Consider the following 71455-nt stretch of genomic DNA (forward strand, 5'->3'; position numbering starts at 1 on the left):
GGGATTACTGAGTCAACGTACATTATGCACGTGCATTATGCGAGCCCTTTGATCTTGTCCTTCGTGTCTGTTGTGTGTATTAAAATAGCCATACCAACGGTAATCTCTATGTAATAAGAGCCTATGTCGGATTCACGTGGTGATCAGCTTTGCCGGTCCCGCTTTACAGCCAATGGGGGAAGAGCCTGGGAGCATGGCCTCGGCGTGATCACGGGATGTCAGCTAGGTGATTGGTTTCGCTGGTCTTGGCCTCAGCCAATGGGAAGACAAGTCAGGGCTGTGGTCCCGGGAGTTGATGGGGAATCTGGAACATTCGGCGCAGGCTATTGAGGATTGGCTGGAGTGTACCACGTGACCCAGGCGTTAAATAAGGGGAGAGGAGAGACACGGGGTCAGACACGGAATGAAGAGAGGGGCCACGCGCGAGTGGGGCTCCGGGTGCCACGTGGCGGTGTGTCTCTGGTGGCTGTCTGCCCGCTTCCCGTTGCCTGCCAGCAACGGGGAGTGTTTGTGAACTGCAAGAAGTGAAATAAAAGGACCGATTCCACAAGCCGTCTCCAGCGTGTTATTACACCTATATAGGTATGCTGCCCTTTATAGCCATGCATTTAAATACAGGTAGTCCTCTACTTACGATGGAGATGCGTTACGACGACCCCATCGTAAGTCAAAAATATCGTAAGTCGAAGATGGCCTAGCCTACCCAAGAATGGTGGTAATTTAGTAAAACAGAGCAATTTACGGTACCGTACTGTATAAACTATATACTGTATGTATTTATTAATTGCAATACTGTATTGCACAGTAAAATGTAAAGTAAAAAACCCAGGTAAATTCTTAGCCTACCTCTATGAACTGCAATTTAATAGAGAGTTTTATTAGGAAACACTCCTATCTGCTATAAAAAAAACTTTTAACATGTATTGAACGTATCGTATCGTGGTAACCCTAAAATGAAATCGCTAAAGCTACGTATCATACATCCATTGAACGTATCAGGCTTTGAAACACAAAAAACACAAAAAATACATGCGCTAACACCGAGACAACATAACTCCGTCGACCGCTGGTGAGAGTGAAGCATCACACAAGGCGGGAGATGCCTACATCCCGGCAGCGGCCCAACGTACAGTATCGTACCTCGTACGCTGCTGTGTTTGCCTGCCGCGTGAAATTTGACATATTTTACAATTTTTTCGTATCGCTATTACCATCGTAAGAGCGAAATATCGTAAGTCGGACCATCGTAACTCGGGAACTATCTGTAATGTATTATTTGATGATTTGCTTCCACGTAGCAATAAGGCCGTAGCTATCCGAACGGTTAAAATTATTTTTACTTCTTTCAATTTCGATTGATTATCTAATTAGTCTTGTCCAGTAGGAGATAGTTTTGCACAGAACTTCAACATCAAAATCAATTAAGTGTCCTTGTTGGCACACGTGTAGTGGTGATACGCGCTGGGGTAGGGATCGGGTGCCAGCGCGTAGTGATTGGCTGTGTGTGTGGTGACGCGCGCTGACGGTGAAGGATCAGGGGTCAGCGCGTAGTCGTGGGTTATGTGGTGCTGATTGGCTGTGTGCCGGTGACGCGCTTGAGAGGGAGTGATCGGGTGGCAGCGCGGCGTGATTGGTTGAGTAGTGGAAACACGCGCTGGGGGAAAACGGATCGTAGAAATAGCGCGTCGTGATTGGTTAACTAAGGAGCGATGCTCACGTCGAGGTCCGCATCCGCTCCGTCTCCCGTGAGGAGGGACTATATAAGGTGATGCACACAGGCGCACGGGGAGAGTGTAACCAGCGAAGACTGAAGACGGAGAGGAAGAGATAGGGCCCTGTGGTACCCAGTCCCGCTGTCCTGTGGGGACCGGGACTCTGTGTAACCCAGAGGCGGAGTGTAGGGTGAGCATGCAGTGTGAGCATGCAGCGTGTGTAGCCAGAGGCATAGGGTCTACACGAGACGAGTGATGCGTGTGTAGCCAGAGGCATAGGGTCTACACGAGACGAGTGATGCGTGTGTAGCCAGAGGCATAGGGTCTACACGAGACGAGTGATGCGTGTGTAGCCAGAGGCATAGAGTCTACACGAGCTAAGTGAAGTGTGTAGCCAGAGGCATAGAGTCTACACGAGCTAAGTGAAGTGTGTAGCCAGAGGCATAGAGTCTACACGAGCTAAGTGAAGTGTGCAGTCAGAAGAATAGAGGTCACACGTTGTATCGTTGTATCGTGACAGTAGTCAGAAGAATAGAGACCACACGTTGTATCGTGACAAGTCAAGATTTAATAAAAAGTGTGTTACCCGTCAAGGAGTTTCCTGCCGTCAATTCCAATACTTCAACTGGCGTCAGAAGTGAAACAGTCTTCCAAGCATGGAGACAAGGAAGACCCGTCGGACCCACGGGATTGACCGCGAGGATAACCTTGACGACTCGGGCCAGCTGGCATCGGGGGGTGAGGACGAAGAATTGCCCACGCTGCAGGATCCGCCGACGGCGCCGGGCGAGCGACTGGGGACCGATGCCGTGCTCCGCGAGGCGCACTCCCGTCTGGCGGAGCTGCTGCTCGCCGCCGCGTCCATCCTGGCGGAAATCAGCTCGTCGGCAGGAGCGGGGACGGCGGTGGACATTCTACAGGGTCGCCCCGCAGATTCCCGCCAAAATGACTTGGCGATTCCCGCCATTTCATCTGCGCCGACTTTTGGCGGGAACGGCGACCGCCACGTGGCGGCGGTTCTCCAAGCGCGCCCGCTTACGTCATCAACGCGCGCTGCGGACCGCCATCAGACACCCGCCACTGGGGCCGCCATCTTACACACCGACGGGGTGGCGGAAAGGAACCACGAGGCAGAGGACGACTTCATTTTTCAACAGCGCCTTCCCACATTGTCAGCCTTCAAGGCGGAAGGCGGGGACTGGGGCCAATTTCAGCGCAGGTTTTTGGCGCATCAGGAGATGTCCGCCTGGTCCGACGCTACGGCGCTGCGGGCACTGCCTGCCATGTTGGACGACAACGCGCTCACGGCCTTCACGTCCGCACGGAGGTCGGACCGCTCCACGCTTAAGGCAGCGCTGGGTCTCATGGCCAAGGTCTACGGACCTCCCTCGGCGTGTCGCCATCATTTTTATGCAAGGCGGAAGGCGGACACGGAGACCGCGCTCGCCTATCGCACGGCGTTGCTGGCTCTTGCCGATGCCGCATTCCCTCGTATGGACGAGGAGGGCCAAGATGCGATGGTTTTGGAGCAGCTGCTTAAGTTGGCGCAGGACCTGGGGGTCCCCATCAACACGGCCGACGAGATCGATATTTCTTCCTTGCGGGTCGCTACGAGTATACAAGCGCACGAGGTCCTTCAACGCAAACAGGGGGTCGTCTGCAACGCTGCCGTGGCCTCAGCTCCGGGTCGGGTGGTCACCGAACCCCAAGTCGTCAGCCCACGAGAGGAGGCGTTCACCGCGGGACGACCAGGGGACTGGAGGTCGGGGGGTCGTTCGCCTCTGCGATCGGCCCGCAAGCTGGAGCAACCGAGATCTCCGACGACCCTTATCACGTGTTATAACTGCGGCCTCCGGGGCCACGTGGCGTCCGGTTGCCCCGCTCCACGTCAGCGCGCCATGGGATCTCGGCTGGACGACGACCAAGGCCCCAAGTCATCCCTACAAACCCCGGCAAGTCGCGGCACCTCACATGCTCGGCCTACATACTCGACACGCATGGGCCGTCGCGGTGCGGCGGAGGAGGGCCGGTTAGGGTTCGGGGATTCGGTTCGGCGAGGGGGGTTCGGCCGGGACCGGGGAGACATTGAGTGGTCGGAGTTGGGGCACAGAATTGTGGCTGCTTCAGCGGGTTCATCCGTCGTTACGGGATCTATTGATGGGGTCGAGGTCAGGGTGTTAGTGGACATGGGGGCGTCGGCGACTATTATATCGGACCTCATTTACAACATTCTCCCCATCCAATGCCGTCCGCTGCTCCCAGTGGATGTGCCATTTTACGCCGCTAATGGGGGATCGTTGGGCATTATCGGTCAGATTAGGGCGTCCATTTGCATTGGAGATATCAAATTGTCGGGACCCGTTTTCGTTTCGTCTTCTTTGGCGGTTCCTTGTCTATTGGGCACTGATTTTTTGGCTAAAATGCCCATTAAAATTCTCATCGATCAGCGTTGCATTGAACTACCATCGGGTCGCCGTATTTCATTTTTGACGAACCCTACTGAAATTCGGACGGCGTGCGCTACGATACAAGCGTTGGCGACACAGACCGTGCACGTGCCCCCGGGTTCACAGATGTTAATTCCCCTCAGGTTGCGGAAACCATGGGTGGGGGGGACTTCGGAACAAGGCATGCTTTTGGGTCCTTCTAACAGGGCTGTCGGGGGTGTCGATTTGTCGGTGGCTCACACTTTGGTTCGGGCTGACAAGGATCCGTTTGTGATGGTTTTAAACGCTGGGTCGCGGCCAGCCGTCATTCAGCAGGGCACCGTGCTAGCTCACGCGGCACGGGTCCCTGCGGATGAGCGGCTGGTTGCGCAGGTTGATCCGAGCCCCACACAGAACATTGAACCGAGGGAGGACCTTGAATGGGTCCATTCGCTGTGCGCGGACTCGGACGATTTGTCAGCGGTACAGTTGGGTGCGCTGCGCGAGTTGCTAATGGAATTTTCTGATGTGTTCAGTAAACATAAGTATGACATTGGGTGCACGGATTTGTTACGCCACCACATTGACACGGGCGATGCGGCACCGGTCAGGCTAAATCCCTTCCGACTGAGTCCTGCTGAGAAGGAACATGTTCAGTCGGCCGTTAACGATATGCTAGAAGCCGACATTATTTCGCCTTCCTCCAGTCCTTGGGGAGCACCTATTGTGCTGGTTAAGAAGCAGGACGGGTCCTTGCGATTTTGCGTAGATTTCCGTCGCCTGAATAAGATCTCTGTGGCTGACGCGTATCCGCTCCCCAGGATGGACGAGTCCCTCGATGCATTGTCTGGTGCGCGATATTTTTCGACTCTTGATTTATTATCGGGATTCTGGCAGTTGCCACTCGACGAAGAGTCTAAACCTAAGACAGCATTTCGGACTCCAGGGGGCCTGTTCCAGTTTAACCTGTTACCCATGGGACTTCACTCCTCTCCAGCGACGTTTCAGCGCCTTATGGAGTTGGTTTTGTCGGGCTTGCAATGGGATACGTGCTTGATTTACCTTGACGATGTCATTGTTTTCAGTAAAACATTTGAGGAATACCTCCAGCGATTGAGAGGGGTGTTCTTACGAATGCGATCGGCTAAATTAAAATTTAAACCGGCCAAATGCCACCTTTTTCGTAAGTCCGTTAGATACTTGGGTCACATTGTCGACTCTTCGGGGATCTCTACCGATCCCGCGAAGACGGACTGTGTCAGTTCATGGCCGACACCCACGTCAGTTTCGGACGTGCGCAGTTTCATCGGTTTTGCTTCTTATTACCGCCGATTCGTTGAGCACTTCGCCACTATTGCAAAACCCTTGCACGCTCTAACGGCGAAAGGAGTGAAGTTCCGATGGGGACCGGAGGAGGAGGCCGCGTTCTGCTCCCTCCGGGATGCCTTGGTGGGTGCCCCACCCTTGCGCTATCCGGATTTTGCGAGTCCCTTCTTGCTAGATACGGATGCTAGCGACACGGGCATTGGGGGGGTGCTATCCCAAGTCGTTGGGGGAGTCGAAAGGGTGGTCGCTTATGGTAGCAGGGTGTTGTCACCGGCGGAGCAGCGCTACTGCGTCACCCGTCGCGAACTGCTTGCCATTGTTTTTTTGTACAACAATTCAGACCGTATCTCTATGGTCGTCACTTTACGGTCCGGACGGACCACGCGGCGCTACAGTATTCATTGAGGGTCGCCCAACCCTCGGGCCAATTGTCACGGTGGTTGGAAGTCCTCCAGGACTATCAGTTCACGACTACATACCGTAAGGGGTTGCGACACACAAATGCCGATGCCCTGTCGCGATTGTTGCCTTGTCATAAATGTGCGTGTCTATCGGGATTGGCGCGCTGTAAACCGCCGGTTGTGGAAGATATGGGGGCATTGGCTGCGACCGCGGGCGCACCAATCGGGGATGTCCCCGCTACCTCTCAGGGTCAGGACTCGCTGCTCTCACTGTCGCTGAGTGAGTGGGGCCGTCTCCAAATGGCGGACAGCTCCCTGCTAGCATTGCGCCGCAGGGTGGGGGGTCCCAAAGAGGACCAGGAGCGAACTGGCTCCTACGTACTTAAGCAGGGCATGTTAATGAGATGGGACAGTTTGTCCCGGCGGCACGCACTTGTGGTGCCTTCCGCTGTGAGGGCGAAAGTTGTTTTGGCCGCACACGAACGCCTCTTGCATTTGGGGGTAAACAAAACGCTTGCCCTGCTTCAGCGTGACTATTATTGGCCGGGGATGGGGAGTGACGTGGTGAATATTCTGAAGGGATGCGTTGAGTGCGCCAGACGAAAACCACCGCCCGTGGCAGCTAATCCACCGCTGCAATCTATTCAAGTCTCGCGCACTAACGAGCTCGTTGCGCTCGATATTCTGGGGCCCTTTCCAGTCACGCCTAGGGGTAATAAGTACCTGTTGGTGGGGGTCGAATATTTTACCCGGTGGCCTATGGCGTGGCCACTCACCAACCAGTCGTCGGCGGCTGTGACGGACGCCTTTGTCCAGGGCTACGTCCTGGACAAGGGGGCTCCCGAACGCTTGCTGACCGACCAAGGGAAAATTTTTTCAAGTAAATTGCTGCAAGAGGTGTGCGATATGTTGGGTACTAAGAAGGTGCGTACCTCCCCGTACCACCCGCAGACGGACGGGATGGTGGATAGACTCCACAAGACTTTGACTTCCATGATGTGCCAGCAGGTGTGTGAGGCACATGTTGATTGGGACCTGCAGGTCCCGGGGGTCCTCGCCGCATATAGAATGGCCCCCCATGCAGCGACGGGATTTTCCCCATTCTATCTGATGTACGGTCGGGAAGCCGACCCGCCCATGGAAACGCAGCTTGGCCTGTCCGCACCACGAACTAATTCAAAATTGGCAGAACATATTAAATTTAATATTCACAAGCTGACAGAGGCAAGGGAGGCCGCACGGCTTAATTCACGGGCTCGCCAAATTGCTAACGAGCGGTTGCGTGCACGGAAGGTGTCCGTGCACGACTGGAAACCAGGTGACAGGGCCTGGCTGCATTGCCCTCAGGCGCCTTTGGCTACGTCGCCTAAATTGTTGAAGCCATGGCGGGGACCCGTGGAGGTCGTGCGTGTTGCACGCCCCCAGTGCATTCAGATAAAATGGGGAAAGCGACGGTGGTACGTCCACCCCTCCCGACTGAAACCGTTCTCGCCTCCATATGGCCTCCCCTTGTGTCGTGAGGGCCGAGCATGTGACGTGACCGACGACCCAAAGGGGGAAATGTCTCTGCCTGATCCTCACATGGTTCCGCCTGATCTCCTCCCAGGTGTCTCGGAACTGACAGCTGCCGACCACCGGCGGCCGGATCTTCGCGGCGGGGCTGGTCCTTTCAGGCCCGATCCGCGCCGTCTAGAGCAGCCGGAGCCACCGGACGGTCGTCAGCGTCCCGTCCCATATGACGGACCGGCCAGACGGACTCGCGCCAGGTCGCGCTACTTTTTATGACCTACCACGTGAGGAGTCGAGGAAGCTGGAGCGCCTCGGACTCTGCGTTTAGTCACAGAGACGCTGGGCGCGTTCATTTTCTGGAAATCACTTTTATTGTGTTGTTCGTCGGGCTGTACATAGCTTCTTATCGAGGTGTTGTGTGTGTTGTTGTTGACTTTTCTTGTGTTAGTTGTCAATTTGTACATAGGTTGTTGTTGCGTTACGGGGCACACTGGGGGGTGGGGTTTTTTTTGTTGTGTTAACGTTGTGTTGTGTTGTTGGTTAGCAGCCGGGCCGGCTGCGAGCTATGTGGGAGGGGGTGATGTAGTGGTGATACGCGCTGGGGTAGGGATCGGGTGCCAGTGCGTAGTGATTGGCTGTGTGTGTGGTGACGCGCGCTGACGGTGAAGGATCAGGGGTCAGCGCGGGGTCGTGGGTTATGTGGTGCTGATTGGCTGTGTGCCGGTGACGCGCTTGAGAGGGAGTGATCGGGTGGCAGCGCGGCGTGATTGGTTGAGTAGTGGAAACACGCGCTGGGGGAAAACGGATCGTAGAAATAGCGCGTCGTGATTGGTTAACTAAGGAGCGATGCTCACGTCGAGGTCCGCATCCGCTCCGTCTCCCGTGAGGAGGGACTATATAAGGTGATGCACACAGGCGCACGGGGAGAGTGTAACCAACGAAGACTGAAGACGGAGAGGAAGAGATAGGGCCCTGTGGTACCCAGTCCCGCTGTCCTGTGGGGACCGGGACTCTGTGTAACCCAGAGGCGGAGTGTAGGGTGAGCATGCAGTGTGAGCATGCAGCGTGTGTAGCCAGAGGCATAGGGTCTACACGAGACGAGTGATGCGTGTGTAGCCAGAGGCATAGGGTCTACACGAGACGAGTGATGCGTGTGTAGCCAGAGGCATAGGGTCTACACGAGACGAGTGATGCGTGTGTAGCCAGAGGCATAGAGTCTACACGAGCTAAGTGAAGTGTGTAGCCAGAGGCATAGAGTCTACACGAGCTAAGTGAAGTGTGTAGCCAGAGGCATAGAGTCTACACGAGCTAAGTGAAGTGTGCAGTCAGAAGAATAGAGGTCACACGTTGTATCGTTGTATCGTGACAGTAGTCAGAAGAATAGAGACCACACGTTGTATCGTGACAAGTCAAGATTTAATAAAAAGTGTGTTACCCGTCAAGGAGTTTCCTGCCGTCATTTCCAATACTTCACACGCGTTCTGCTACTGCTGACAGTTGTATTTGGGATCATTTTAGTATCATGCTGATTATTCATCCTGTGAGGACTATGGTAATAAAATCAAAGATTTACTCGATGAAGGTACCTACCTTAAAATTAAACGAGACCCAACCAGCACCTTGGAACGTGAAACAATGGCAATCGTTGCCAAGTCATCAATTCCCAAGGAAGAGTGATACCTGATCAAACCAAGGGCATCAAAACCACCAAGACTTTATGGGGTGACAAAAATTCACAAAACGGATGTGGCGTCATCTGGTCCAACACCAATGGAGACTAGGCTCTAAGAAAAGCTGTCTCGGGTGGGGACCAATCAACTTCAAGGACAGTGCATATCATTATCAGAGTTGTTTCTTTTTGTTTGCATTTTGACTGCTTGTGTTTTAGTTATTGCAAACATGATGCCTTGTATAAAGGTGTCAGTTTTGTACCAGTTGAAAGGGTAAAAACCTAAGGAGCGAAACAGACTTCTCCACAAATCTGGCTGTCCCTGATGAAGCTGTTCTAATTACTGGTGAAACGTCGTACTCAGATTGTCAATGTTGTGGCTTGGCTCTCCAACACACCGGTGTGCTGTACTAATGACGAATTGGCATGTTCTGTTTACGTGACAACCCTTACTAGTTGGCTGTGTCGGGTGGTGGCGGGTTTTAACGACACATTTATATATTTACGCGATCTAACCCAAAAAACCTCTATTATGGATCTTAACACCTGTTTTATTGCCATAAAGGGTAAAACCTATTCTTATTTTTCATATTTTGATACTGAAAAAATCACTGTTATCCATATGTTGTGGTGCAACTTACGACAGAGGCAGGTCTTGGTTGGAGCTCACTCCGAGTTTATTAAGGGCTTACACCTAACAGGGGTTACAAGCTTACGCCTAACAAGAACCCCCTAGCCCAGGGGTCTGCAACCTTTAAGACATAAAGAGCCACTTGGACCCGTTTCCGAAGGAAAAAAATAAACTGGGAGCCGCAAAACCATTGCAACATTTAAAACAAATATAACACTGCATATATTGTTTCTTACCTTATTGCTATATACAGGATCGTGCAGTCAGCTGTCAATCTGAATAAAAAAAGGACTTTTTCACTTAACAATGTAAAATATATTTTTGCAAATTAATAGCTAAATTACCTGGTTAATGGGATTTTTGCTCCTGAACCTCAGTGCACAGTGTCTGCACATCAGGGCTGTAAGACGTCACCTTCATTTTCACACAGGCTTGCAAGCTGTCATCTGTGAGGCGTGATCGATGTTTGTTTTTAATATAGTTCATGTTGGAGAAGACCTGCTCACATACATATGTGGAGCCGAAGATCGACAGGACTCCAAATGCATACTTTTTCATGTTTATATAAGTGTTGGGGATGGCATTCCATGTTTCGAATACAAGTTTGTCCTGTTTGGGAAGGTTTTCAATATCACTCCATTTATGATTCTGAGCCAGAATGGCCTTCTGACGGGAAACATCCTCAAGAGTAGCGGTCAAGCATTTGAACTTGGACACCCATATATCTTTGTCGGCTATATCGGCCAGTTCCATCTCAAGATCAGGTTGACTTACACCTGCAAATGCAGTCATATTCAATAGGGATGGATCGATCGCCAGGGGAGTGACAGGGAAGGATAATGTAGTTTTTTCCTCTCTGAACTCACAGAATCGTTTCCCAAACGAACTTTGCATTGTGGTGATTGCAGACTTGAAATATTCCAAATTTATCGTATCATGACTTTGTTTGAACTCTCTCAAAGAGGGAAAGTGAGACAGTGTACCTCTCTGTAAATCTTTGACAAACACTGTCAACTTGCGCTCGAATGCCAAAACCTCCTCCAGCATGTGCAGGGCTGTGCCTCCTTTCCCCTGAAGGGTTGTATTTAGCGTGTTTAGATGTGCTGTCATGTCTACCATAAAATGTAAATTTTCCAGCCACTCTGGCTGTTCCAGCTCAGCAAAGGTGAGCTCTTTGCTGCCCAGGAAGGTTTTTACTTCTTCCAAACATGTGACAAAGCAACGGCAACGTTATTGCCTGTCACCGGGTGGGCAGTGTGGAGCGGAGCGGCGACCTGTCAGCAGCGGAAACGCCAGAGCAGGTGTCACAGTGCGCCTCCTCCCCTCGCTAGCATCCGCCCCGGAGCCGCGGTCAAGGTTCAAAAGAGCCGCATGCGGCTCCGGAGCCGCAGGTTGCCGACCCCTGCCCTAGCCTATAACTCCCCAGGGGACAGGGTACTGGGAATCCTAACTCGGCTCTCCTCCCTGCACCAGCCTGGGGCTCAACCAACTTCGGCCGGTCGGGTGGAGTAGCCTCCCTTAGCCTCGTGTGAGGATCACCTACCCCGGGTCCCAACTTGTACCCTCTCCTGATCTAGGCTCCCTCGACGACATCACCTCCCATCACCATTCCCCCGAGGTCCGCCTGACACCACGTTCTGCCCCTTACTCTCTCGGAGGGCGAGAGTGACGTGACATCCCCACTACTCCTCTACACATACATAAATACTATAAGGTCTAGGTTAAGCATGTGAAAAATGGTAATGAAATTATGGTAGTTCATGCTGAAGTATTGAACCTCAGGATCATTCAGGACAACAACATATTTATATGTGTAGTGCAGGAGAACCACGCGGAGACAAGGAATTCTATAAAGGCTGTTGCCGTTTAATAAAACACCGTTACACTCGACATCCGACGCTCACACCTGTGTGGGTGTACTCTATCTCGGTCCTTTACCCCGGACACTGAATACTATTTGGGTCCTCTCACTTGTCTGCCCGGAGTGGGGGTTCAGCCAACACCACTCCGCGATGAGGAGAGGGAGACCCTCTTCCCGCAGACCCTTCACTGAATACCTACGGACCCTACCCTCGGCTATCCCCTTGGATATCCCACTCGTCTGCCCGGAGTGGGGGTTCAGCCAACACCGCTCCGCGACGAGGAGAGAGAGACCCTCTTCCCACCGACCCTTTACTGAATACCTACGGACCCTACCCTCGGCTATCCCCTTGGTTATCCCACTCGTCTGCCCGGAGTGGTGGTTCAGCCAACACCGCTCCACAACGAGGAGAGAGACCCTCTTCCAGCCGATCCTTACCCCGGCTCCCTATGACGACCACGCCTCCATCACGGGGCCCCCCTTAAGAAGCCATTGGGCGGCTCCTCCCCCCAGCTCGGCTCCGCCCATGTTCCCGAAGGTGCTCTCCAAAGCCCCTTACGTAGCCCGTGACATTACGTCATTCTTGACTGTCAACCCGCTCGCACCTCCTTCTGCTCGCCCCCTCATTGATTACTCACAATACTCCTCTACATATGTGTAGTGGATTCAACTGAGTCGCAGATATACCTCTTGGAGGCAACACATATTTATTAATACCAACACATAACACAAACGGGTTACTGCCCCTTCGCCAGATAACCTATGGTGGTGGACCACCAGACCAAATACGCTTGTTACTGGGAGTAGCTACAACGGACAGGACCCGGGCTGCAGTCCTCATCCACGTGTTGGTGACTTCTTCTTGGATGTAGAACGTAGATCGTAGATCTTCAGATGACGGCAGCAATGCTGAATCCCGGTCCCCTGTGGGGATCTGGTTTATATGCTGCTGGGTCATGGCTGGCCCCGCCCTTGGCCACGACCACCTTCGAGAAACCTCGGGTCATCTCTCGATACTTCCCGTAGGATCTACCCTGACACGTGACCACCCCCAAGCCCCGACCCGGGGGCCCTTGTATACATCTTACTGGTCACGTGCATTCCAGGGTCAACCAGAGTGCCATGGCCCAGGTTAACTTCATCCCATGGCTGACACTTTCACACTCCCTTCTGCAGGAGTCAGCACTGCATGCCATGTGTGGTGCCATTGCGCTATCACCAAGCCCCCCCTAGGGCTGGTACTATACCCACATACGGGTGTCCGCAATGACAATGCATTGCACGCCGTGCCTCGCTCAAGCTGGCATTCCACCGTGACATACACGATGTCGCTACATACGTGATGTCTGCGATGTGAGTATATCGCACGCCGTGCCCCTCTAGGGCCGGCACCACACAGTGACATCCGCGATATCCTGGGGGGGGACCCAGTTCAGATAACTGCCAATATGTTGATTGTGAGTGGGAACAGAACCCAGCAAACCAGGCTCAATAGAAAAGGGGACAAACAAAGACAAGAACACACGTGCTACAGACACACACCACATCTAGGGGCCAACTTGTATGAGTCGATAGACATCACAAGGGCAATTAAGTGGGTCTTTGTTCACACAAGTCTTGGCATGACCTCCGAAGGGAGGAAGTATTGCAGGGTTTATGACATCAGGCACCGGGATGTTTGCAGAGCCAGGTCCAGGGGTAAACTTAGGATCACCCAATAGATGCTCGAGGGCGTGATAGTGGGAGGAGCTTCGGGCTCCGACGTGACTTAGGGAATTAATGCAATAAGTTAGAAATGTCTATATAACAATAAACGAAAATCATATTAATCAGTCTTTCAACGGCAGACTCCGAGTGGTGCCCCAAACCAACCACAGTTTGAGCTATGCAACGGCAAAGGCTCCGAGGAGCTAAGAGTTCGACTCTTGCTAAGGGAGACCCCTTAGTGTCCCTGAAAGCAGCTACTATTTTCTTTCATAGTTTTCTTTACATTTTGAGTTACTTGTAGAATCATGGACTCCGAGAAGTCGTGTTGTGATGAGTTACGTGGTCGAGGAAAATTGTTGATAAGCGCCTCTGGCGATAGCGGGCGTGGTGTGCGTCAAGCGAAAACCCATCCATCAAAGAAAATATGCTTAATACAAACCAAAACTCGGAGAGTGAACGCACGCTAAACGGGGATTTACTGTACAGTAGAATGCACTTGTGAGTACAGAACATAATTAGTGGTATTCTTATAAATTATAATTTGTATTAATGAAATAATGTTTACTATTCAGGACAACGGCACATGAATATCTGTGCAAGGAGAAAGACTAAATAACCTGAGATTTGCAGACGACGTAGATCTGATGGGATTCATACGGTAAATAAGTCAGGAAAGGATGCAGGGCTGAGGATTAACGTGGGAAAGACAAAGATGAAGGACATTGAGAAAGAAGTAATACTAGAAAGCAGTAAGATTGTGAATGTAAAGGAATGTGTATACTTGGGAAGTCTACTGACATGGGACGACTGCACGAAAGATAGAAGAGCGAGGATTGCAAAGGAAAAAGTAGTAATGGCAGGATTCAATAACATCTGGAGGAACAAGCAAATCAGCTACAAGACCAAACTGAACATCTTTAGAACATGCGTGTTCAGTACAGCTTTGTGTGCCTGTGAGATTTGAACATAGTAAAAGACTGACAGAGATAGGATATTAGCATTCGAAATGAATTGCGATAGAAGGATACTGGATCTAATCTGGACCCAAAGAGTGACCAATGTAGAAGTGAGAAAACGGTTGCACTTAGAAGTAGACAACCTGATGATGCAGGCAGTGATGAGACGGAAACTGCCACAATTTGGACACATGTGTAGGATGGACAACAGGAAAATTAAAAGTGTGTTGTCCGGAAAAATGTAAGGAGCCAGAAAGAGAGGAAGACCTCACAGAGAATGGCTTGACGACGACGACATCAGAGATTAGTGCCAGAAAGATGTGGCAACTACTTGAGCATAAAAGGCACGAGACAGAGGAAATTGGAAACAAGAAATACATGTGTAGTGGATACCTACGGGCTATCTGCCCATGGATCGTGGTGATGATGATTATCTGTATTATTTTTAGCGCTATTACCGATACCCCTCATATTGCATATACGGGAACGCATCCCCATTAATATATTATGGAATAATTACCCCTTTTAGCGCCGATTCGATTCGGGCTCACTTCTCCATGAGCGCATCTTGAGCGCTTTGTAAGGTCTGCCCGTACATACATAAGCGTGCGTAGCTGTTATTTAAATGGAAAATGTTAAAAAGTGTCCATTCTTTATTCGTCCTTTCAATGTTTTACGTGAATACAGAACATCGAGTGGAGCAATGCATTCGTTGGGAAACCCAGATTTTCATCAGGACCTTCAACCTTGAAGTGCGGGGTAGCAGCTGGTGTGGAGATCAGGCTCTATCTTCTGCTATGTAGCCCAGAGGCAGCCCTCCTGCACCACTGGGGGTTGGGATGAGTAGCGGAGGACGGGGGGCGAAGGGGGTGAAGGGCGAACGCAGGGTCCGAATTCCTGCTGCTGCTACCCGCGATGTCAGCAAAACCTCTCTCACTCACATGTGCACACAGACAGACAAAGATCCCCTGTGTAGCCTTAAGACTGTTGGGGCAAATGTTGTTAGCGAACACCTATGAAGGCCAGCGCGGCACACGAAGGCGTAGATGGCCAGCACCACGCCCGGCCACCTTTGTCTCCCAAGTGCTGATATTTAGACTCCGCACCAGGTACTCACTTGAGGCCGAGTCGACCTAGAGGAGACACAGGACCGGTACAGATTATCGTCACCTATGTTGGCCATGAACGGGAATCGAAATCAGGTGACTGGGTATGTATCGCAGCGCACGTATCACTGCGCCACCGCCCTCAATACACGCACACACGCGCACCATCCCAAAACTTCAGTGGGTCTCCTCTCCCCTCATCCACAGACTGCCGCTTCGCTCTGCATTCTAATAGGTGACTCTTTGATGAAGATAACAGCTGTGCACACACACACACAATCGATCCATTCAGCAGTGCTGAGGAAAGGCACTACACTTGCAAATTCCAGCTACAGCTATATATAGCGGCGGGACGCTCCTCGTCACTGCTGCTGCCATCACAGCGTGGAGTTGCAGCAGTGAGTCTGAAGTGGCTAAGGCGTACATTGGAGTGATCCCGAGGTATCGGTGCCAACTCTAATGCGTGTAGGTCACGTGGGACTAAAACAACAGGAATTCACACGACGACAGGTAAACCCGTATAGGGCTCACTCTATACACATACAGCGCACAAAGTGCGAGGCTCGAAGAGAAACAATGATTCTCTCTCGCCAGGAACAAAGAAAAGTCGAAGATTAGAGGCCGCCAGTGCAGGAGGGCACGAGCACGTTCTACGGACGCGCGAGCCTTCAGTGACTGCGGAGTGTTCCACCACTCACGAGCCGACTAGTAGTTGTGGCGACTCCTCGGGATCTCGCGGAGGCAGAAGGACGCAAGCTGTGCACGGCGCTACCATGAACACCATCGCCACGTGGGTGAGGAGGCATTCGTGGCTGAGCAGCGTGGCCGCCTTTGGGATCCTCTTCGCCGGTGCCGACGCGGTCCAGCAGAGATTCTTGGGACCTCCACCGCCTCCCAGCCACCACCAGCGTCCCCCCCATCACCCCGACGGGGCCCGCACGGCACGGGCTGCGCTGCTGGGCCTCGCGTTCCACGGCAACTTCAACTATGTGTGGCTACGGGGCCTGGAGAGGGCGATTCCAGGGAGTGCGGCGCGGGCAGTGGTGGTCAAGGTGCTGGTGGATCAGACGGTGGCTGGGCCCATCACCATCTCGGCCTTCTTCACTGGTACCCGCTTAGCCTTCGTCAGGGGGCAGTGGGGCGATAGCCCTTCCTTGACACACCATACATTGGCATTCGTGAATAATTACTGAGGAAATGCGTTGAATGTTTGTTTATTAATGTCTGTTCGTTATATGAACAATCTTTAAATTGAACGTCCTAAAGATCCATAGAAGTGTATATGTCCACCCCTGGCGATAACGACTTGCTAACGAGAAAGCATTCCCCAGTGAGCACGAGTCATTGATCGTTGACTGTTGACCACTTCCCCGGTAACGGTCTCCAATTCACAGGCGCCGACTGCTGAATGCTGAACACTCTCCAACGTTCACGAGTCGGCGTGCCTCTCTCACCGCCTAAAGATTTGCAGGCAACTGCTTTGTATTGACCAGAAACGATGGAGAATTCACAAATGAACGTTTAGCGTTCACCAGGAAGCCCTCACCGGTCACTGCCATTCAGTCCAAGAGTCCGATCGAGGCGCCTTGCTTACTCCATCGCCCTTCATAGGGCTCACGGAGATGTCGGACTAGACCAGGGGTCGGCAACCTTTCCAAGCAGAGGAGGAGGAGCCATTTCAACACGTAGACTTTCGCGACCAATATCATCCATAATAGAGGTTTTTGGGTTAGATCACGTAAAAGTAATTACTGGCGAAATGTCGTACTCAGATTGTAAATGTTTTGGCTTGGCTCTCCAACACACCGGTTAGTGCTGTACAAGTGACGAATTGGCATGTTCTGTTTACGTGACAACCCTTACTAGTTGGCTGTGTCGGGTGGTGGCGGGTTTTAACGACACATTTATATATTTACGCGATCTAACCCAAAAACGTCTATGATGGAGGAACCATGTTTTGTGTTTTTGTCTTTGACTAACATCGTTCGAGATTCGCATCACACGCGGAACTATTTGAACACAAACACAGCAGCAGGTATGCAACAGATGAGAAGTTGATCAGGTATGCGTCTATTTAGTTTGTGTCCCAATTTAGTTTCTCTTTAGCAATAGTTTGACTGTTGTACATTTTGTTGTCATCAAGATATTCCATAGTGACCCATTCCATGTCATATTTAATCAGTTATATTTGAGTTTTTACAAAGAAAAGGGCCACGACATGCGCTCTGGAGCCGCAGGTTGCCGACCCTTGCTCTCGAGCCAGTCTCCCTGCTCATCTCCATTGGTAGCTGTAAGCCAGTGGTAGAAGTTCCTGCATCCATCTTTACCCACTCAGCATCCACAGGTAGTAACCGGTGAAAGATTAGTAACCATTAACTGCTTTACCATTCATCATTCAAAGCTTTCCATTCACTGATAATATCTACATATTAATCGAAAGAGATTTTATTCAATGGCAATTTCTTACTGTGTACATGTATCCCCTAAGCATTTGGGGGTGCCGAAGTAGCAAGGTGTTAACTCCCTCGCCTGGTATATAGGAAGTCGTGGGTTTGATCCTGATCCTGACGATGCCTGTATATTTGGAGTGTGCATGTTCTCCCTGTGGTCACGTGGATTTTTCTCCGGGTCCTCCCGATTTTTCCCTCCACATTTAAAAACATGCATTTAGAGTATTTGGCTGATATACATTTTCACATAAGCCACTTTGTTAAGCTATCGTTTGTGATCGCCAGGTCACTTCTGTAAAAGAGTTATACAGTTCAGTGGGCCTTACCTGGTACAATAAACATAGGTTAGGTTAGGTATTCATCGGAAACTGCTTACCATGTATTGTGCCCCCTAAGCATCCACGCGTAGTTTCTGCCACAGTGTGTCACTGAATACGTCTTTAGTCCAAATGTTGGTGAAATGTGCGTGCGTCTCGATCACCAACAACAGAAATAACAACGGGGAAAACTGACAAGGGCCGTGTGCTCTGGAACTATCGTAGAGAGTTGCCCCACTTATTGTAGTTTGGCAGTTCTGAGGTAATGGTGAGGATTCTACATTTCCAAGGAGGCATTCTGTCTATCCCAACCACTGGCAGACTTCTGACAAACTGAAGTCCTGGATAAAAAACATGCCACCTCGCGCCTTGTAAAATAAAGGCTTTACAAGTTAAACGTTTGCCGAGTTTGCAATCATTAATAGTGCAATTGCTTAAGTATCACCGGTTTAATTATGCGTGCAATCACTATTGCAGTGGTCTCCTGTGAAGACAACTGCCTCTGCCCAGATAATATTTCACTGCTGGCTCAAAGTTTGAGCTGAGATACTTTGGGCTGTGTTCTTAGCCACAGCTCACTTCTGGCTTGGCCTCTAATGCGGATCAGTTCAGACTTGAGCCGCATTTAAAAGACGCACGAGCGAGCCGCTCAGCCGTGGCTCGGCTCAGGGTGAGCTCATGAACATCCTGGGCATGGCTGAGGCTGTGTTCGGAGCCAGCTAAAGGTAAGCGTGGCGTGAACCGGCTCACTTGAGCCAGAATCAAGCTTGAGATGATCTGTGACTAAAAATACTGCTCTTCACTTTGACTTGCTTATCTAGTGATTACACCTTTCAACATCTTTTTTTTTGTCTCGTGTGCAGGGATGAGTCTGCTGGAAGGAAAGCCAGACATTTTTAAGGACCTCAGGCAAAAGTTTTGGCCAACCTATAAGGTGTTGAAAATGTCAAATTAAATCACACGCGGCTTCATATCAACATAAGTGTGTGCACATTGACTTCAGTATTCCACAGTAATTTTGGTGATCACAATGCCATTAATATGTATAGTATAACGAGATGTTATAGCCTGGCCAGATGGCAACACGGAGAGCATTTGACTCAATTACATGGTCGTGAGTTCATAATCCTGTCAGCAAATGAATCAACCCTTCATCCCTCCGGGACCATTAAAATAGCTTAAAATTTGTGGGGAGGTCACCAGTATTGCTCATATGGTTAAACTGGTCCATGCCAAAACAATGTGGAATTTACACCAATGGTTCATGGCCAGCAAATGAAAATCCCACTTCCTAAGCTTGTTTGTAAAGAGAGAATTTTCAGCCCATGTTTCATTTTTTATACCGATTACTTTTTCAACAGTCGAGCATTACTCTTTGGTTCTTTCGGTAAAGTCACGTAGAAAGAAAATAAATTAAATAGGATACGATATTCTTAGGTTTTTTCGGTAAAGTCACGTAGGTAAATATTTAAAATTTTAATTAATAAAAGTAAAATAAAATAAAAATAAAAATCACGACGTTTCGATTGCAACACAAGCAATCATCATCAGGTATAAATGAGATAGCAACAAAAAATTCTAACCAGAAAAACTATAGACAGACATATAAGCAGACAGATATCACCAAGATACATAGAGAGAGAGTAACACAGGTACAGAGAGGGAGATCGTCTCTGTGGAGTGGCCTTAAATAGGCAGAGGGGGCGGTGGCAGAGAGATGGAGGGGTTAGATAAAAAAAATTAACATGTCAATGAGTGCGGAAAACGCGTAAAAAACTTAACATGTCAATGAGTGCGGAAAACGCGTAGTAAAGTAAGCTTGAACATTTACCTACGTGACTTTACCGAAAAAACCTAAGAATATGAATCCTTGCAGTCACAAAAGCTTCAAATCTAGAATTGAATAGGATACGACGTTTCGATTGCTACACAAGCAACCGTCATCAGGTAAGAATGAATGAGAAAACAAACCTAGTAAACTTAGAAGTATAATGCAGTACAACACAGAGAGTCGGTTAACACAACAGTCAACATCCTACCTGGTTGATTACGTTCTTCCAAATGTAATAATCCTTCTTGAGACGGCTTCGGAATCAGTCCTTTTTATTTCCACTTCCACAAATACACTTTACTCACACACTCTCCGTTGCTGGCAGACAACGGAGAGAGGGCAGACTTCACACCAAGTCCCCACCGCGCACGTGGCACCCAGAGCCCCCGTACGCGCGTGACCCTGCTATTGTCGTTCCCAAGTCTGCTCTCGATCATTCCCTCTCTCTCTCTCTTCATCCCTTCCTCCATGGACCGCCTTGACCGTTCCCGATGGTTCCCTGTCAATCCCGGGACCACGCCTCTGATCCGGCTCCCCATTAGCTGGGGCCCCGAATGGCCAGGCCAATCACCCCTGCTGACATGCCGTGATCACGCTGGGGCCATGCTCCCTGTCTCAACCCTTATTGGCTACAAAGCAGGACCGGCAAGCCAATCCCCACGTGAACCCTCTATGGCTGTTATTACACAAAGATTGCTAAATTCGTGAGAGAGACAAAACACAGACACGGGACACATAGACCGACACACAAGTAGAGAGAGACACACAGAGACACACAGAGATACACACATGTGTCTCTGCTTGTGTATATATGTGTCTCTGTGTCTGTGTTTTGTCTCTCAAATCTAACAATCTTTGGAAGAACGTAATCAACCAGGTAGGGTGTTGACTGTGGTGTTAGCCGACTCTCTGTGTTGTATTGCATTGTATTTCTAAGTTTACTAGGTTTGTTTTCTCATTCCTTCTTACCTGATGACGGTTGCTTGTATTGCAATTGAAACGTCGTATTATATTATTCTATTTATTTTCTTTGTATGTGACTTTACCGAAAGAACCAAAGAGTAATTCCTGCAGTCACGAAAGCTTTAAGTCAAGTCGAGCATTGTAATAATTTTTTTTTAAATTATCAGAATATGCTAAATTAAGTCGATAGCAGGGACAGTCACATGTTTGGGGGAAGAAAACAGTTAGGTTGGCACAGTCAGCTTTGACCCGTATTTACCTGTTAGCCCAATCGAAATATTGTGAAGAACAGAATAGGTTCAAAGGCTGGATGGCTTTTTTCAAATACGAAGAAGTGCGCACTCACTTTATACACAAAGTCAAAGTGATGTCCTGCTGCTCAAACGAGCATTGGGGCGGTGCTCATCTCCCGTTGACAACTGTGAGCCAGCATGGAAAATCCACATTCCTATGGTGGGGGTGAGTCCCTCCCTAGGGCAACCACTGCTGACTTCTCTACACAGTAGTACTCATTGTCTTGATTCCAGAGGGACGATGGGCTAAGTCAACCATCCACCAGGATTTGAACTCGCGCCTAATTGCGAGCCACGCTACCGCTGAGCCACCCGGCCAGTTATGTCCGTACACCGTGTTCACTGCTCCTCGTGTGAAGTCACGAACCACACTTGCCCCAACTGTATACGAGGCTGTGTGGGAAATCTTTGTCTTTGCAGTAAAATGAACGTTTATGCAATCTTCTCATTCTTCTTGTTGGCAGACGGGCGTTGTTTATTGGTCGGCGATGCAGGTAATACCATCTCCTCTTACCATCATCTGTAACTTATACCTGACAAATACATACCAAGGAGCCCACATTGTACCGCACGTTTGGAAAGCACCACTCTATCTCAGTAGAAATTGTTTCTGGTAGGAACCTCCTGGTTACACTAGCCCACAGGGGATTATTGTGTCCGTCCGTCATGCAGGGAGGGGCTGGGTGGGGAGGGAGGGGCTGGGTGAGGAGGGGCTGGGTGGGGAGGGTGGGGAGGGATTGGGTGGGGAGGGGCTGGGTGGGGAGGGTGGGGAGGGAGTGGCTGGATGGGGAGGGGAGGGTGGGGAGGGGCTGGGTGAGGCTGAGTGGGGAGGGTGGGGAGGGACTGGGTGGGGAGGGTGGGGAGGGGCTGGGTGGGGAGGGTGGGGCTGGGTGGGGGGTGGGAGGGTGGGGCTGGGTGGGGACGGGCTGGTCACCCCATGGTGCCCTTATAAAACTCAACGTTTAACATCACGCCGGCTTGTGCCCGCCCTCACAGTCGGGCATATTTGCGGAATATACTACGCCGCCGTTGACCCTGGCCATTGACCGAGCAACCCAACGTTCCTACCAGCTCCCTCCGCAGGAATGTGTTTACATGTTCTTCAAAATTTCTAATGCATCACATCTTTATAAATGTTTCCTGTTCATAATGCACCAATTCTAAGGAGTCACCAACTGAGTCCCGTTCTACTGCTGTTAACAAAAGAAAATTCCAAAAGCCACTGGCTTTACTGTGTAGTTGTGTTTTGAGGCAGTGTTGGTGATGGCAGCAGTGTTAGGATGCAACGTGATACATGTGTAGTGGCTTTTATAAAATTACTCACACCGACACGTTGTAACAAGTCACCTGTTTACACTTTATTCTTGTACCAGTTGTAGGCACTCCTATAATTATCTATACGGTCACTTATGTGTAACCTCTCCCCACTCTTATCTACCTTCCACCTCACTTATCCTGCACTTGGCAGCTCTGCTCTCAGCGACTCCGCACACAGCGTCTTCGCACACAGCAACTCTACATCTCCACCGCTGCCCTCACCTAAGCTCCCTCAGACCCGCTCACCCATCTGTTCTGGGCGGGGGGATCAGCCAACATCCGCCCAGCGACGGCGTGAGGGTTGAGGTTCCGTTGATGGCTGGAGCGGCAGCGACGAGATGTCTTCACTCTTCGACTCCGGCAACAACTCCCTCTCCGCTCATGCACACACCCTTATATCCCTCTGCTAATTATCCGAGACCTCTCATGCGTCTCTTTATGCTCTCGCCAGGCCGGCGCCTGTCGGCCCATCAATCAACCCTTATCTCCCATCTCCCTGGCAACACCTCCGGTCTCAACGTACACAACCGGTCGACCCAGTTTGCACCTGCTTCGCCCCTTAACAACTGGCGGTTTGTCCGTGCAACCTCATGTTGCACATGCACACCTGTTTGCCATATCCACAGTATGGCGTGTTCATTCACCCATCCGTTTGAATTTTGTTGAGTGTTCATCATCATCATCAACCATGATCTGTCCACTGCTGAATGAAGGCATCTCCAAGTCATTGCCAAACCTCAGTCTCGTAAGGGAACAATCCATCCAGCTCCTGCAAATGAGCCAGTCTCATCCTGTTGTCTCTGTGGCAGTTATCCTCTGGGGTGTGTACCCCTCCTTAGGTTCCCATTCCATCACCGGTCTTGACAATCAGCCATCATCCCTAATGGCGAGCGATTTGTCCTGCCGATGGCCACAGATTTTCTCAGGGGTCAATAGATGTCTCTCGTTTGTGTCTATGCTCTGGGTTTTCATGGTCATTAGTTTTATCCTGCATATTAACCATTCTTTAAAAAAGAAAGTTGCCAAACATGCTAATGCAGGATCCTTTTGAAAATGTCTAAAAGCTATGATCTTAGTCGTGGTTCGGCTTTAGTTTGGACTCGGCTTGGGTTTAAGCCTCTCACTTGCTGTCAAATACGCACGAGTGATATACTCAGCGGTGGCTCGGCTCAGCAGATGGAAATCTTAAGTACGGCTGGGATCATGCTCAGAGCTGGCTCAAGTTGAGTGTTAGGGTTTTCAACTTGCTCTCTTGAGCCAAACCCAAACCTGAGCCGAGCCATCTCTAAGAATTCGGGCCTCCTCAGTGAAGCTTTTCCGAATAAAGAAATTAGTTTGTTAGGTGGCCAAGTTTGCAAGCTGCTGTTACCGATGCCGTGTCCCCTGTCCTGCAGACCATCAACTTCACGCTGGTGCCTCCGTACGCGCGTTCAGTGTTTGTGGGCGTCTGTGCCTTCTTGTGGACCTGCTACCTGTGCTACGTGCGGCAGCACAGCTTCGGGACAGACAGGGAGCAGCAGCAGCACGAAGTATGGGAGTACAAGGAGCAGCACGAGGAGGAGCCAGGAGGTCCGGGGCAGTAGCCACATGGGTAGAGGGATGGGGTTAACCTGAACTCAGGCCCTTGGCCATGCCACACAGGAGAAGAAAAACTCTGCAGCACCAACTCAAGGTTTCTATTTAAAGTCACTCATCGGGTATTATCAATGAAGCGCTGCAGCGAGGCATCTCAACGAGACTTTACATTGTTCTTATTCTGAACAAACCTTCATTCAGTGAGGCTTCTCATTGAGAATGTTCTGTAAAGCACCTTAGTGTAAAGGCACATACAACCGAATCAACTTGAATGTGCCCAGTCACATCATATCTCAGAAGATAAGCAGTGCTGAGCCTTGATTGGGTGGGTGACCACCTAAGTATAATCCAGGGCTTGCCAGGTGTTGTGGGTGTTGGGCTGCAAGGTAGTAGCCAGGAGATAGTAGTGGCGAGTAACCCTCTTTTGAGTGATACTCAAGGGTGATGCGGTGGCGAGATGTTAACTACCTCGCCTGGTATACAGGAGGTCGTGGGTTCATCCCGACCTTTATGCCTGTACATTTGGAGTTTGCATGTTCTCTCTGTGGTCATGTGTATTTTTCTCCGGTTCCTCCGATTTTTCCCTCCACATTTAGAATCAACACGCATTTAGAGTATTTGGCTACAATACATTTGTAGTGCCATAGATGGGCCACGCTTACCGACAGTGGTAGACAAGGTCCATCTGCAAGGGTGCCCTGTACCGCCAAGGGGGGGGGGGGGGGCTGCGGGGGATCTACGATCCCACGCAACGCCACCCCTCGATGGGCAAAGGGGCATAAATGGGGACCTCCCCAGCCGATTGGGACCAGTCGCAGCTCAAGACCCAAGACCAGCCAGCTTAGGACCCTGGACCCCCTCGCCCCACTTGTTCTTGTAAGGGCCGGGACGCTGTGCGGGCCAGTGGTGGGACTCTGGGACTCCCGGCTCTACGTCCTTGTAAGGGCGAGTTCCGAAGAAGCCAGAGTCTAGACCCGCACCTTGGCTGGGTCGGGTCAGGTACCCTTCCCTAGGGTAATTGTAGCCAGACGACCCGAGAGCATAGCCAGTGTTAGGCACGCTAGGAGAAGGCTCTGTCCCTAGGCTGTGTCCCTAGGCTGTGTTCCTAGGCGGTGTCCCTAGGCTGTGTCCCTAGGCTGTGTCCCTAGGCTGTGTCCCTAGGCTGTGTCCCTAGGCTGTGTCCCTAGGCTGTGTCCCTAGGCTGTGTCCCTAGGCTGTGTCCCTAGGCTGTAACAGAGTATCAGGACTGTTGGAGTGTGGTATCGTAATAAAGAAGTTACCTCTACAAGTGTCTCCGGAACCCATTACACATTTACATGCGATAAGACACTTCGTTGAGCTATCATTTGTGGGCAGATCGCTTCTGAAAAATAGCTATATAGCTCAGTGGGCACTTACCTCGTAAAATAAAAAATTGTAAAAAAAAAGGTTTTGAATGTCTGGGTTTTATCTGGGTAGTCTGGTTTCCTCCGACCTGTAGTTAAACAATGCACCAAAGGGATTTGCTACATCTCAATTTAGGCTGCTCTTAAATAAAGAAGTAATTGGCATTCTAACAGCGTTGCTTGGTCAGCATTACTCAAATCCTAGCTGGACGTGCCATGACACGTGTGCACATGCGAAGTCTTAACAAACACTGCGCCTCTTCAGCCAAAGAAGACATCGCTACGTGCCTGCTGTCAATAGGAAGACTTTATTCAAAATTTATTCAAGGCTATTATTCAAGCACTTTGTAAACCGAGCAATCAATGCTGTATACAGTACCCAGATAATATACATTTTCTAAGAAGGAAAACATCCAATTTTATGCCAATTTAAGCTGAGCTTTAAAAACGTAAAAGTAACTTTGGCATGCCTCTAAGAACTTGTAAACATTAACCCATGAACAAACTTCAGACTCAATCATATGTATACACATATTGAACCAAAATGAAAGAAAGAAAATAAAGTCTGCATGGCAGTTATTTGCAGTACCAAAATATAAGGGATATGCTTTAAGTTAACTCACGCTGCTTGTAAATTACTTTAGTGGCCAACCAAGATACAGGCATTGCACATGATAGATGCAGCTGGCATCAGAAATTAGTTCACAGGAAGAATACACATTAAGTAAATCAGCACAGGATACACATACCTCTTCGCTTCACAAGTTCTCACGATTTACCTCATTGGCCAGTTGCATAACGACCCTTGAGCTGAACTTACAGGCGCGTCTCACTTCACGAGCGAGATACGTTCTGCGACAAAAGCTCGGTAAGCAAAAACTTGAGCAACTAAAATAGTTTTCCCACTGACTCCTAACCATTGTTAAAAACTGACCTACGTTTCAGTCCCAACATTTTCCACTCTTGAACAACGTTTTTTAACATGACAAATATCATCAGGTCCTGATGGTACACCAGCTGAAGTACTGAAAGTGGGGGGGAGAAACATGCTCCTGGTCCACTGAAGAACACTGCTGACTTACGCAGCGCTAACATCGTCACCAGTTTAAAAAACGGAGACAAGGCCGACACTGTGGCAACTATCAAGGCACTGCCATCCTCTCCATCGCTTGCGAAATGCCTGCGAGGCTCGTACAGACTGGTCTGCTCATTCCAACAGAGGAATTACTCCCAGAGTCCGAGCATGGCTTGAGACCATCACGAGGCACCACCGAAAATGATTTTCGCAGCCAGGCAGATCCAGGAAAAATGTCCAGAACAAGACCAAGAGATGTTGATGGACTTCATCAATCTGACCAAAGCCTCTGATTCTGTCAACCGTGAGGTCTCTGTGGAAAACCAAGTCAGAGTTTGGCTGCTGAAGCAAATTAACCACCATTGTGAGACTCCTCCACAACCAGATGACTGATTCCATCCTGTGCAGTAGCTCTATACCTCCGAGCCCTTTGCCATTCTAACTGGGGCGTAAAACAAGGTTGTGTACCACCCACACTCTTCTCCATTTTCCAAGCAGATATGAAACTGTTAATCAAAGAGTGTCTGCCACAGGGCATTGTCATTCAATATCAGACTGACGGCAACCTCTTTATCCTCTCTTGCATCTGTGTCAGAACGTAGCATCAGCTACAATCACCAATCTCCAGGAGACAGATGACCGTGATGTGCTTAAAGGAGGATCTATAAACAGCTGTTAACTGCCTCTCTGATGCTCACAAAAGCTGAGGGCTAATCCTGAACATCACAATAAAATTATCCATCAGCCTGCTCCCAGTCAACCATCATATCCAGCAAGGGAGATATACATTGCCCGAGAGGAAATGAAAAATATAGAACACTGTGCCTACCTTGGCAGTCACCTCTCACAGTGAGCAAACACGGTTGTTGAGATTCAGCACAGAATCTGCTGTGCCAGCTTGGTCGTTGGCAGACTATCTCTCTGATGTTCAACAACCACGACATCAGAACACACGCTAAATTTCGATTAGTACTTAGTACAGCTAAAGTAGTAATAATCGCATATCTGCATTTCCCATAAATATGCTAAATTCCTCTTCATATGCAAATTCTTTTGTCAAGGCGCCCCTCCATCTCAGCTTAAATAGTCGCTCCAAGCCTGGAGTGTGTCATTCAGACTCTGTCTTCTCGACAGACCTGTTCTTCACCCGAGGACGGCTGCTTGCGTTGTGGCCGAAACGTCATGAGAATTATTTTATTATGTTTTATTTTTATTATTTTATTATTTCCATTCTGCGTGACTATACCGAAAGAACCAAGAAGACACACGTTAGATGTTTAGTTTACATAGTGTTGGTGATTGCAACTCTTCTCTATAGCTGTGAGATGTGGGTGACTTAAGGAAAACACCTGAAAAACCTAAAACGCCAGCACCGGCAATAATTCGGAAGATTCTCAACACCAATTGGAAGGATCGTTGCTGCAATAGGATCGGTGTCCTCACGGAGGCCAAAATCGTCAGTGTTGAAGCCTCGATTACCCTAGCACCAGTTGAGTGCAGTGGGGACTGTGTGCGTATGCTTCATCAAAATACTGGCTGTATGCCCAAATCAGAGTAGAAAGGAAGCGGGGAGGCCAAAACAAATGATACCCTCAAGACAAACATCAAGAGATGTGGCACCGGCACCACACACTGAGAGACAGTAGGCCAAGACGGGGCAATGTGGCAATTACTTTTGAGGGAAATCGCCTTGCCCTGGTCGCAAAAACAACCAGGAAATAAAGAACAGAAAACTGTCCTGTGGCAAACGAGGCCCAACTCTGCCTATCCCACACCACCTACAATGTTTGTCAACGAGTTTTCTTTTCAAGGATTGAACTCTTCTGTCACCCAAGAACACATGTAAAATAAAACCTGCGAAAGAGACCATCACTGACCTGAAGGATCGCCAAATAAGAGATGAGATAGGACCATCGTGAAAAAGAGTGAGGCTTCATGGATAAAGGGAATATTATAATTGGCCTGAACTGGCTCAGCGTTGGTGTTCGAGATATAGGGTGGGTGAGTTGGGGGGGGGATTTATTTAATCAACTTCCTGCTGGAGCAAAATAAATGATAATCACCTTGAGTGACAGATGCATACTGGGATGCTCACACTCATAGAATTGTGTTTAAGATAATATTATCTTTAACAAAAAACGTTTCATTAGAAATTTGTAATGCTTTGCTGCCACTGTTATCTGTTGCCCGAGTCGCTCTTTAAACAGCAGAACATTGTCACGGCTGAAGTTGTTGACCCACACCTCTAAGGTGTATTATTATAGTCTCATCAACAACACCATGTGGATTAAGGTCTTCCTCCTGGTCGCTGAACCTCTAAGTATTTTACCCAACAATCACAGCAATGTCCCACTTTACCTTTAAAATGATTTAACCCACACTGCTCAAACAAAATAAATGACCAATATGACAACAGCAACCACAAACCCACCCCCCCCTGGACAAAAGTAAAACCTCTCAGCGGTGCAGCCTTCACTTGTCTGCATCCTCGAGCGCCTGCACAAGCCAGTCCCGCGTGCGCTCGTCCCCCGAGTCCGACGCGTCGCTCTCATTGGACAGCAGCCGGGAGTAGCTGAGGCCCTTCGGCCTGGGCGCTCGCACCTGCGCCAGTCCAAACACTGTGGCCCATATGGCTAGCAGCACTGCGCAGCCCTGGAATGTCCGCTCCACGCCCACCTCCTGCACCAGCGCGCCGCCAGCTGCGGCGCCGGCTCCCGCACCCAGCCCCACCGCCAGCGCCCGCGCCACAGATCGCGCGGTCCGCTCGCCGACGCCCGGCACACATTCAAGTCCCACGCGCCGCAGCACGGCGTGCCATGCCAGCGGCGCCCCCAGACCCGATGCCGCGTATACTAGCGCCAGCGCCCACGGCGTGCGCAGGAGCGAGTACGCGAGTGCCTGCGCAGCGAACACTGTTACGCCCAGCGCGGCCGTGACGCCGGCATTCAAGTCGATGGGGCAGCGCTGGCAGCGGCGCACAAGGGCGCCGCCGCGACGCAGCCAGGCCAGCAGCAGCTCACCAGCGGCGGCCGCCGACACCGCCCCTCCCATGAGCATCTCCGAACCGCCGAGCTCGCGCATGCGGCAGAAGATGAAGCAGTCGACGACGGCGCCAGTGGCGGCCAGCACAAACAGTGTGGGCGCGCACAGCAGCGTGCCGGCGTCGGGGCCACACACTGTGCGTCGCAGGGCGCGCCGCAGCGAGGCCGTGGGGCCGGTGGGGGCCACGGCGCCATGCACCGGGTAAGCGAGCACCGCGAGCAGGGCGACCGCGAGCAGTGCGGACGACGTGTAGAAGTGTGGCAGCATCGAATCCACATGCTGGGACAGGGCGCAGGCGCCCAGTGCTGCTACCGACGCACCCAGCAGGCTCCACAGCTCGTGCTGCCCGTACCTGTACAGGCGGCACCAGGACAGAGGCGTGGGGCATGTTACCACAGCAGCACCGGAATCAACTCCCCTTGTTCATTAAGCAGCCCCCATCATTAACCTTCTTCCGTTCCTCTCTTAAAGCCTCACCTCTTCTCTATTGCTCATTCTCTTCCTCTTACCCTCCCCACCTCCACTCCTTTCCATCCCTCCCTTACACTTTCATGAACCCTAAGTACTCTCTATCACTCATTTCTCAATCCTTGTACGCCCCTGCCATCTTCATCATTCTATTGTCACCGTATTGTAAGCTATGTCAAGTGCCTTGAGTGAAGAATCTCTCTTCTTGGTTCTTTCGGTAAAGTCACGTAGAAGGAAAATAATAAAAATAAAACATAATAAAATAATTCTCACGACGTTTCGGCTACAACGCAAGCAGCCGTCCTCAGGTGAAGAATGAAACACCACCAAGCTTGGAGCGTATATTTAAGCTGGGTTGGAGGTGGTAGAAGAGCGCCTTGACAAAATAATTTGCATATCAAGAGGAATTTAGCATATTTATGGGAAATGCGTAGGAGGTGAGCGGGGGGGTTTCAAAGTCATATTATGCCCATGCATTATGCAGGATTAGCAGCATCAAAGGGAGGGGGTAGGGGGTAGCATTAAAAAGGGAGGGCATGTTAATAGTATGTAGAAGCAACGAAACATGTCAATGGGAGAGCGGTGGCAGGAGACCCGCAGCGGAGCAAATAATCCATTTCCTGTGGAGAACACAAGATACACAGTCAATGCCAGTGAGAGGACTGCGGTCTAAAAGTCACCATAAACGTGAACAACAATCAGTTAAGATCCGAAATGGTTTATTACGTCCTTCCAATGATTGCTGAGCCAGAATCCATCTTCTCAGTTGAAATTCTCGGTTGGTCTGAAATCCCTTTTAGCTAAAGGACTAAACTTTGCAGTCACACCTAGACACATACCAGTTAATGATATCATTGCCTGAGTAAATGTGGCTCTCAAGGGCCTGAGTCACATCGCTGCAGATGTAGCAAGATCTGAAATCGCTACAACCCTCAAAAACGCTAAGATGCCAGCTAGTAACATCAGCAAAGATGAGCGTTTTAAATTAGCTCTATTAAAAAAGAGGGATGACATTGTCATCCTCTCAGCCGACAAAGGCAATGCCACTGTCATCATGGACAAAACAGAATACAACAACAACATTCAAGAACTACTCAATGATGGCAGCTATACAAAAATAAAAATAGACCCTACCAACAGCCTCGTCATTAAAACCAACAAAATCATTTCTGATTCAACCGCATTAATTGATCAAACCAAACAGTTCTCGTTGAAACCCTCTGCAGCCAGGCCACCAAGATTATATAGCTTGCCAAAGATACATAAAGAAAATACACCTCTTCGTCCCATTGTCTCGACTATCAACTCCCCCACCTCGTTTTTTGTCTGAAATCCTGCGGCCTTTCACTGGAAAAACCACCTCTGCGGTACTAAACTCTACTGACCTGGTATCGACAATCAACGGAATTTCCCTGTCCCCAGACGACCTGCTTGTCAGTTTTGATGTGGTTTCCCTATTCACCAAAGTTCCTGTACCTGACACCATCGCAATCATTGAAGACTTGGTTCATCAAGGATTGAATACTGGGGTACCCCCCCTGGTGAGACACTGCTTAACCAATACATACTTCACCTGGAATGGAACTTTCTACAAACAAACTGAGGGCAAATTTCGATTTAAAGCTTTCGTGACTGCAGGGATTCATCTTCTTGGTTCTTTCGGTAAAGTCACGTAGAAGGAAAATAATAAAATAATAAAAATAAAAATAATAAAATAATTCTCACGACGTTTCGGCCACAACGCAAGCAGCCGTCTTCAGGTGGCGAACAGGTCTGTCGAGAAGGCAGAGTCTGAATGGCACGCCCCAGGCTTGGAGCGACTATTTATGCTGGGATGGAGGGGCGAAGAGCATCTTGACAAAATAATTTGCATATCAAGAGGAATTTAGCATATTTATGGGAAATGCAGATATGCGATTAGTAAACTGAGGGCACCCCAATGGGCTCCCCCCTATCTCCGGTTGTAGCCAACGTTTTCATGGAGAAATTTGAGACTGACGCCATTCAGGCTGCCACTCTACGCCCGATCTTATGGAAGAGGTACGTAGATGACACTTTTGTCATCTGGCCACATGGCCGGACTGCTCTAGACCAATTCCTCGACCACATCAATTCCATACACCGAGACATCAGATTCACCATGGAAGTCGAAAAAGATGGCAAGCTACCCTTTTTGGATGTCCTAATTAAAAGGAGACCCTGATGGTTCAATGAGCCATTCTGTCTACAGGAAAGCCACCCATATGGATGCTTACCTAAAACCGGATTCCCACCACCATCCATCCCAGAAGAATTCCCTCATCAAGACTCTATACCATAGAGCCCAATGCATCTCCGACCAGGAACACATTGCCAGTGAACTCAAGCACGTACGCCAAGCTCTCAAGGCTAATGGTTACTCTGACTACACAATCCGCAAAGCCATCACTCCAACCATCAAGAAGGGTCCTGTTGAGGAGCCTTTTAAAACCATCACCGTACCCTACATTGCTTGGGTCACAAAAAATATCTCCAAAATCCTGATTAAACACAAGATCCAGGTCCGATTCAACACAGTACATAAAATCCGTGATCTGGTCCCATCTGTAAAAGACGTGGTTCCAGACATACAGTACCCTGGCATCTACAAACTAAGTTGCCTCTGTGGTAGCAGTTACATTGGAGAAACCAAATGACATGTCTCGGACCGCATCCGTGAACATAAAGCAGACCTGAAACACGGTAGGACAAACACTTCAGCCGTGGCAGATCATTGTTACAATTCAGTGGGCTCACATGACATTGACTTTTCCAAGACAGAGGTTCTCTGCAAGCCATCTGGCTACCATGAGAGATTCGTTCATGAGGCGATCCACATATACAAACACAGAGACAACTTCAACCGAGAAGATGGATTCTGGCTCAGCAATCATTGGAAGGACGTAACAAACCATTTCGGATCTTAACTGATTGTTGTTTACGTTTACGGTGACTTTCAGACCGCAGTCCACTCACTGGCATTGACTGTGTATCTTGTGTTCTCCACAGGGAATGGATTATTTGCTCGGCTGCGGGTCTCCTGCTACCGCTCTCCCATTGACATGTTTCGTTGCTTCTACATACTATTAACATTCCCTCCCTTTGTAGTAGAGTTAACCACTCGATGTTCACAAACTGGGAGAGCAAATCGTTAACAAGGTTTTCCCACTCAAACTAACGGTCAGGGTCTCACAAGCTGTGAGAGCTGACCGTAAACAAGGTTTTCCTGCGCGACCAAACGGTCAGGGTCAGATAGGGTGAATTGGGATCCAAAAGCAGATTGGGAACGACCAATCGCAGGGTTCCACAAGGTGGCCGGGGATTGGACAACCCGGCCACGAACAAGTATAAAGCCAGAGCGCTCAGAGCTCTGAGGGAGTTCGGCTACACGAAGACCCAAGACGGCGGAAGAAGCCTAGGACCCTGGACCAAGCCCTCCAGCCCTTATAAGGGCTAGGGTTCAGTGTAACCAGTGGTCGGGGAGACATCCCCTAGGTCCAGTCAGAGGACACTGAAAGAGCGGGATATTAAGTAGCCTGTAGGGTGCGGAGGCTTGTACCTTCTGAGTGTAACGGGTGAGGGGAACGTATACCCCTCAGTGCATAGGGACTGTGTTCATAAGACAAATAAAGGTGTGTGCTACAAAAGACGTTGAAGAGTCCGTCTGTACAACACTACACCTTTGTTAATGCTACCCCCTACCCCCTCCCTTTGATGCTGCTAATCCTGCATAATGCATGGGCATAATATGACTTTGAAACCCCCCCACCCACCTCATATGCATTTCCCATAAATATGCTAAATTCCTCTTGATATGCAAATTATTTTGTCAAGGCGCTCTTCTTCCACTTCCAACCCAGCTTAAATATACGCTCCAAGCTTGGTGGTGTTTCATTCTTCACCTGAGGACGGCTGCTTGCGTTGTAGCCGAAACGTCGTGATAATTATTTTACGTTTTAGTTTTATTATTTTATTATTTTCCTTCTACGTGACTTTACCGAAAGAACCAAGAAGATGAATCCCTGCAGTCACGAAAGCTTTAAATCGAAATGAAGAATCTCTATAAATATAAGTGAGATTAGATTTATGAGTCCGCATTATCCTGATGAGACTCCACGTGTTTGGTGATCGTGCATGCCTGTCATCCCGCCTTTTCAAGACATCGGGTTGGTGGATTGTGTTGATTTGTAAAATACACTCAATCCTGTGGGGAGTGAGCAAGTGGGTTCATGAACCAATCTATATGAACCCACTATGTATAAAGACTCATTAACATAGTTGACCAAAATTCCCAATGTAATACCACAGAGGCTTTGGCAGACATCACAACGGCACACGGAGAGAGGACACACATCGGCACAATGCCTGTCTGCTTGTATGTCTGTCTATAGTTTACTAGTTAGATTTTTGTTGCTCACACTTAAAATTCTAACTTAGCAAATTTTGAAACACGTAATCAACTAGGCTATGCGTTAATTGTGTGTTAACCGACTCTCTGTGTTGTATTACATCACATTTCGATATTTTACTAGGTTATTTAATTTTCGTGTGCCTGCCTCCTAATTTTCAGGCTTGCATGCCCGTGCCGCGTTGTCAGCTTGCTCCTCTCTCTGTGTGCCGTTGTGATGTCTGTCTGCTTGTATGTCTGTCTATAGTTTTTTCTAGTTAGATTTTTGTTGCTATTTCTTTTATGCCTGATGATGATTGCTTGTGTTTCAATCGAAACGTCGTAATATGTTATTTTATTTTAATTTATTATTTTATTTTTAGACGTGACTTAACCGAAAAGAACCAAAGAATAGACAGTATGAGTCGCGTTTCTCCCCAAGCTATCACATGGCTCACATACTTAAACCTGGATGTGTGATTTACACGTACTTAACATCTGCTAAAAGGGACATGCCCTTGCACCCCTATTTGGTGCCTAAGTGGATATCAGGGACGCCTCCACCAGGCTCCCTTCACTGCCACTCAGATGCAGCGAGGTGTCAGTGCAACCTCAATAGAAACCCACTGCCTCAATACAAACCCACTGCCTCAAACTGTACCCACAGCATCAATACAACGCAGTCTCAACAGGGAACCACAGCATCAACAACAATCGCAAATCCGTAGTGATGCTACAGTGGAAACCCTGTTAATTCTGGAGTGGTTGAAACCTTCATTTAACCCATGAACTGAGCTATACGGGCTCACCATGTCAACGCTTCTGTTAAGAGTTCCCTCGAGCCACGTGGCCGTCCTGACCCAGCACCGGTGGCCTCTAGTGCCCAAGCGTTCAATTGGAATCTCGGGAAGCCAGGACACAGTCTCACCTGTCCGTGGCATCCACCTGGTCCAGGTACTCGTAGAGGGAGTCATCGGCCAGCGAGTCCAGCGGTGATGAGAGCGCCGCCCCAACGGTGGACACAGCGAGCACCAGGGCGAACACGCGCCACGCGGACAGCGCGACGGCTGGGCGTAGCGTGGCCACTGCAGGCCTCGCCACTGGTGGCATAGCCGGTGGCGGCGAGACCGACGCGAGCTCGCCTGGGACAAGGTCGTTCGAAGATATCGCACGCTCCGCTCGGCTGCCGTTCTCGTCTCCGACTGGACAAAAAAAGAAAACACAAACGGCATGGGAGCTGCCATGGCGCCATGAATCGCACACTGGAAATGCAATACGGAAATTGCCAGTTAGATTCCATATTCTGGTGCGGCAGTTGAAACTTTAGAGCAAATACCTCAAATCCCCGTAACATGGTTAAATTTCCATCTTTAATTCTTTCAAGACCCACATTCCAATATCACAATACTTTACACTGCTTCTGAACACGCAAAAGTTTACTTGAACAAAGTTAACATATGAAAACATTCCAACCTGGAAGAAATGTTTCATTTTTGATCGCCACCATCACTGTCGTCCCCTCTTTGTCCTTTCCGCCATCGTCAACCGAGCTCTTTAACTTCGTTGGCGGTGCCTCCTCCTCAGACTCCCCCCACCTCGTCGACGACACGTGACTGCCGGCGTTGGGCAGCAGAGTGGTAGAACTGGTGTTAGAGCTCAACGTCGAGCTCCAGTTTGCCTTTGGCTTCTCGTCTACCCCAGGTGACGCTGCTGACCCAGTCGGGTTTGTTGGAAGATGGTTCAGCCGAGCTTCAACCATGGCAGAAGTTGGCAGGATGGTGTCAGGAGGAGCCGGCCTGGCGTTTAAAGGAACAGTGCTGGGGCTCACAAAACCACTGGTGACACCGTCAGAAGGCAAACGGGTTTCTTTACCTCCAAAAAATGACCAGCTAGCACTGGAAGGTGATGAGCTGACGTTGAAATATGGCGAGTTTGCGTTAACAGATGGCGTGGTAGCATTGAAAGGTTGTGAGGTAGTGCCAAACGATGTTACAGCAGGGCCGGTGCTTACTCTGTGCGTGCTGCCTATAATCGCCTTGCCAAATGCTGCTCGTGTCATGCCGGGGTCTGTGGCGCCATCGCCAAACGAGCTCCTGTTTGCGAGCTCCACGGTGGTGTTGCCGCCGCGGAAGAGCGACCACGGTTGTGCCGACGGCACAGCGGTGAGGCCGAGGGTAGCCGTGGCGCCGCATGCGAGCGCCAGCAGCATGGTCAGGCGGCGCCGGCGGCTGCGCTTGGCACAGCGCGACAGCACGGGGCCGCACACGATGTGCGCCAGCGCGCGCGAGGACGCCACCAGCCCCAGGTGCAGGGGTGCGAGGCCCAGCACGCTCAGGTAGACGGGCAGGAAGGGCAGCAGAGAAGCACCGGCCGCCCCCAGCAGTAGGAAGAAGAGGCCCGAGGCGACAACAGCCCGGTCCACGTCCCACTGCTGCGTGTCGACGGGGCCGTCCGTGTAGATGCGCAGCCATGACCGCTTCTTCATGATGGCCCCTGAGCTGACGAGATCAAGGAACACAGAAGCAGCTATCATAATCATTGCAACTAAGTACATTTGGTGTGCACTCCGTTCGTATGGTGCAGGGCTATTCCAAAGGCATTACGTTTCATAGACAGCTGTAGTCTGCTGTAGGGAGTGGATGGGTATAGTCTGCCAGTAGGAAGTTATATTGCTTTGTGTAATTCCAATTGAGTAATTTAAGGCTAATTCAATATGGACTGTGATTTTAACACATGATGGCCTACTCAAATGTCATCCATTGTGAAGCAGAGGGTGCATATTTATGGCTAACATATTTATGGTTAATCGACCTGCAGTAATGACCAGGGCCAGAGTCAAATCACGAACCTCTAGAACAAGCGGTGAACGCGCGGCCACTGGGCCATGTCATCAACCCAAATGACAAGGATGAAGTGCCATGACAAGATGTGAGGATGAGGTGTGCAGCAAGTGCCGTTTAGAACCTGTGTGGATTTATATGAAACCTGTGTGGATTTATATGAAACCTGTGGACCCATATGAAACCTGTGGACCCATACTTACTCTCCCCTCTTACCTTACCTACTCGATTCACTTCCACCTCCTCCCTCCTCTCCAGCAACTAAGGCCTTCTGTGGAAATCACTGCTTGGCAAATGCTCATTTCGAGGTTGCCCCTTCTCTTCTGCTGCCCTCCCATCAATCTCTGGGATAATCTTCTCTGAGCCTGCTGTACTCCTGGCCCTATTCCCTTATAGTTGTTGATACGTTATTTAATCCTTACCTGCTATCACTACAGTAGTACATATAGCAGTATATATGGACTCTATAGCACAAAGTACTCACCGAACAGAGTAGCGTGGTGAGGCCTAGTCCCGTGCAGAGCCCCTAGCCTCGCCAAGATTGCCCAGCCGGCTGAGGTGGCACCTTGACAGGCTGGGCCGCTATTCCCCCCCCCCACCATTCCCCCACCTGCGCTACAATAATACTATCTAAGCGCTATAATATTAGTATCTACCGATCCTATAGTAGTAAGTGCACACTTTGGGGTGGGGGGGGGAGAAGAGAACATGACCCTTTGATTAATTTACCTCAGCGTTGTGTGTATTCTTTTAAGCATTTTGAACGCGAATAAGAAATCCTCCCCCCCCCTCCACCGATGACACGTGTACGTTGTTAGGGGCAACCCCCGGGCTGGTTTCGAGGTGCAAGGAAATAATTAAATAATGAGAAATCTCTCTTCATTGTTCATTTAACTACTTTAAATTTGACGGATGGGAAAACGGAATAGCGCTGGCTCACCACGGGGCTTACGGCGTGATACCCGGCTACTTTTTAAAACAGTAAACCCCACGGTTCATGAGCCAAATCCTTCACAAGTTGCGTGCACACAGACACAGAGACAGACAGACGGACAGATGAATGTAGTGTATATAATATTTGATACTGAAATCAAGCATAGCTACTTTTTTTGTCAAGCACATGGTGCTGATTGCCGGACTGGTTACAGCCTTTAGAAGGGGTTTGGCAGATCGGTCCTGCATATTAACCATTCTTTAAAAAAGAAAGTTGCCAAACATGCTAATGCAGGATCCTTTTGAAAATGTCTAAAAGCTATGATCTTAGTCGTGGTTCGGCTTTAGTTTGGACTCGGCTTGGGTTTAAGCCTCTCACTTGCTGTCAAATACGCACGAGTGATATACTCAGCGGTGGCTCGGCTCAGCAGATGGAAATCTTAAGTACGGCTGGGATCATGCTCAGAGCTGGCTCAAGTTGAGTGTTAGGGTTTTCAACTTGCTCTCTTGAGCCAAACCCAAACCTGAGCCGAGCCATCTCTAAGAATTCGGGCCTCCTCAGTGAAGCTTTTCCGAATAAAGAAATTAGTTTGTTAGGTGGCCAAGTTTGCAAGCTGCTGTTACCGATGCCGTGTCCCCTGTCCTGCAGACCATCAACTTCACGCTGGTGCCTCCGTACGCGCGTTCAGTGTTTGTGGGCGTCTGTGCCTTCTTGTGGACCTGCTACCTGTGCTACGTGCGGCAGCACAGCTTCGGGACAGACAGGGAGCAGCAGCAGCACGAAGTATGGGAGTACAAGGAGCAGCACGAGGAGGAGCCAGGAGGTCCGGGGCAGTAGCCACATGGGTAGAGGGATGGGGTTAACCTGAACTCAGGCCCTTGGCCATGCCACACAGGAGAAGAAAAACTCTGCAGCACCAACTCAAGGTTTCTATTTAAAGTCACTCATCGGGTATTATCAATGAAGCGCTGCAGCGAGGCATCTCAACGAGACTTTACATTGTTCTTATTCTGAACAAACCTTCATTCAGTGAGGCTTCTCATTGAGAATGTTCTGTAAAGCACCTTAGTGTAAAGGCACATACAACCGAATCAACTTGAATGTGCCCAGTCACATCATATCTCAGAAGATAAGCAGTGCTGAGCCTTGATTGGGTGGGTGACCACCTAAGTATAATCCAGGGCTTGCCAGGTGTTGTGGGTGTTGGGCTGCAAGGTAGTAGCCAGGAGATAGTAGTGGCGAGTAACCCTCTTTTGAGTGATACTCAAGGGTGATGCGGTGGCGAGATGTTAACTACCTCGCCTGGTATACAGGAGGTCGTGGGTTCATCCCGACCTTTATGCCTGTACATTTGGAGTTTGCATGTTCTCTCTGTGGTCATGTGTATTTTTCTCCGGTTCCTCCGATTTTTCCCTCCACATTTAGAATCAACACGCATTTAGAGTATTTGGCTACAATACATTTGTAGTGCCATAGATGGGCCACGCTTACCGACAGTGGTAGACAAGGTCCATCTGCAAGGGTGCCCTGTACCGCCAAGGGGGGGGGGGGGGCTGCGGGGGATCTACGATCCCACGCAACGCCACCCCTCGATGGGCAAAGGGGCATAAATGGGGACCTCCCCAGCCGATTGGGACCAGTCGCAGCTCAAGACCCAAGACCAGCCAGCTTAGGACCCTGGACCCCCTCGCCCCACTTGTTCTTGTAAGGGCCGGGACGCTGTGCGGGCCAGTGGTGGGACTCTGGGACTCCCGGCTCTACGTCCTTGTAAGGGCGAGTTCCGAAGAAGCCAGAGTCTAGACCCGCACCTTGGCTGGGTCGGGTCAGGTACCCTTCCCTAGGGTAATTGTAGCCAGACGACCCGAGAGCATAGCCAGTGTTAGGCACGCTAGGAGAAGGCTCTGTCCCTAGGCTGTGTCCCTAGGCTGTGTTCCTAGGCGGTGTCCCTAGGCTGTGTCCCTAGGCTGTGTCCCTAGGCTGTGTCCCTAGGCTGTGTCCCTAGGCTGTGTCCCTAGGCTGTGTCCCTAGGCTGTGTCCCTAGGCTGTGTCCCTAGGCTGTAACAGAGTATCAGGACTGTTGGAGTGTGGTATCGTAATAAAGAAGTTACCTCTACAAGTGTCTCCGGAACCCATTACACATTTACATGCGATAAGACACTTCGTTGAGCTATCATTTGTGGGCAGATCGCTTCTGAAAAATAGCTATATAGCTCAGTGGGCACTTACCTCGTAAAATAAAAAATTGTAAAAAAAAAGGTTTTGAATGTCTGGGTTTTATCTGGGTAGTCTGGTTTCCTCCGACCTGTAGTTAAACAATGCACCAAAGGGATTTGCTACATCTCAATTTAGGCTGCTCTTAAATAAAGAAGTAATTGGCATTCTAACAGCGTTGCTTGGTCAGCATTACTCAAATCCTAGCTGGACGTGCCATGACACGTGTGCACATGCGAAGTCTTAACAAACACTGCGCCTCTTCAGCCAAAGAAGACATCGCTACGTGCCTGCTGTCAATAGGAAGACTTTATTCAAAATTTATTCAAGGCTATTATTCAAGCACTTTGTAAACCGAGCAATCAATGCTGTATACAGTACCCAGATAATATACATTTTCTAAGAAGGAAAACATCCAATTTTATGCCAATTTAAGCTGAGCTTTAAAAACGTAAAAGTAACTTTGGCATGCCTCTAAGAACTTGTAAACATTAACCCATGAACAAACTTCAGACTCAATCATATGTATACACATATTGAACCAAAATGAAAGAAAGAAAATAAAGTCTGCATGGCAGTTATTTGCAGTACCAAAATATAAGGGATATGCTTTAAGTTAACTCACGCTGCTTGTAAATTACTTTAGTGGCCAACCAAGATACAGGCATTGCACATGATAGATGCAGCTGGCATCAGAAATTAGTTCACAGGAAGAATACACATTAAGTAAATCAGCACAGGATACACATACCTCTTCGCTTCACAAGTTCTCACGATTTACCTCATTGGCCAGTTGCATAACGACCCTTGAGCTGAACTTACAGGCGCGTCTCACTTCACGAGCGAGATACGTTCTGCGACAAAAGCTCGGTAAGCAAAAACTTGAGCAACTAAAATAGTTTTCCCACTGACTCCTAACCATTGTTAAAAACTGACCTACGTTTCAGTCCCAACATTTTCCACTCTTGAACAACGTTTTTTAACATGACAAATATCATCAGGTCCTGATGGTACACCAGCTGAAGTACTGAAAGTGGGGGGGAGAAACATGCTCCTGGTCCACTGAAGAACACTGCTGACTTACGCAGCGCTAACATCGTCACCAGTTTAAAAAACGGAGACAAGGCCGACACTGTGGCAACTATCAAGGCACTGCCATCCTCTCCATCGCTTGCGAAATGCCTGCGAGGCTCGTACAGACTGGTCTGCTCATTCCAACAGAGGAATTACTCCCAGAGTCCGAGCATGGCTTGAGACCATCACGAGGCACCACCGAAAATGATTTTCGCAGCCAGGCAGATCCAGGAAAAATGTCCAGAACAAGACCAAGAGATGTTGATGGACTTCATCAATCTGACCAAAGCCTCTGATTCTGTCAACCGTGAGGTCTCTGTGGAAAACCAAGTCAGAGTTTGGCTGCTGAAGCAAATTAACCACCATTGTGAGACTCCTCCACAACCAGATGACTGATTCCATCCTGTGCAGTAGCTCTATACCTCCGAGCCCTTTGCCATTCTAACTGGGGCGTAAAACAAGGTTGTGTACCACCCACACTCTTCTCCATTTTCCAAGCAGATATGAAACTGTTAATCAAAGAGTGTCTGCCACAGGGCATTGTCATTCAATATCAGACTGACGGCAACCTCTTTATCCTCTCTTGCATCTGTGTCAGAACGTAGCATCAGCTACAATCACCAATCTCCAGGAGACAGATGACCGTGATGTGCTTAAAGGAGGATCTATAAACAGCTGTTAACTGCCTCTCTGATGCTCACAAAAGCTGAGGGCTAATCCTGAACATCACAATAAAATTATCCATCAGCCTGCTCCCAGTCAACCATCATATCCAGCAAGGGAGATATACATTGCCCGAGAGGAAATGAAAAATATAGAACACTGTGCCTACCTTGGCAGTCACCTCTCACAGTGAGCAAACACGGTTGTTGAGATTCAGCACAGAATCTGCTGTGCCAGCTTGGTCGTTGGCAGACTATCTCTCTGATGTTCAACAACCACGACATCAGAACACACGCTAAATTTCGATTAGTACTTAGTACAGCTAAAGTAGTAATAATCGCATATCTGCATTTCCCATAAATATGCTAAATTCCTCTTCATATGCAAATTCTTTTGTCAAGGCGCCCCTCCATCTCAGCTTAAATAGTCGCTCCAAGCCTGGAGTGTGTCATTCAGACTCTGTCTTCTCGACAGACCTGTTCTTCACCCGAGGACGGCTGCTTGCGTTGTGGCCGAAACGTCATGAGAATTATTTTATTATGTTTTATTTTTATTATTTTATTATTTCCATTCTGCGTGACTATACCGAAAGAACCAAGAAGACACACGTTAGATGTTTAGTTTACATAGTGTTGGTGATTGCAACTCTTCTCTATAGCTGTGAGATGTGGGTGACTTAGGGAAAACACCTGAAAAACCTAAAACGCCAGCACCGGCAATAATTCGGAAGATTCTCAACACCAATTGGAAGGATCGTTGCTGCAATAGGATCGGTGTCCTCACGGAGGCCAAAATCGTCAGTGTTGAAGCCTCGATTACCCTAGCACCAGTTGAGTGCAGTGGGGACTGTGTGCGTATGCTTCATCAAAATACTGGCTGTATGCCCAAATCAGAGTAGAAAGGAAGCGGGGAGGCCAAAACAAATGATACCCTCAAGACAAACATCAAGAGATGTGGCACCGGCACCACACACTGAGAGACAGTAGGCCAAGACGGGGCAATGTGGCAATTACTTTTGAGGGAAATCGCCTTGCCCTGGTCGCAAAAACAACCAGGAAATAAAGAACAGAAAACTGTCCTGTGGCAAACGAGGCCCAACTCTGCCTATCCCACACCACCTACAATGTTTGTCAACGAGTTTTCTTTTCAAGGATTGAACTCTTCTGTCACCCAAGAACACATGTAAAATAAAACCTGCGAAAGAGACCATCACTGACCTGAAGGATCGCCAAATAAGAGATGAGATAGGACCATCGTGAAAAAGAGTGAGGCTTCATGGATAAAGGGAATATTATAATTGGCCTGAACTGGCTCAGCGTTGGTGTTCGAGATATAGGGTGGGTGAGTTGGGGGGGGGATTTATTTAATCAACTTCCTGCTGGAGCAAAATAAATGATAATCACCTTGAGTGACAGATGCATACTGGGATGCTCACACTCATAGAATTGTGTTTAAGATAATATTATCTTTAACAAAAAACGTTTCATTAGAAATTTGTAATGCTTTGCTGCCACTGTTATCTGTTGCCCGAGTCGCTCTTTAAACAGCAGAACATTGTCACGGCTGAAGTTGTTGACCCACACCTCTAAGGTGTATTATTATAGTCTCATCAACAACACCATGTGGATTAAGGTCTTCCTCCTGGTCGCTGAACCTCTAAGTATTTTACCCAACAATCACAGCAATGTCCCACTTTACCTTTAAAATGATTTAACCCACACTGCTCAAACAAAATAAATGACCAATATGACAACAGCAACCACAAACCCACCCCCCCCTGGACAAAAGTAAAACCTCTCAGCGGTGCAGCCTTCACTTGTCTGCATCCTCGAGCGCCTGCACAAGCCAGTCCCGCGTGCGCTCGTCCCCCGAGTCCGACGCGTCGCTCTCATTGGACAGCAGCCGGGAGTAGCTGAGGCCCTTCGGCCTGGGCGCTCGCACCTGCGCCAGTCCAAACACTGTGGCCCATATGGCTAGCAGCACTGCGCAGCCCTGGAATGTCCGCTCCACGCCCACCTCCTGCACCAGCGCGCCGCCAGCTGCGGCGCCGGCTCCCGCACCCAGCCCCACCGCCAGCGCCCGCGCCACAGATCGCGCGGTCCGCTCGCCGACGCCCGGCACACATTCAAGTCCCACGCGCCGCAGCACGGCGTGCCATGCCAGCGGCGCCCCCAGACCCGATGCCGCGTATACTAGCGCCAGCGCCCACGGCGTGCGCAGGAGCGAGTACGCGAGTGCCTGCGCAGCGAACACTGTTACGCCCAGCGCGGCCGTGACGCCGGCATTCAAGTCGATGGGGCAGCGCTGGCAGCGGCGCACAAGGGCGCCGCCGCGACGCAGCCAGGCCAGCAGCAGCTCACCAGCGGCGGCCGCCGACACCGCCCCTCCCATGAGCATCTCCGAACCGCCGAGCTCGCGCATGCGGCAGAAGATGAAGCAGTCGACGACGGCGCCAGTGGCGGCCAGCACAAACAGTGTGGGCGCGCACAGCAGCGTGCCGGCGTCGGGGCCACACACTGTGCGTCGCAGGGCGCGCCGCAGCGAGGCCGTGGGGCCGGTGGGGGCCACGGCGCCATGCACCGGGTAAGCGAGCACCGCGAGCAGGGCGACCGCGAGCAGTGCGGACGACGTGTAGAAGTGTGGCAGCATCGAATCCACATGCTGGGACAGGGCGCAGGCGCCCAGTGCTGCTACCGACGCACCCAGCAGGCTCCACAGCTCGTGCTGCCCGTACCTGTACAGGCGGCACCAGGACAGAGGCGTGGGGCATGTTACCACAGCAGCACCGGAATCAACTCCCCTTGTTCATTAAGCAGCCCCCATCATTAACCTTCTTCCGTTCCTCTCTTAAAGCCTCACCTCTTCTCTATTGCTCATTCTCTTCCTCTTACCCTCCCCACCTCCACTCCTTTCCATCCCTCCCTTACACTTTCATGAACCCTAAGTACTCTCTATCACTCATTTCTCAATCCTTGTACGCCCCTGCCATCTTCATCATTCTATTGTCACCGTATTGTAAGCTATGTCAAGTGCCTTGAGTGAAGAATCTCTCTTCTTGGTTCTTTCGGTAAAGTCACGTAGAAGGAAAATAATAAAAATAAAACATAATAAAATAATTCTCACGACGTTTCGGCTACAACGCAAGCAGCCGTCCTCAGGTGAAGAATGAAACACCACCAAGCTTGGAGCGTATATTTAAGCTGGGTTGGAGGTGGTAGAAGAGCGCCTTGACAAAATAATTTGCATATCAAGAGGAATTTAGCATATTTATGGGAAATGCGTAGGAGGTGAGCGGGGGGGTTTCAAAGTCATATTATGCCCATGCATTATGCAGGATTAGCAGCATCAAAGGGAGGGGGTAGGGGGTAGCATTAAAAAGGGAGGGCATGTTAATAGTATGTAGAAGCAACGAAACATGTCAATGGGAGAGCGGTGGCAGGAGACCCGCAGCGGAGCAAATAATCCATTTCCTGTGGAGAACACAAGATACACAGTCAATGCCAGTGAGAGGACTGCGGTCTAAAAGTCACCATAAACGTGAACAACAATCAGTTAAGATCCGAAATGGTTTATTACGTCCTTCCAATGATTGCTGAGCCAGAATCCATCTTCTCAGTTGAAATTCTCGGTTGGTCTGAAATCCCTTTTAGCTAAAGGACTAAACTTTGCAGTCACACCTAGACACATACCAGTTAATGATATCATTGCCTGAGTAAATGTGGCTCTCAAGGGCCTGAGTCACATCGCTGCAGATGTAGCAAGATCTGAAATCGCTACAACCCTCAAAAACGCTAAGATGCCAGCTAGTAACATCAGCAAAGATGAGCGTTTTAAATTAGCTCTATTAAAAAAGAGGGATGACATTGTCATCCTCTCAGCCGACAAAGGCAATGCCACTGTCATCATGGACAAAACAGAATACAACAACAACATTCAAGAACTACTCAATGATGGCAGCTATACAAAAATAAAAATAGACCCTACCAACAGCCTCGTCATTAAAACCAACAAAATCATTTCTGATTCAACCGCATTAATTGATCAAACCAAACAGTTCTCGTTGAAACCCTCTGCAGCCAGGCCACCAAGATTATATAGCTTGCCAAAGATACATAAAGAAAATACACCTCTTCGTCCCATTGTCTCGACTATCAACTCCCCCACCTCGTTTTTTGTCTGAAATCCTGCGGCCTTTCACTGGAAAAACCACCTCTGCGGTACTAAACTCTACTGACCTGGTATCGACAATCAACGGAATTTCCCTGTCCCCAGACGACCTGCTTGTCAGTTTTGATGTGGTTTCCCTATTCACCAAAGTTCCTGTACCTGACACCATCGCAATCATTGAAGACTTGGTTCATCAAGGATTGAATACTGGGGTACCCCCCCTGGTGAGACACTGCTTAACCAATACATACTTCACCTGGAATGGAACTTTCTACAAACAAACTGAGGGCAAATTTCGATTTAAAGCTTTCGTGACTGCAGGGATTCATCTTCTTGGTTCTTTCGGTAAAGTCACGTAGAAGGAAAATAATAAAATAATAAAAATAAAAATAATAAAATAATTCTCACGACGTTTCGGCCACAACGCAAGCAGCCGTCTTCAGGTGGCGAACAGGTCTGTCGAGAAGGCAGAGTCTGAATGGCACGCCCCAGGCTTGGAGCGACTATTTATGCTGGGATGGAGGGGCGAAGAGCATCTTGACAAAATAATTTGCATATCAAGAGGAATTTAGCATATTTATGGGAAATGCAGATATGCGATTAGTAAACTGAGGGCACCCCAATGGGCTCCCCCCTATCTCCGGTTGTAGCCAACGTTTTCATGGAGAAATTTGAGACTGACGCCATTCAGGCTGCCACTCTACGCCCGATCTTATGGAAGAGGTACGTAGATGACACTTTTGTCATCTGGCCACATGGCCGGACTGCTCTAGACCAATTCCTCGACCACATCAATTCCATACACCGAGACATCAGATTCACCATGGAAGTCGAAAAAGATGGCAAGCTACCCTTTTTGGATGTCCTAATTAAAAGGAGACCCTGATGGTTCAATGAGCCATTCTGTCTACAGGAAAGCCACCCATATGGATGCTTACCTAAAACCGGATTCCCACCACCATCCATCCCAGAAGAATTCCCTCATCAAGACTCTATACCATAGAGCCCAATGCATCTCCGACCAGGAACACATTGCCAGTGAACTCAAGCACGTACGCCAAGCTCTCAAGGCTAATGGTTACTCTGACTACACAATCCGCAAAGCCATCACTCCAACCATCAAGAAGGGTCCTGTTGAGGAGCCTTTTAAAACCATCACCGTACCCTACATTGCTTGGGTCACAAAAAATATCTCCAAAATCCTGATTAAACACAAGATCCAGGTCCGATTCAACACAGTACATAAAATCCGTGATCTGGTCCCATCTGTAAAAGACGTGGTTCCAGACATACAGTACCCTGGCATCTACAAACTAAGTTGCCTCTGTGGTAGCAGTTACATTGGAGAAACCAAATGACATGTCTCGGACCGCATCCGTGAACATAAAGCAGACCTGAAACACGGTAGGACAAACACTTCAGCCGTGGCAGATCATTGTTACAATTCAGTGGGCTCACATGACATTGACTTTTCCAAGACAGAGGTTCTCTGCAAGCCATCTGGCTACCATGAGAGATTCGTTCATGAGGCGATCCACATATACAAACACAGAGACAACTTCAACCGAGAAGATGGATTCTGGCTCAGCAATCATTGGAAGGACGTAACAAACCATTTCGGATCTTAACTGATTGTTGTTTACGTTTACGGTGACTTTCAGACCGCAGTCCACTCACTGGCATTGACTGTGTATCTTGTGTTCTCCACAGGGAATGGATTATTTGCTCGGCTGCGGGTCTCCTGCTACCGCTCTCCCATTGACATGTTTCGTTGCTTCTACATACTATTAACATTCCCTCCCTTTGTAGTAGAGTTAACCACTCGATGTTCACAAACTGGGAGAGCAAATCGTTAACAAGGTTTTCCCACTCAAACTAACGGTCAGGGTCTCACAAGCTGTGAGAGCTGACCGTAAACAAGGTTTTCCTGCGCGACCAAACGGTCAGGGTCAGATAGGGTGAATTGGGATCCAAAAGCAGATTGGGAACGACCAATCGCAGGGTTCCACAAGGTGGCCGGGGATTGGACAACCCGGCCACGAACAAGTATAAAGCCAGAGCGCTCAGAGCTCTGAGGGAGTTCGGCTACACGAAGACCCAAGACGGCGGAAGAAGCCTAGGACCCTGGACCAAGCCCTCCAGCCCTTATAAGGGCTAGGGTTCAGTGTAACCAGTGGTCGGGGAGACATCCCCTAGGTCCAGTCAGAGGACACTGAAAGAGCGGGATATTAAGTAGCCTGTAGGGTGCGGAGGCTTGTACCTTCTGAGTGTAACGGGTGAGGGGAACGTATACCCCTCAGTGCATAGGGACTGTGTTCATAAGACAAATAAAGGTGTGTGCTACAAAAGACGTTGAAGAGTCCGTCTGTACAACACTACACCTTTGTTAATGCTACCCCCTACCCCCTCCCTTTGATGCTGCTAATCCTGCATAATGCATGGGCATAATATGACTTTGAAACCCCCCCACCCACCTCATATGCATTTCCCATAAATATGCTAAATTCCTCTTGATATGCAAATTATTTTGTCAAGGCGCTCTTCTTCCACTTCCAACCCAGCTTAAATATACGCTCCAAGCTTGGTGGTGTTTCATTCTTCACCTGAGGACGGCTGCTTGCGTTGTAGCCGAAACGTCGTGATAATTATTTTATGTTTTAGTTTTATTATTTTATTATTTTCCTTCTACGTGACTTTACCGAAAGAACCAAGAAGATGAATCCCTGCAGTCACGAAAGCTTTAAATCGAAATGAAGAATCTCTATAAATATAAGTGAGATTAGATTTATGAGTCCGCATTATCCTGATGAGACTCCACGTGTTTGGTGTTCGTGCATGCCTGTCATCCCGCCTTTTCAAGACATCGGGTTGGTGGATTGTGTTGATTTGTAAAATACACTCAATCCTGTGGGGAGTGAGCAAGTGGGTTCATGAACCAATCTATATGAACCCACTATGTATAAAGACTCATTAACATAGTTGACCAAAATTCCCAATGTAATACCACAGAGGCTTTGGCAGACATCACAACGGCACACGGAGAGAGGACACACATCGGCACAATGCCTGTCTGCTTGTATGTCTGTCTATAGTTTACTAGTTAGATTTTTGTTGCTCACACTTAAAATTCTAACTTAGCAAATTTTGAAACACGTAATCAACTAGGCTATGCGTTAATTGTGTGTTAACCGACTCTCTGTGTTGTATTACATCACATTTCGATATTTTACTAGGTTATTTAATTTTCGTGTGCCTGCCTCCTAATTTTCAGGCTTGCATGCCCGTGCCGCGTTGTCAGCTTGCTCCTCTCTCTGTGTGCCGTTGTGATGTCTGTCTGCTTGTATGTCTGTCTATAGTTTTTTCTAGTTAGATTTTTGTTGCTATTTCTTTTATGCCTGATGATGATTGCTTGTGTTTCAATCGAAACGTCGTAATATGTTATTTTATTTTAATTTATTATTTTATTTTTAGACGTGACTTAACCGAAAAGAACCAAAGAATAGACAGTATGAGTCGCGTTTCTCCCCAAGCTATCACATGGCTCACATACTTAAACCTGGATGTGTGATTTACACGTACTTAACATCTGCTAAAAGGGACATGCCCTTGCACCCCTATTTGGTGCCTAAGTGGATATCAGGGACGCCTCCACCAGGCTCCCTTCACTGCCACTCAGATGCAGCGAGGTGTCAGTGCAACCTCAATAGAAACCCACTGCCTCAATACAAACCCACTGCCTCAAACTGTACCCACAGCATCAATACAACGCAGTCTCAACAGGGAACCACAGCATCAACAACAATCGCAAATCCGTAGTGATGCTACAGTGGAAACCCTGTTAATTCTGGAGTGGTTGAAACCTTCATTTAACCCATGAACTGAGCTATACGGGCTCACCATGTCAACGCTTCTGTTAAGAGTTCCCTCGAGCCACGTGGCCGTCCTGACCCAGCACCGGTGGCCTCTAGTGCCCAAGCGTTCAATTGGAATCTCGGGAAGCCAGGACACAGTCTCACCTGTCCGTGGCATCCACCTGGTCCAGGTACTCGTAGAGGGAGTCATCGGCCAGCGAGTCCAGCGGTGATGAGAGCGCCGCCCCAACGGTGGACACAGCGAGCACCAGGGCGAACACGCGCCACGCGGACAGCGCGACGGCTGGGCGTAGCGTGGCCACTGCAGGCCTCGCCACTGGTGGCATAGCCGGTGGCGGCGAGACCGACGCGAGCTCGCCTGGGACAAGGTCGTTCGAAGATATCGCACGCTCCGCTCGGCTGCCGTTCTCGTCTCCGACTGGACAAAAAAAGAAAACACAAACGGCATGGGAGCTGCCATGGCGCCATGAATCGCACACTGGAAATGCAATACGGAAATTGCCAGTTAGATTCCATATTCTGGTGCGGCAGTTGAAACTTTAGAGCAAATACCTCAAATCCCCGTAACATGGTTAAATTTCCATCTTTAATTCTTTCAAGACCCACATTCCAATATCACAATACTTTACACTGCTTCTGAACACGCAAAAGTTTACTTGAACAAAGTTAACATATGAAAACATTCCAACCTGGAAGAAATGTTTCATTTTTGATCGCCACCATCACTGTCGTCCCCTCTTTGTCCTTTCCGCCATCGTCAACCGAGCTCTTTAACTTCGTTGGCGGTGCCTCCTCCTCAGACTCCCCCCACCTCGTCGACGACACGTGACTGCCGGCGTTGGGCAGCAGAGTGGTAGAACTGGTGTTAGAGCTCAACGTCGAGCTCCAGTTTGCCTTTGGCTTCTCGTCTACCCCAGGTGACGCTGCTGACCCAGTCGGGTTTGTTGGAAGATGGTTCAGCCGAGCTTCAACCATGGCAGAAGTTGGCAGGATGGTGTCAGGAGGAGCCGGCCTGGCGTTTAAAGGAACAGTGCTGGGGCTCACAAAACCACTGGTGACACCGTCAGAAGGCAAACGGGTTTCTTTACCTCCAAAAAATGACCAGCTAGCACTGGAAGGTGATGAGCTGACGTTGAAATATGGCGAGTTTGCGTTAACAGATGGCGTGGTAGCATTGAAAGGTTGTGAGGTAGTGCCAAACGATGTTACAGCAGGGCCGGTGCTTACTCTGTGCGTGCTGCCTATAATCGCCTTGCCAAATGCTGCTCGTGTCATGCCGGGGTCTGTGGCGCCATCGCCAAACGAGCTCCTGTTTGCGAGCTCCACGGTGGTGTTGCCGCCGCGGAAGAGCGACCACGGTTGTGCCGACGGCACAGCGGTGAGGCCGAGGGTAGCCGTGGCGCCGCATGCGAGCGCCAGCAGCATGGTCAGGCGGCGCCGGCGGCTGCGCTTGGCACAGCGCGACAGCACGGGGCCGCACACGATGTGCGCCAGCGCGCGCGAGGACGCCACCAGCCCCAGGTGCAGGGGTGCGAGGCCCAGCACGCTCAGGTAGACGGGCAGGAAGGGCAGCAGAGAAGCACCGGCCGCCCCCAGCAGTAGGAAGAAGAGGCCCGAGGCGACAACAGCCCGGTCCACGTCCCACTGCTGCGTGTCGACGGGGCCGTCCGTGTAGATGCGCAGCCATGACCGCTTCTTCATGATGGCCCCTGAGCTGACGAGATCAAGGAACACAGAAGCAGCTATCATAATCATTGCAACTAAGTACATTTGGTGTGCACTCCGTTCGTATGGTGCAGGGCTATTCCAAAGGCATTACGTTTCATAGACAGCTGTAGTCTGCTGTAGGGAGTGGATGGGTATAGTCTGCCAGTAGGAAGTTATATTGCTTTGTGTAATTCCAATTGAGTAATTTAAGGCTAATTCAATATGGACTGTGATTTTAACACATGATGGCCTACTCAAATGTCATCCATTGTGAAGCAGAGGGTGCATATTTATGGCTAACATATTTATGGTTAATCGACCTGCAGTAATGACCAGGGCCAGAGTCAAATCACGAACCTCTAGAACAAGCGGTGAACGCGCGGCCACTGGGCCATGTCATCAACCCAAATGACAAGGATGAAGTGCCATGACAAGATGTGAGGATGAGGTGTGCAGCAAGTGCCGTTTAGAACCTGTGTGGATTTATATGAAACCTGTGTGGATTTATATGAAACCTGTGGACCCATATGAAACCTGTGGACCCATACTTACTCTCCCCTCTTACCTTACCTACTCGATTCACTTCCACCTCCTCCCTCCTCTCCAGCAACTAAGGCCTTCTGTGGAAATCACTGCTTGGCAAATGCTCATTTCGAGGTTGCCCCTTCTCTTCTGCTGCCCTCCCATCAATCTCTGGGATAATCTTCTCTGAGCCTGCTGTACTCCTGGCCCTATTCCCTTATAGTTGTTGATACGTTATTTAATCCTTACCTGCTATCACTACAGTAGTACATATAGCAGTATATATGGACTCTATAGCACAAAGTACTCACCGAACAGAGTAGCGTGGTGAGGCCTAGTCCCGTGCAGAGCCCCTAGCCTCGCCAAGATTGCCCAGCCGGCTGAGGTGGCACCTTGACAGGCTGGGCCGCTATTCCCCCCCCCCACCATTCCCCCACCTGCGCTACAATAATACTATCTAAGCGCTATAATATTAGTATCTACCGATCCTATAGTAGTAAGTGCACACTTTGGGGTGGGGGGGGGAGAAGAGAACATGACCCTTTGATTAATTTACCTCAGCGTTGTGTGTATTCTTTTAAGCATTTTGAACGCGAATAAGAAATCCTCCCCCCCCCTCCACCGATGACACGTGTACGTTGTTAGGGGCAACCCCCGGGCTGGTTTCGAGGTGCAAGGAAATAATTAAATAATGAGAAATCTCTCTTCATTGTTCATTTAACTACTTTAAATTTGACGGATGGGAAAACGGAATAGCGCTGGCTCACCACGGGGCTTACGGCGTGATACCCGGCTACTTTTTAAAACAGTAAACCCCACGGTTCATGAGCCAAATCCTTCACAAGTTGCGTGCACACAGACACAGAGACAGACAGACGGACATATGAATGTAGTGTATATAATATTTGATACTGAAATCAAGCATAGCTACTTTTTTTGTCAAGCACATGGTGCTGATTGCCGGACTGGTTACAGCCTTTAGAAGGGGTTTGGCAGATCGGTCCGGGACCGCCGGATGTTGGGAGCCGGATAATCAATGATTAACTGTAGCTCTTTTTCAGAAACAACGAGGCCACAAATGATAGCTCAACTAAGTTTCTTATCACGTGGAAATTTATAGCAGCCAAATACTCTAAATGTTTCTAAATGTAGAGGGGAAAACCGGAGGACACGGAGAAAAATCCACGCGTCCATGGGGAGAACATGAGGACTCCAAACATACAGGCATCAGGGTGGGGATCGAACCTACGACCTCCTGTATACCAGGTGAGGCAGTTAACATCTCGCCACCATGACCTTCAAGCTACAAAAAGTTGCAGGAACGACCTGTGCTGTAAACTTACGCATTCTTACTGATCCACTCAGTGGCAAAGAACTGCGCTCCCGCCTGTTCTGGGAGCTCATACACAAAACTGCTGGATGTGCAAGAACGCATTGCACAACACGACCGGACACGGAAACGGACACCAATCTCTGGCTGCCTGTTCTGACCAACATTCTGCCACCACATATCTGCAGAGACGTGCAAACGGCATGAGAGTTTACACGATGGCTTGCCAACGACCACTAACCCATCATCAACCAAGACCTCAACAATGTTCCTTGCCGCGACTCAATTTCCAATCTCTCTTCTAGGATCGCGTCGCAGCTGCTGCTGTCACCATCCTAGAATATCAACGTAGATCTGGAAGCATGCCAGTAAAGAGAGTGGAACAACGAGGACGTCCAGAATAAACACCCCCCTCACGCCGGACCCAAAGATCATACAGTACCACCATGCTTTGACATTCCTCGAAGATAGTGATGTAACAATCGATTGCATAATTACATCGACAGGCTGATGTGTAACATTTCCCGCAGGAATGCAACCGTGGCCATGCAACACAAACTGTGTATCATATAGAAAACCCTAAGACTCACTAAGTGTGTGACCATGCAACAACCCAAACCATTAACTATATCACGAATTACTTTAATCTGTGCTCCTTCAATGGAGGAACAGCGAAACTATACGAACTCTGTCCTGAAGCCCTCTCGTGGCGAGCACTGGCAATTCAACTCCTGAACCCATATCGCTACCATCATATGCAAGCAGAGAATCCCGTGTGCAGAGTGGAGAGTTAGGGGAGAGTGAAGGGAGAGGCTTGTAGACTCTACGCTGCAGGGGTCGGGTTCCCGTCGCCCGGCTCGGCCCGCAGGTCTCGTTGCGCCCTGCGTGTACTGTAGTGGCGTGTACTGTAGTGGCGTGTACTGTAGTTGGCGCGTACTGTAGTGGGGCGTACTGTAGTGGAGCGTACTGTAGTTGGCGCGTACTGTAGTGGCGCGTACTGGAGTTGGCGTGTACCGCAGTACAGTAGTTTGAGTGTACGATACTTTAGTTTGCGTTCACTGCAGCGTGTGTACTGTAGTACTGTTGCCTGCGTTCACTGTAGTTTGCGTGTACATTATTGCACATGTGTGTGCTTTAGACTGCGTGTACTGTCGTACTATACGTGCACGGTAGTTGGCGTGTAGGTACTGTCATGTGTGTACTGTGGTCTGTGTATTGTGTACTGTAGTCTGATTGTACTGTAGCGAGTACTGTACTGTGCTGGAATTTATTTGTTACACGGATTATCTTTTCCCAGTTCCCTGGCTCTTTTACAAGGGAGATTCGTGAACACAGCAACAAATCAAATCGACCAATATTGCAGAGAACAGGGTCCATAGCGAATATTGCACACCTGAGTGTGTATGTTGTAGTACTGTTGCGTGTGTACTGTAATATACGGTAGTGTTTACTGCAGTGCGTAGTAGTAATGCAGTGCGTGTACTGTAATGAGTTGTAGTACTGTAGTGTGTGTGTTGCAAGACTGTAGTGTGTGTACTGTCGGCATTACTCAGATAACCTCGAGATCACCTCCCGCGCCACGGAGACTCCGAGTCACTGCACGCCAACGCTTCCTGGTGGCGTCACTTCCGGATCGCCACGTGGCGCCAAACTCGAAACGTCAGACATACTCCTGGATGCTGCGGCTCACACGGGCAGGAGGGCACTGGCGCGCCTCCTGATTACAGACCTAAAGAACCTGTGCTGAAACTTCTAAATGTCATGGCAGGGGGTGAGTCGATCCATACAACACCCACGGTTGACTTCCTCGCAAAGTGGTGCCGATTTCACCGACCCCCGGAGGGATGGAATGATGGGTCCGAGTCGACCCCTGAACCCAGGGTAGGAACCTACCAGTGACGCGCGGTGAGATCAATGGTTGGGGAGGCACTGGCTCGTATCGGAGCCAGATTTACAAACATATGGACCCGATAGAGGTACCTTAAATTTACCATTCAATTGGCAGGTTGCACAATGACTATTGGTTAGGCGGCCGTATGTTTCATATTTCATATCAGCATTCTTTACAACACACGAATACAGACAGGTAAGTTACGTATTCGATTCACGTTTTATAGGCGAATGCAGTTCCACTATTCATACTCATTCAACACAAATGAAAATATATATTGCATGGTCTTACCTTTACTTGTAAATTAAGTACATTCGCCTATCCTTCTGGACAAATATGTCAGTGACTTTGTTGAAATCCTCTATTCTCTTTTAGTTTTAAAAGTCTCTCCGTCTCAGTAAAGATGATTGCCAGGGATGAAAGTCGTCCTTGGTCAGTCCGATTCCGACTATGTTTTGAGTCGTTTCAAAGCAGAGAGCGACCTTTCAACGGACGCTGTTGTAGCTGGTATAGTGAGCACCACCAGCTGGAGTAACTTTGTCGCCTCGGGAACCGTTTGCGTCAGATCATTCTGGGCCAAAAAGCTGAGGAGCTGTCCGGGTGCATTCGTTCCACAACATTTGTGAACTATACAATCCGATAAGGTCAGCCTTTAGTCTAACAAAGTCAAAGTACCTTGCATATTTTGATAGGCTCTGCAGTCTGGTGTCATCGAAATGTGACATTTCATAAAATGTCGTGCAATCAACTAAACCAAGGAAAGTTATCTCACCGATATGATTAAACCTAGCTTTCATTTGAACACTGATATTGTCCAGAATGTTATAAAACATTATTTTCCTCTCGTCTCTGGCTGTTTACTTCGCATTGTCTGTCAGGCCAAGTGTGACGAATTTATGCTCGAATCGATCATAGAAACGGTCAAACTCTTGTCCCTGGCGTTCCACAACTCCCATTGTGTCGCAGAATCCAATGTCCATTACTTTATTCTGCAGCACACGAAAGAGTGCATCGGTTTAATTGAAAATGCTCTGATATGCCATTATGAAGAAGCAGGTTGATGCTTTTGACAGCCAGAGATCATATCCGGCACTCTTAGTTTTTTTGGTAAAGTCACGTAGGTAAAAAATGAAATAAAAATTAATAAAAATAAAATAATAAATCACGTTTCGGAGGCAACGAAACGTCGTGATTTATTATTATTTTATTTTTTATTAATTTTAATTTCATTTGTTACCTACCTAAGAGTATGGATCCTTGCAGTCACGAAAGCTTCAAATCTAGAATCATATCCGGCGGCCATCATCAGGGTGTTATTGTCCCAACCATCGGGATTTTCGCTCATAATCCAGAACACAGCACGCAGATCAAATTGGTACATGCTGATCGTCTGAACTAGTCTAGAATTTGAGCTCCATCTCGTGGGCGCTGCTCTTGGTGAACGTCGCTTCACAACATCGTTCAGTAGGTGGGTGCGCTTGGTCGACTTATTGAAAAACGTCGCAAGTCCCTCAACTGTTTTAAAAAAACGTTTACACTCAGGCATACATTTTGCTGAATGCGAGAGCACCAGGTTCAATTTGTGTGCATAACAATGGGTAAACGTGGCTTCTGGTACCTTTTCTTTAATCTTGGCCTGCACCCCATTAAGATCTGATGCCATCATAGAGGCTCCATCATAAGTCTAAGCTACCAGATTTTCAACGCAATTGTATTTCCCCAACACTCCCAAAACATAATCAGCAATAGCCGGTGCTTGTCTGTCATCACTGACATCATCAAATCCCAAGAACGCCTCCCTCAGCTCACAAGTCACCTCACTTTTAGCCACAACGCAAAATTACAGAGACCTGGGCTTTGTTTGTGACATCCGTTGTCTCGTCTACTTCAACTGCAACAAATGGGGCTGCATTAATCTCCTCTTTGATATCATTTATAATTACCACACCGACTGCTTAGATTAAATCGTTGTGTATTCTGTTTGATAAGCCAGAAAACACAGTGGATGTCTCCAAATGTCTAGCTAACTTTTCATCTTTCTCAGCAAAATCATGTAATAGCGCCACATAGTTGCCACGATTAGAAGAGCTTGCACTATCATCGTTACCACGAAATGCTAATTCCTGTTTTGCTAGGAAGCAGGTCGCATTAATAAGGTCTTTTAAAACCTCACGGTTTTTCTTTACCTTAGCATTGTGGATGCTGATATTTAATCTCCGCTGTTCATTCAAAGCCAGATCTATCCTTGAAGCTCCAAAAGTTTTTAAAGCAATTTGGCTTTGAATGTGAGTTGTCGATTTTTCATGTTTGTTGAGGCTCCTTGGTAGATTTTTCAAGTCACAAAATCCCGCGTTAGTCCAAACGTCGGTAGTGGAGAACATAAGGCAGGGAAAGCAGTAAAAGGCGATTCTTCGTAGCACAGCCAGTCTTTTCGTTGGTACCACTCCATTTGAAACGACCGTGTTATTTTCTGTCCTGCGACCAATATCATCCATGAGGTTTTTTTGGGTTAGATCACGTAAATGTGTCGTTTAAACCCGACACAGCCAACTAGTAAGGGTTGTCACGTAAACAGAACATGCAAATTTTTCACTCGTAGCTTGGCTCTCCAACACACCGGTGTGCTGTACCAGTGACGAATTGGCATGTTCTGTTCTGTTTACGTGACAACCCTGACGAGTTGGCTGTGTCGGGTGGTGGCGGGTTTTAACGACACATTTATATATTTACGTGATTTAACCCAAATAAAACCTCTTATGGATAACCTACGTGTTCTCTAATCCACGTAGTAACTAGCCTACGTGTTCTCTAACCCACGTGTTAACTACCCGTTCTCGAATCCACGTGTTCTCTAATCCACATGTTAACCAGCGTGTTCTCTTATCCACGTGTTCCTGTTGGGAGATTTTGAGCTGGCGCGGCCCAGACGCTGGGATGGGCACATACCTTTATCCTCTGGATAAATTATTTGAATGTACAATGCTGAGGTTGAGCTTGGTTAGTACTTCAATGACGGGTTTCTTAAGATCAGGTGTTGTAAGGTTGACTACGAGGTTGCCAGGAGATGGAAGTACATAAATTGATTATTGAATCTGTCTGTGAAGGGGTTTCTTATTGTAATTGTTTTCCCTACACGAAGCCAACCTCTCATTATTGGCCAAATATCCAAATGTAGCAGGACCCCCTGATAAAGTATTGTGACTCAATGAGACTTCCCAAAGTAAAATGCATTACAGTACCTCAAAGTGCATTACACATTATGGAAATATCACCTGGGGTAGCAAAGATGACCATGCGCTATTATCAACCAACTGCTGGATGAATGCCTCAAGCTGCCGCCACCTTTCACGATCCGACGATGTAACAATGGGTGTACTCTCCAATGTGTTCCATTTCTTAGCATGCCACTGCAGTTATTATTCACGACCAGATGCCATTATCCCATCTCACGACGTGTTGTCGAAGCCCACTTTTCTTAGGTTTGGATGAAGTAATTTAACCTGCGTACATGCATGCTTATTTATGCAATTTTCAGTTCTATATTTTGATCATTACCGTGCATCTGAATCAAGTCATAGTAGCCAATACGCAACGATTTGGACAACGGTACATTGGTGTTAACTTTCATGATCAAGTTCAGTGTTCCATTAAAAACAATTTGACATCATTTGGAGATAAGGGGCCGTCCATAAATGACGTTACGCGATTTTGGACGCTTTTTGACCCCCCCCTCAAATAGGACGTAACAAAGCTCTGCCCCCCCCCTCCCCCAAATAAAACATGCTTCAAATCGCTTTAAACTATATTCTTAGGTTTTTCGGTAAAGTCACGTAGGTAAAAAATTAAAATTAATAAAAGTAAAATAAAAATCACGTTTCGGAGGAAACACAGGTGGAACCGTCACAGCACGATAGCTGTATCAAGTAAATGAGAGATTACAAGAGATACCACTCCGTATATATAATGGTTGAGGGGGGGGGGATGGGCCAGGAACGGCCCACTTTTTATTATTATGGTAAGGTGCGGCTTGAGACTACGGCTAGACTACATAACAAATGACTGAGCCTTTATTATGGTGAGGTGCGGCTTGAGACTACGGCTAGCCTACATAACAAAATGCTGCAAATGAGACCGAGCCTCTGCCATGTAGATGGTAAAAGCACAAAAGCAGGTCAGGAAGAAACAGCCTCCTGCTATGTTGTTTGGTGGGTAAAACTTATAGCAGGAAACCAGTGTGTGAAAAAAGAAGCTAAACCTGGTAAAACAAAACTGGCTGTCTATCAGTAACCTGTACAGTAACTCAAGAATAGTTGTCTATCAAATAAGATGGTCCAAATAAGTGTAGTTAAATCTTTTTTGCATGGTTAATCACATCTTTCCAATGATTACTCAGTTTGTAACCATCATCACGGTTGAAATGATGTCTGTGTTTGTATATTTGACAGACTATTCTTGAGTTACTGTACAGGTTACTGATAGACAGCCAGTTTTGTTTTACCAGGTTTAGCTTCTTTTTTCACACACTGGTTTCCTGCTATAAGTTTTACCCACCAAACAACATAGCAGGAGGCTGTTTCTTCCTGACCTGCTTTTGTGCTTTTACCATCTACATGGCAGAGACTCGGTCTCATTTGCAGCATTTTGTTATATAGGCTAGCCATAGTCTCAAGCCGCACCTTACCATAATAATAAAAAGTGGGCCGTTCCTGGCCCACCCCCCTCAACCATTATATATACGGAGTGGTATCTCTTGTAATCTCTCATTTACTTGATACAGCTATCGTGCTGTGACGGTTCCCCCTGAAGGCGGACGCTTGTGTTGCCTCCGAAACGTCGTGATTTTTATTTTATTTTTATTAATTTTATTTTTTTACCTACGTGACTTTACCGAAAAACCTAAGAATATGAATCCTTGCAGTCACGAAAGCTTCAAATCTCGCTTTAAACTATTGTCATTGTAGTGCGAATTTTATGTGGCCTGCACTGTTGTAGGAGAAAACATTTATTAAAAAGTCTATTTAATTAAGTAGAACGTTGTCTATTTATTTAAAGTTGCGCATTTTGATGTGACGTCACATTTCTCACCCCCCCCCCCCCCCCCCAGGTGCGTGACGTCATTTATGGACGGCCCCTAATTTAGGACGGCGTTATGTTTCATATTTTAAGCTCGCTAGTCAACGTAAATTACATTAAAACAAATTCAGGGCCTATGGTAAAACACGTTTGGTTAAGATGATCTAGTAAAAATGAAATGTGAATTTGAAATTGTATTTAATTTTACTTTACCGAAAAAACCTAAGAGTATAAGCGCTGTATTTAAAAATACAGGATGTGGTGTCTGAGCGCGTTACTTTTATGTGTGTAGTGCTTCAATAAAGACACACTACGCGAGTTGAGGCGAGTCTTTATTTAACATTTCCCTTACGGGACGGGTTCTATAATTGGTGTAAACGTAACTACCCCTATGCAACACTGTGTAACACTATGTAACCCCCTTACACACGAGGCGATTCAAGATCCCAGCCCGACGTGACCCGACCCACCCACAATAAAGACCCCCCTTTTACTGGAGCACGCTGCCCTTTTATCCCCCTAGGGGGATCTTCCCCCCGCCCTCTGGCTACGCCCTCATTCTGTCCCTTGATTACCTTCAGGACATGATTTACCGGCATTAAATATGTAACAAATATAAATTATGCGATAAGCAATATTGTTTACATGTGTAAAGGGGAGCCGACACGAGATTGCAGGGGTCTCGTCCTTTATTCCTTTTCTTCCATTCACACCTGTCCCCAGCCGTCCCAATCTTGTTCCCGCAAAAGGCCCCTTCTTCCCGCCCGTTCTCTCCTTATATCTCCTCGATCACCCCTCCCACTAACCCATCTATTGGTGGGAATCCTTCCCCTGACACCCCTACATCACCCCCCCCCCCCCCCCCCCCGGAGAAAAAATAACCGTCCTCGGTTCTGCCTCCCCCATGGACCATTTAAGTCTCCCCATGCCTCCCACCACTGACAGTGACGACAGCCCTTACCCCCCCCCCAACCATACAATGCAATATAACACAACGAATCAATTGCGCGGCCTGCCCAGGTCTCCAGCCAGCATCCCGTAACAGCCCGGACATCCACAGGCAGCAGATGACCGTGGCGGCCCCCTCCTTCGAAGGCCCTCTCGTCGCGGTCCCTGGTTCGGTGGTGCCGGTGTCGCCTTGCCTGGCGCCGCTGTCTCTTCGGCCCCCGCTCGTGCCGCCGCTCTGTCAGGCCTCACATGGGGTGCTGTAGGTGACAAGAAAACACAGGGCACCGAACCCCCTGCCGGTCGGCGCGTGGTGGTCGGCGACCTTGGCCTGGGTAGGGATGATGATGATGTTGGCAGTGATGTTGGTGGTGATGTTGGTGAAGATGACGGTGGAGAGATGTATGGCTTAAGGCGGGTGGGGTGTACAAACCATCGTCGCTTACCCAGTTGGACCTGGACGCACTGCGGTCGGAGTGTTTTAATGACCTCGACCGGCCCTTTCCAGGGTCGGTGCAGCTTTGGTGAGAGGCCAACCGGCACCTGAGGACAGTGTAGCCATGCCTGGTCCCCGACTTTAAAGGGCTTGGCTGTCACTGTCCTCTCCCGTATCCGTACATTACTCTCTTGGCTCGTGGCCGATGCGGCCTCGGCTGCTTGGCGGGCCTCTCTCAAATAAATGAGGGAGGTCTTTAGTGCCTTCGGCCATGCGTCGGCTCTTGCAGGAATGTCCGTCAGCTGCACCTCAATAGGCGGAACGGGATCCCGTCCGTACATCAGGAAAAACAGCGAGAACCCCGTCGCCGCGTGTGGGGCCACCCTGTACGCCGCTAAGACCGATGGAATGTGGAGGTCCCAGTCGGAATGGTTTTCGTCCACCACTTGGGACAGCATGGCCGCTATGGTGCGGTTAAGCCGCTCTACCATCCCATCGGTCTGGGGATGATATGGAGATGTTCGGACCTTTTTAGTGCCCAGGATAGAGCAGACGTCCTTCAATAGCTGTGAGGAGAAATTCCTGCCCTGATCCGTGAGCAACCGCTCCGGTGCCCCCTTATCAAGGACATAGCCTCCCACGAAGGCATCGGCGATGGTCTGTGCCGTTTGGTCCGGGAGGGCCCACGCCATCGGCCACCTCGTGCAGTACTCGACTCCGACCAACAGGTATTTATTTCCCCGTGGCGTGACCGGCAGCGGTCCCAGGATGTCCAACGCAACCAATTCGTTGACCCTGGTCACCGTGATGGGCTGTAGGGGCGCCCGGCTTACCCGGGGTGGCGGCTTTCGCCGCGCACATTCGACGCAGGTAGCGACCCATCGATGCACGTCAGCGGTGTTGTATATGTTGGTTATCAAAATTTGTTATGTTGTATGCGTGCGTGGGTGAAATTATTATGTTGTATATGTGGGTTTTGAATATTCAGTGAAAATAATAATAATCAAATGAAATTTGGCCAAATGTGTAATTATCCAGAAATATGTTAATTTATGTAATTATGCACATTTAATTATGCCAATTCGAGAGGTAATCGTAGTAATTATGCGAGTGGGTGTAATTATGATAATGCAAGTCGTTATGATAACCAGACCCCGCCTCGGTGACGAGGGTGGGTTATCGATCGGAATAAGGCAATTAATCGTATGCAGTTCTGCAGGTGTGGTGTAAGTATGCAAGATTAACTTAGATTAACTCGGCATCGTTGTCTAGGTTCGTCTCATTCTCGCTTTAACATTCCCAGAGTGGGTATTCGTGGTTATATTTTAGGTCCCCGGTTCACCCCGTTATCGCTTTAACATTTACTGAGTATGTATTAGTGTGTTTATTAAGGTCACCAAGTTCAGATCTCAACGCAGAAGCAGATCTTATGCATAGATTTCAGAAAAGAATCACACAACCACTTCTGTATTAATCAATTTATTACTAGTTCAACCTCAACTATGATATAGTATGCGAACTCTCAATCCCGGAACGTCAACACGGCATCAATACAGTATCATCAATGATTGTCTGATTTCACTTTGACAACGGCACATGGATCCCGCATAACGCGATGGTTGTTAGTGAGAGAGAGAGTCGTTAAAATATGCAAATACTATGCTAAGAAAAACCTTAACGTTAATGAATGATTATACTCAATATTGTTCACGCAGTACCGCACTCCTTATTGATCATACGCAACCCTTATCACGTTGTTAGCACCTTGGGTCACGGGACAGTTGAATATTCTGTAGAGGATGCGAGTACGTGCGGCGATTATGACTGAAAGATACTTGAAAGATCATACGGCGATAAAAAAACAATCAAAAACAGTTATTATTCTTAAAGGCACCAATCTCAACAGATACATCGGCAGGTTATCTGACAACAGAATGGCTCGGAGTAAGGGCCTGCGACGGTGCTCCTTTCCCGAAGATCGTTATCTTGTACCAAGTTTACTAATTGGGGACCAGATCACCTGATAAGGATCTGGTGGGCCACCACTCCCCACGTGAGCGTGGCTCGGCGGAAGGAGGTGCCAAGAATCAATTCGTATTGATGGATCTGTTGGGAATTTATGCGATTAAGAGTACAGCCCACTAAATATTAAAGATAAATATTACGAATACTCTTATAAACGACGGATGGCCATCACTCGGTCTCGTTGTGATGCCTTCACAGCCACGGATGGCTTATGGGTTCGAGTGTGTTTGAGTGGTAAGAGTGGTCTTGAATAGTCAGTGTTCGGAGTCGGTTCTTTATGTCAAACAGACGCCTGGTGGTCGTGTGGTGAGGGGGCGGTGCGCGTCATACGTATCAGTCGCTCCCCTGTCACCATGGTGAAATGGTTCGGATGCCCGTTGATACGCTGTCGCAGTTCGGAACCCGGTCGGTAGGTGGCGCCCACAGCTCGCTCGCAGCGTGCAGTGTTGGGTCGTCGACCAGGGTGAGCACGGAGCCTCGTCGCCAAACCGCGATTCTCACCACTCCGGCGGCAGCAGAGACCTCCGACTCGGCAGAGGTTGACCCACGCAGGCCGAGTTGAGCTGTCAAGCGGGTCTTGCCCGCCTGCAGAGGAGATGGGGAGCCGCTTGAGTCGAGCCCCGAGAGCCGGCTCCGGTGATGCGATCGAACTCGGCTGAGTCCCAGACGAGCTGAAGAGTCGAGCCGACCCGCTGGTCGCAGCTCGCTCCTGAGTCGACCCTCCCGGTCGAGCTGAAGATGAGTCGAGCCGACCCGCTGGTCGCAGCTCGCTCCTGAGTCGACCCTCCCGGTCGAGCTGAAGATGAGTCGAGCCGACCCGCTGGTCGCAGCTCGCTCCTGAGTCGACCCTCCCGGTCGAACTGAAGATGAGTCGAGCCGACCCGCTGGTCGCAGCTCGCTCCTGAGTCGACCCTCCCGGTCGAACTGAAGATGAGTCGAGCCGACCCGCTGGTCGCAGCTCGCTCCTGAGTCGACCCTCCCGGTCGAACTGAAGATGAGTCGAGCCGACCCGCTGGTCGCAGCTCGCTCCTGAGTCGACCCTCCCGGTCGAGCTGAAGATGAGTCGAGCCGACCCGCTGGTCGCAGCTCGCTCCTGAGTCGACCCTCCCGGTCGAGCTGAAGATGAGTCGAGCCGACCCGCTGGTCGCAGCTCGCTCCTGAGTCGACCCTCCCGGTCGAGCTGAAGATGAGTCGAGCCGACCCGCTGGTCGCAGCTCGCTCCTGAGTCGACCCTCCCGGTCGAGCTGAAGATGAGTCGAGCCGACCCGCTGGTCGCAGCTCGCTCCTGAGTCGACCCTCCCGGTCGAGCTGAAGATGAGTCGAGCCGACCCGCTGGTCGCAGCTCGCTCCTGAGTCGACCCTCCCGGTCGAACTGAAGATGAGTCGAGCCGACCCGCTGGTCGCAGCTCGCTCCTGAGTCGACCCTCCCGGTCGAACTGAAGATGAGTCGAGCCGACCCGCTGGTCGCAGCTCGCTCCTGAGTCGACCCTCCCGGTCGAACTGAAGATGAGTCGAGCCGACCCGCTGGTCGCAGCTCGCTCCTGAGTCGACCCTCCCGGTCGAGCTGAAGATGAGTCGAGCCGACCCGCTGGTCGCAGCTCGCTCCTGAGTCGACCCTCCCGGTCGAGCTGAAGATGAGTCGAGCCGACCCGCTGGTCGCAGCTCGCTCCTGAGTCGACCCTCCCGGTCGAGCTGAAGATGAGTCGAGCCGACCCGCTGGTCGCAGCTCGCTCCTGAGTCGACCCTCCCGGTCGAGCTGAAGATGAGTCGAGCCGACCCGCTGGTCGCAGCTCGCTCCTGAGTCGACCCTCCCGGTCGAACTGAAGATGAGTCGAGCCGACCCGCTGGTCACAGCTCGCTCCTGAGTCGACCCTCCCGGTCGAACTGAAGATGAGTCGAGCCGACCCGCTGGTCGCAGCTCGCTCCTGAGTCGACCCTCCCGGTCGAACTGGTTTCCAATGCTCAGGGTCCTTTCTTTTATGCCGAAAAATCCCTTTGGACCCTGCCCACAAGGCGGGGTTTCTTTCGATTTACTGTCAGGATCTGTCCGTAGGTAGGTGTGTCCATGTGTGTGTCCGTACGTCCGTATGTCCTTGTGTGCATCACTCACGGTATATTCCGTTGTCATACTCCCTCCATAAAATCCACGAGCAAACAATCAGGTGTTACAAATTGCCTCGAGGTCGTCTCTCTGTCTGGGTGCGATATTATCTCTTGTTTGGCCTTCTTCATGAACCAAAACACAGACGTTACAAATCGTCTCATAGGCATCTTTGTCCGTGTTGCACCACCTGGAGGGAGGGGCAACACTCCCTCCGACCCTCACTGACGCACAAAGAAATGGGTAAAACGTTTTAACATTTGTCCCTTACCATTTCACAGTTATGATTCTGTATGTAACCTAAGGTCTGTCATTTCCCATCATGGTGCTTGACTCAAGTGGAGGTGTTTCCCCGAGCGTATACACACTCCTATCCCGCGCTGCGGGGATACAAAGACGGCCGGGATCTCCCTTTCTCTCCGACCCTGGGTTTAACATCGCTCTTTTATTATGTATTTTATATTCGACCTGGTGGTGATTCATCCCGTTATGCTTCGGGTCGAGTTGTATATAAAGTATTAAAGTATGGAAATAACATTTCATATCAATAACTTTAGCCTACCCTGTTGTTAAATTCCGACTTTAACGTGACTTTAATAGCAATACAGAATAATTGAGCTTTTTGTCTTAACTAGGCGAACACGAACTTCTGGTGACCCCCGCAGCCTCGCTGTTCAGCTGAGCCTGCATCCTTGAGAGATGCACAACACCCTTATTCTCGTCTCACTGTGGTCATCCAACCTTCTGCTCTGGGAGTGTTATTAATTTCAGGACAAAGGCCCCCTCACGTTCAGACGTGCAGGGTTGTTTAAATCAGCTCCCTCCCCTGTGCACACAGCCTTGAGCTGGGTTTATCTTTGCTCCCTCCCCTGTGCACACGTGTTCCAATTAGCTCGGAATCCCTAAACACACAATCAGTGATGATTCCTGGCTTTCTGTGGTTGTGATTTAGACAAAGGCGCCTCTGCTTCCTTTAATTGCCTTTGAGTTGACACTGCCCTATTATTCGCCCATGTGCTGAGGTCATAGAATTCGTTTTGACTTCAGTAATATTAACATTCAGTATTGGATTAGCAAATGGGCAATGGTTCATTGATGTAGCTCGCAGCCTGGTCTCCAATTTGAGCGAGCGCGAGGATCGATAATTTAGCCTACTCTGTTGTTGAATTTCGAATTTTGACGTTACTTTAAAACCATGCAGGATGGTTGGGCTTTTTGCCTTAACTATGTCTGGCTGACTCTCCCACTGTCTCTGCCGCCTGCACGGGTGACATGTGCCCGTTTATCAGGCCTTATCTTTCCTTGAAGCAAGGTTGCAAATTCTGCCATCCTAGCCCTCCTCCAGTTCATTACTTAACACCTGGTGTTTTGCAGTTTGCTGCGCTTTGGTGTGTTTTCATTCATTATATATCAATGATGGAAGAAGGGGTTAGGATACAACAGCGGTCATACCTGGCCAAAAGTACCGACCCTGTAATGTGTACAGTGTCTTCCGCCCCGCCAGGTGCAGCAGCTGGCGGCCGTGTACGTCCATAACCAATTGTTGACGCAGCGACTCCGGAACTACCAGGCATCGCCGGCGCCCTGTCGGGTCCCATCGCATGAGGAGATCCTCCCATACGATGTACTCCTCCCCCCCTGCCTCTGCTGAGGCGCGTAGCGTTCGCAGTGGGGCTTCCTCCAGCTGTAGCCGTCTCCAATCGTCCAAGGTCAGCCCCAGGTCGTGGTCGGTCAGCTGGACCTCACCCTGTGCGCCCTCCGCCGTGTGTACGGGAGCGATGACCGTCCCCTCCGGCCTCGCCTCCTTGCAGCGTGCCCCGCCTGTGGTGCATGCACAAGGGCCCTGGGGCGCCAGTCGGGACAATGCGTCTGCGTTGGCATGTCTGGTCCCTTTGCGATGCACTACTTGGTACCTGTACTCCTGCAGGCGCTCTATCCATCTGGCCAGCTGGCCCAAAGGCTGGTCGATGCGGAGCGAATACTGCAAGGCCGCGTGGTCAGTGCGGACCGTAAATTTGCGACCATACAGGTAGGGTCGGAATTGCTGCACAAAGTGAACGACTGCCAGGAGTTCCCTACGTGTGACGCAGTAGCGCTGCTCCGCTGGTGAAAGCACGCGACTACCATAGGCGATAACCACCTCCCGACCCTGCTGGACTTGCGACAAAACACTGCCGATGCCCACGTCGCTGGCGTCCGTGTCCAGGATAAAGGGGAGGCCAAAATCCAGAAAGGCCAATGGTGGTGCATCTGTCAGACGTGAGCGCAGCTGCTGGAATGCCTCTTCCTCCAGAGGGCCCCAATAAAACCTCTGGTTCTTCGCCGTCAACACGTGCAAGGGCTTGGCAATGGTTGCGAAGTTGGGCACAAACCGGTGGTAGTAAGAAACGAAACCCACAAACCGGCATACCTCCGGAACCGTTGTGGGAACAGCCCAGGCCCTCACGCAGGCCGTCTTTTCCGGGTCTGTAGCCACTCCAGACTCACTGACGACGTGGCCCAAGTAGCGTACCGACGACTGCATAAGGTGGCACTTCGACGGCTTGAGCTTCAAGTTCGCGTTCCGGAACCGCAGGAACACCTGACGTAATCGGTCAATGTGTTCCTCGAATGATCGGCTGAAAACAATGACGTCATCCAGGTAGATGAGGCACGTTTCCCATTGGAGGCCTGCTAAGGCCAACTCCATTATGCGTTGGAACGTTGCCGCCGCAGTCTGGAGGCCCATAGGCAGGCCCTGTGGTGTCCGGAACGCTGTTTTAGGCCGGGAGTCCGCGTCTAGTGGGACCTGCCAGAACCCGGACAATAAATCCAGCGTACTGAAAAATTTTGCTCCCGCCAGTGCATCCAATGAGTCGTCGATACGTGGTAGGGGATATGCGTCGGCCAGCGTGATGGCATTGAGGCGTCGGAAGTCCACACAGAATCTCAGTGACCCATCTGACTTCTTGACTAGGACCACCGGTGCCCCCCAGGGACTCGAGGATGGAGAAATTATGTCGGCCCGCAGCATCTCCTGCACCGCTTGTTGAATGTGCCCTTTTTCCATTGGGCTCATTCTATATGTGTTTTGGCGCAGGGGTGCTGCATCTCCCGTGTTGATGTGGTGCTGTGACAGATTTGTGCGCCCTAGGTCGAACGGTCCCCGGCTGAACACGTCCGAGAACTCCTGCAATAACGAGTGCAGCTGCTGTTTCTGGTCGGGCGGCAATCCCGGCTCAGGCCCCGCCAGCTGGTCCATCCACGATTTGGCCCCTCTGTCCTCGGACTGGCTGATGCTGCCTACAAGCTCGGGCTCTGTCCCTGGGGCTCCTAGTGACAAGGGACTAACGTGGGCCAGAACTGTTCCCTCCTGCACCGTCGCTGTTCTATCGGAGGTGTTCAGCACCTAAATGAACAGATGCTGGTTCCTCTGTACAATAGTTTCGGCTCCCACCAGCGCATGGCGATCCATGGCCGCTGACGCCGGAGACACCAGGATGGGTGAGTCTGGTCGGGCTGTCACGAGGTGGGACCGATATTGCAGCGGAACCAGCATCTGGGCTGCCGGGGGAATGGAGACAGACTTACTGACCAGAGCCTGCACGTAGGGTACACCCCGGCTGGCCCCCTCCGCCTTTAGGAAATGGAGATGCGTTCCCTGGACTTCCACCCGCCCATTGGCCAGATCGATTTTCATTGGCATCCGCCTCAGAAAGTCCGTCCCCAACAGGCAGGGTACGGGCAACGTTGCGGAGACAAGGATGGGTCCTGCTACCGAAAGCTGCCCAATCTGTATCGGGGCTTCAACCTGGCCCAGGAAGCCCATGCTGCCTCCATTTGCTGCAATGAACGTTGTCTTGACGGGGACTAAAGGTCGGATTTTATCCGGCAGCATCTCATGCATGGTGCTCGAGATGATCGTGGCTGATGCCCCCGTATCCACCAAGATACGTGCCGACACTCCCGCGATTTCACCGACCAGGACCGAGGTTCCTGACGTGGCCGCTACCACCCGCCTTGCCAGCTTCCTCCATTGTGTGGCTGAGTCCGGCCACTGACCAGGCGGCGTCTCGTTATCCTGTGGTGCATGGTGAAATGATGGGGGATGGATGTGGATGGACTGAAGATGGGGTTCCTCCCTTTGGAGTGCGTCGCAGCAGGGTGAACGCGCCCTTGTTACATAGTGTGGGCTTACCCCTGGGTTGCGGCCTGGGCTCTCTATGTGGTGCAAATTGCCCCCCCTTGGTGACGTAGGATGGGCCCCCCTTGTGGTGTGGGGGGGCCCCCCCATTGTAGGGGGCGGTGGGGACTGGGGGGTGGGCCTTCCCATGAGCCCCTCCCTTCTCCCCTCCCTTTCCTTTGTCACGGGGGCGTGGTCCCCCTGGTTCCGTCTCGCTCTGCCGCAAAGCGGTGGCGAGGCGGGCCGTGGAACTGCTCCAGGGCGCAATGTCAATCGTGTGGGCTGCCTCTGCCCCCGGCCCGTTGCCCCTGGCAACTCGCCGGCGTCCCAGGTAACCGGTGACGTCACGCCCGCCGGCGACGTCACGCCCGCCGGCGACGCCACGCCCGGCATCGACGTCACTTCCGCCCGCGACGTCACCTCCGCCCGCGACGTCACGTCCGCCCGCGACGTCACCTCCGCCCGCGACGTCACCTCCGCCCGCGACGTCACCTCCGCCCGCGACGTCACCTCCGCCCGCGACGTCACCTCCGCCCGGGACGTCCCTCCCGGCCTCGGCGCGACTCCCGGCGCGGTCCCCGGCCTCGGCGCGATCCCCGACGCGGTCCCCGGCCCCGGCGCGATTCCCGGCGCGGTCCACGGCCCCGGCGCAATTCCCGGCGCGATCCGCGACACCACTTTTGGCCGCGACGTCACTTCCGGGTGCAACGTCACGTCCGTTCGCGACGCCACTCCGGGTCGCGACGCCACTTCTGGTCGCGATGCCATCACAGGCCCCGGCGCTATCCCCTTCCCCCGACCAGGACAGTGGGGACCGGGAAACGACACCACCGGCGCCCACCCCGAGGAGACTCCAGGTGAGTTCGCGGCGTCGGGATTGTAATTACTCGGCCCGACCGAGAGGCCGGGTGGGACGGCGTCACTCGCCTGGATCCTGTCGGCGTTCGGCCCCGGCGGGTTCCAGGTGACATTGGCGGCCTCCGGCTCTGTGCAGCACCCCCTCGCCACATGCCCCTCTCGACCACAACGGTGGCAGACCCACGGGGCGTTCCGTCGGGGGGGCTCGGCGCGATGTTG

General features: G+C 49.9%; 3 protein-coding genes across 3 annotated transcripts; 1 reads left to right on the forward strand and 2 right to left on the reverse strand.

The window, feature by feature from the left end:
- Positions 1-16044: 16044 nt before the first annotated feature.
- On the forward strand, positions 16045-24295 carry MPV17L (MPV17 mitochondrial inner membrane protein like). The gene is made up of 4 exons (XM_078873044.1): positions 16045-16411; positions 18935-19005; positions 21623-21652; positions 23870-24295. Exons 1-4 carry the CDS (start codon positions 16078-16080, stop codon positions 24056-24058), a joined length of 624 nt encoding a protein of 207 aa, XP_078729170.1. The 5' UTR covers positions 16045-16077; the 3' UTR covers positions 24059-24295.
- A 4342-nt stretch (positions 24296-28637) lies between these two features.
- On the reverse strand, positions 28638-36976 carry LOC144944639 (uncharacterized). The gene is made up of 3 exons (XM_078872991.1): positions 35899-36976; positions 35354-35627; positions 28638-29904 (listed from the first exon to the last, which is right to left on the reverse strand). The coding sequence occupies exons 1-3, from the start codon at positions 36962-36964 to the stop codon at positions 28983-28985; spliced, it is 2262 nt and encodes a 753-aa protein (XP_078729117.1). The 5' UTR covers positions 36965-36976; the 3' UTR covers positions 28638-28982.
- A 6638-nt stretch (positions 36977-43614) lies between these two features.
- Positions 43615-51953, reverse strand: LOC144944640 (uncharacterized). The gene is made up of 3 exons (XM_078872992.1): positions 50876-51953; positions 50331-50604; positions 43615-44881 (listed from the first exon to the last, which is right to left on the reverse strand). Exons 1-3 carry the CDS (start codon positions 51939-51941, stop codon positions 43960-43962), a joined length of 2262 nt encoding a protein of 753 aa, XP_078729118.1. The 5' UTR covers positions 51942-51953; the 3' UTR covers positions 43615-43959.
- Between the last annotated feature and the right edge of the window lie 19502 nt (positions 51954-71455).

Source organism: Lampetra fluviatilis, chromosome 35 (genome assembly GCF_964198595.1).
Source record: "Lampetra fluviatilis chromosome 35, kcLamFluv1.1, whole genome shotgun sequence".
NCBI classification, from domain to species: Eukaryota; Metazoa; Chordata; class Hyperoartia; order Petromyzontiformes; family Petromyzontidae; genus Lampetra; species Lampetra fluviatilis.

Coding starts and splice junctions, on each gene's coding strand:
- MPV17L (XM_078873044.1), top strand. CDS start 16,078: ATGAACACCATCGCCACGTGGGTGAGGAGGCATTCGTGGCTGAGCAGC. Junction 19,006..21,622: donor AGTTTTGGCCAACCTATAAG/GTGTTGAAAATG, acceptor TCTTGTTGGCAG/ACGGGCGTTGTTTATTGGTC. Junction 21,653..23,869: donor TTTATTGGTCGGCGATGCAG/GTAATACCATCT, acceptor CCTGTCCTGCAG/ACCATCAACTTCACGCTGGT.
- LOC144944639 (XM_078872991.1), bottom strand. CDS start 36,964: ATGATTATGATAGCTGCTTCTGTGTTCCTTGATCTCGTCAGCTCAGGG. Junction 35,628..35,898: donor AAATGAAACATTTCTTCCAG/GTTGGAATGTTT, acceptor TTTTTTGTCCAG/TCGGAGACGAGAACGGCAGC. Junction 29,905..35,353: donor CAGGTGGATGCCACGGACAG/GTGAGACTGTGT, acceptor CCGCCTGTACAG/GTACGGGCAGCACGAGCTGT.
- LOC144944640 (XM_078872992.1), bottom strand. CDS start 51,941: ATGATTATGATAGCTGCTTCTGTGTTCCTTGATCTCGTCAGCTCAGGG. Junction 50,605..50,875: donor AAATGAAACATTTCTTCCAG/GTTGGAATGTTT, acceptor TTTTTTGTCCAG/TCGGAGACGAGAACGGCAGC. Junction 44,882..50,330: donor CAGGTGGATGCCACGGACAG/GTGAGACTGTGT, acceptor CCGCCTGTACAG/GTACGGGCAGCACGAGCTGT.